Genomic DNA, 72089 nt, shown 5'->3' on the forward strand with positions numbered 1-72089 from the left:
TTATTACAATTTCCTTTTAACAATTTTTGTCGTGAGGTCGATATTTTCGAGTTAATTGTACTTACAGTAGACGCCTATATTTTTGACTATAATATTGCATGTAACTTTTTTGATATTGTAATATAATTCAAATCCTTCTCACCACTTAAAGCCCTATGTTTTGTTTATCTGTGGACAAATTTTCAGCCAAACCGATTATGATGTATTTTGGAAATGGAGACAAATGTAAAAAACGGTTTTTTAACGTTTTCTACACTAAAAAATTTGATCAAAAGCTTGTTTTGAATTAAAGTAACTTGTTATAATGCCATATAATGACATTTTTGAGTCCCCTCTATTAAAATATTATATTTTCCATTGATACTTTACGATAGAAAATGCAAATTTGTATAAATAAACACCAAATCACTGTAAAATCGCATAAAATATCATTTTGAGAAAAAAAGAAGAAGAAGATTTTTTGACCTTAAATATCTTATTTTTACGTCCCGCAGAAGCTACATACCAGTTTTCAGACAAATCGGAAGTCCAAATTTTTTTTTCTCCAAAATTGAGTGATTTGAAATGGAATGACCCATACTCATTGTTTGGTTATTCCCAATATTACGGAAAAGTTACCGAGCAGGTCTTTCAATAAAAATTATTTAAAAATTCCCTTAGGTTTAAAGTTGGCAGATCCAGATTTTTATGTATCTGATGATATAGATTTATTGCTAGGTTCGAGTATATTTTGGTCTGTTTTGTTAGGAGGTAAAAAATCTTTAGGTCCAAATATGCCGATTTTGCAAAATACAAAATTTGGTTGGATAATTGCTGGGAATTTATACCTTAATTCCCTAGAACCTAAAAATTCTCATACATTTTTTAATGTTAATTCTTATAATGAATCAATAAATAATCAATTAGTAAAGTTCTGGGAGATTAAAGAATTGGGTTCGTCAAGAAAAATATTGTCAAGTGAAGAAATGTTTTGCGAAAATTATTTTAAAGAAACGGTTAGAAAAAATTCTTCAGGAAGGTATGTAATTAAAATCCCATTTAAAGATACAATAAATGAATTAGGGGATTCTAAAACTATGGCGTTGCATAGATTTGACTTATTGGAAAAACTTTTAAACAAAAATAAAGATTTGAAGAGTATGTATGTTATTTTATGAATGAGTATATGGAATTGGGGCATAATATGTCGGAGACGGATTGTAACAATGATAACGGATATTTTTGACCGCATCATGCTCTGGTAAAACATTTTAGCTTAACGACTAAATGTCGTGTAGTCTTTGATGGTTCTGCAAAATCAAGTTCAGGTCTGTTTATAAATGATGTGCAATATATACGTCCATCTCTTCAACAAGATATATTTTCAATTCTTCTAAGATTTCGTCTACACAAGTATGTTATAAGCGCTGATATATCAAAAATGTATCGTCAAATTTTAGTGGACGAAGATGATTGTCAATTTTAAAAAATAATTTGGCGTGCAGACTCAAATGAAGAACTAAAATGTTATAAGTTAAATACTGTTACATACGGTACCGCATCTGCTCCGTATCTTGCTGTTAGAAGTTTGTTACAAGTAGCTGAAGATAATAAGCATGATTATCCGTTAGCATCAAAAATAATTCAGCGCGACTTGTATATGGATGACTTGCTCAGTTCCTCAGATACTAAAGAAGAAATAATAAAGATACAGAAAGATGTTTCGAAAGTTTTAGCTGATTCAGGGTTTGAATTACGAAAATGGCTTTGTAATGAACCAAATATAGTTAAAGATTTTAACAATAATGATTTAGATGTTGCTGTACTTCCATTAGGTGAGCAAAATAAAATGTTAGGGATCTATTGGGATCCACAGAATGATTTTATTCGATATAAAATAAATATTGATTTTTCTATTGAACCAGGTCAATGGAATAAACGCTGTATTCTGTCGGTAATTTGTCAGATATACGATCCATTAGGACTATTAGGTACTATTGTAATAAATGCAAAGTTAATTATGCAAGATTTGTGGAAAAGAAATTTTGAATGGGATCAAGAGTTACCGCAAGACCTTATTAAAATTTGGTTAGAATTTTATAGTAATTTAAATTCTTTGAATGAATTAAAAATACCACGTCATGCTAGTATATCAGATTATATTAATATTGAATTACATGGTTTCAGTGATGCATCTACACGGGCTTATGGTTGCTGTATCTATATAAGATGTTTAGTGTCGTCAGGAACTTATATCTGTAATTTGTTATGTGCAAAATCACGGGTTGCACCATTGAAATTGTTAAATCTCCCTAGATTGGAACTTTGTGCGACAGTTTTACTAGCTAATTTAATAAAAAAGGTTTCGGATTTTATATGTATTCTAGTGAATGGTATTTATTGTTGGACTGACTCCACAATTTGTTTGTGTTGGATTGAGGGTGATCCAAGTAAATGGAAACAATTTGTTGCCAATCGAGTGCAAGAGATACAAAATTTGACTAATATTACTTCTTGGAATCATGTTCGATCAGAACACAATCCAGCAGATTTGTTGCCACGAGGAGTTTCTGTAGATAATTTAATGAATAATAATTTGTGGTGGTCTGGACCAGAATGGTTTCTTAATTAAAGATAGTAAAAAATTTAATATTTTAAATCCTGAACAATGTCAGAATGTACCGGAGACAAAGGTTGTTTCTTGTGTTGCTGTTAATGACTTTAATTTGGTTAACTATTTGTTAAAGCATTTTTTTCTACAACCACTATTTAAAGTGCACTTTTCTGCACGGTTTTATGTTAGCAAACTTGATATTTCCTCACAGTATAAGATATTTGACATTAGTGTGCAGAAAAGTGACGTTTCTGTGCCGCAAAGTGACGTTTCTGTGCCGCAAATTGACGTTTCTGTGCCGCAAAGTTCTTTTCTGCACAGTTGACTACCTCATTCTGAGTAACGTTATATTCTGTTTACATCCGTGGACTACCGCATTCTGAGTAACGTTATATTCGGTTTACATCCGTGGTTAAACTTTAGACAAATATATAACCTATAAGACAATTATTATATTTAACTATAGCATAGAAACTAAATTATGGATGTTACAACTGTTTTATTTTACAATTTTATTCTTATTAAACATTTTATAATTATCAAATAACCGATAAGGATTTAGCAACCTGTGCAAAAGACGTCGAATGAAGTAGGTTTTGTGTAAATCCGTGACTGCATAAATAGGGCTTTTCATTCACAGTTATTTGTTTCGAGCCTCTGTCATGTGTCACATAATATTAATATATCTACGTCATACGTTATTGGTATAAAAATGATACAAACCAAAGATGTATGACGTAGACATATTAATATTATGTGACACATAACAGAAGCTCGAAACAAATGACAATCGATGAAAAGCCCTATATAATGTCAATAATGTGTAATAATTGTTTAAATTTAAACAAATTAAGGCAGTGCATTAATTTTTTAACTGATTTCTGTGCAATTTATTTAGGTATAAGGAATTTAAATTGATTAGTAGGTATTAATTAAATACAGTTTAAAATTTATCACATAGGTACCTATTATAATTAATCGTCGTTTGGAAATTGTGATTTTTATTTTTAGGAAAAACTGTGCTTGTAGAAAAAGTATAGTGTGAAACACGTGCAGAAAGGTAATTTCTCACTCGTTTGAATTGCGACACTCGCTTGCGCTCGTACCGCAACTTTTCAAACTCGTGAGAAATTAGTACCTTTCTGCACTTGTTGCACAATATACTATTCTTCATTGAACAAATTTTTGAGGATTTTAGCATATATTTTACGATTTTGTAATAATTGTAAAGTTAATAATAAATCAAATATAAAGACTGGTGTACTAACACCAGAAGAGATTGAAGCAGCTCTAGCATTAGCAATAAATTCTGTTCAAAGAGAATGTTTTCCATTAGAATACAAGAGTCTAATGAATAATACAGAAATACCAAATAAAAGTAAAATTATTTCTTTGAATCCTTTTATTCATGAAAGGTTACTAAAGGTTGGTGGACGTTTAAGAAATAGTAATATTCCGTTTGACAGAAAACACCAAATTATTTTACCAAATAATCATGTTTTAACAAAAAGAATTTTATTAAATGAACATGAACGTTTGCTTCATTGTGGTGTTCAATAGTTAATTTTTTCATTGAGGCAAAAATACTGGCCTATTTCAGCTCGTAGCTGCTGTAAACATGTTATAAATAAATGTATAGCTTGCTTTAAAACTAAGCCAAAACCTCTAAACTATTTAATGGGTGGTTTGCCCCAGAATCGGGTAAATAGTTTTTCAGTTTTTCAAAATGTAGGTACTGATTATGGTGGTCCTTTCCTTATCAAGGATCGCAAAACTAGAGGTGCTAAATTAACCAAAGCTTAAATATGTGTATTTTTATTTGCATGTGTACTAAGGCTGTACACATTGAGTTAGTGTCAGATCTTACCACTGATGCGTCTTTAGCAAGCTTCAAAAGATTTATAAGTAGAAGAGGAAGACCTTGTAATATTTATTCTGATTATGGTTCAAATTACATAGGTGCAAACAAGGAAATAAATACTGTTTATGAGTTTTTAAAAAAATCATCTGACTCGATTTCTCAAAGTCTGTTAAATGAAAAAATAAAATGGCATTTTATACCTGCAAATTCTCCAACGTTTGGGGGTTTATGGGAAGCGGGAATAAAAAGTATTAAGTCTCATCTAAAAAGAGTAATGGGTTGTCGATCTTTCACTTTTGAAGAATTTAGTACATTGTTGCATCAGGTGGAAGGTATATTGAATTCTAGGCCACTTTGTCCTATTTCCGGCGATCCTGATGATAGCACTGCCTTGACGCCAGCGCACTTTATCATTGGACGTACCTTAACTATGTTGCCAGAGTGTGATATCACTCATGTTCCTGAGAACCGTCTCGACAAATGGCAATCTATACAATTAATGGTTCAACAACTATAGTCAAGATGGCAACTAGAGTACTTGAACGAGCTACAAATGCGTCAAAAATGGAGATCTAATTGCCACCAAATGTTAAAGCTAGGATCTCTGGTGCTGATCAAAGACGACAGGGCTCCTCCACTTCAATGGCCTCTTGGACGAGTGACAGAAATGCATCCAGGTCCAGATGGAGTTACTAGAGTTGTGACTGTTAGAGTGCGTGGTAATGAAACAAAAAGAGCACTCAATCGTGTATGTGTTTTGCCAATAGACTGTTAATTTTATTTGTGTTTTGTATGTTAATTTGTTAGTTCTGTACGTTTTCGAAAGAACTGCGTCCTTTCAAGGGTGCCGGTATGTTTAGACATTTTATAAAATTTATTTTGTTACATTTTTTTAATGTAAGCTTTGATTTTATAATGGACGTTGCTATGGTTGACGTTAACAACAAAATATAATATTAGAAAAAATAACTCTTGTCAAGCAGCAATCAAACTCAAAAATATATCCCTTTTTGTAAATGAGGTTTTTATGCTAAATTGATTAATTCAAGAATATGGTCAATCACCATTGATTAGCCCGAAGTTTATACACATTTTATGTACCGGATGTCCCAATAAGAATGGCTCTCGGCCATATCTCAGGAACCGTTTATAGTACAACTTTGGGAAAAAAAATTATAACAAAAGTTGCCTAGGGAAAAGCCTGAAAATTATCTTCATACTTGTAAGTCCACCTCTAGAGAGCTTAACTGAATATCAAAAATTAAAAAATCAACATTTTACAAATTTACCTAATGAAAGGGCACTGCAAATTCGATCATCGTAAGTTTCATAAAATTTTGCGTATATTTGATTTTGCAAGATTAAGTCTACCTTTGCAAATAAGAGGTGGGGGTGAGTGGGAACCTTGTTATGAAAAAATGGCTATTATAAGTCCGGTTCTGCAAAATCGATTTTTGCAAACTTGGTCTAGTTAAAAACAGTTCTTCTTCGTTAATGTAACAGTTATAATTACGAAACCGTCGAATAAGTAATATGCCAGCTAGGAGGCGCTATTTTATATTTTTCAGAGATCTAGTTTACTTTGGAAAATATTAAATACAAGTATGTATTTTTAATCCTGTATTACAAAATTAGACCAAATTATCAACAGAATCTTTAGAAACGTGTAAACTTTAAAATAACTGATGTTGTCACCGGTAAACGAAGTTAAGGACACCAAAGTGGAATCAAGTAATATGCTGTGGAAAAAAATAAGAGCGTGGCACTTGCGGAGTGCCGACAGAAGTGAATACTTTTTATAGATTCGATTATATCCGTTCGATTTAATTCGATTCCATTCGATTAGATTTAATTTTATTTAATAATTTATATTAAGCCTATAATTTATATTAAGCCTATAATTTATATTATGCCTATAATTTTATATATTTTTTCTACGACCTTTTAATAATATGCTCATTATTCGCTGTTTTTGCATAGATAATAACACTCATTACTTTACCCGTGAGTAATGATTCATTACTCACGGGCTGAAGTTACTCACGGGTCATTACACACGGGTTGAAGTTAGATTCATGTGGTGCATGGCACTTTTAATATACCTGTTAGCAAATAATAGTTATTTATGTACCAAGTCAGTAAAGTTACTCCTTGTCGAATGAGTCTGATATTATGAGCCGAGCGAGAATAGCGAGCGAGGCGAATAAGAGACGAGTTCGATAAGGAGTCTTTACTGACGTGGTGCATACAAGATTTTATCGCCAATCATACAAAACATTAACACTTACTTAATTACATCCTTCTAATGAAAAAAGAGTGTGTGTACTTTGTATGCACGTAAGAAGTACTTAAAATAACAGCCTTTCGAAGTTGCTTTTTCCTTGTTTAATCGTAGAAAATCTAAATAAATAGTCAAATTTGGTTTAATCTTTTTATTGTACAATGTACAATCCGACTTGTCGGGGTGACGTCATTGGGGTAGCTTGTCGGGACTTGTCGGATGACGTTATTGGGCAACAGCCCGATTAATTATTTTAATTATTTTTAATCATTTTTTAAGTCCTTATAATAGTCTAAGTATGTCAATAACCATTAATATTAAACAAAAAATTTTTCCTTACGGGGGACTCAAAACAAGTACTAACACGTCCGTAACTAGATACACATACCGCTACCCTACGCAACCACTTGCTAGACACGGCCGATATTAGGTATAAAAAAAGAAATAGGTGAGTACAAATGGTAAAGAAAATTACTACTTACATACTTATAAATTAATATATTCCTTAATTTTAGCAGAAACATTTGTACATAGGTACAATTATACAAGACATTCGTAAACTTGCTTATATCTATGTCTTTATTTGTGGTCAAAGTTGCCTTCAACATTGAATAATAGGACCACTTAGTCCATGGAGAATATTCTTTAGACAATAGGGAACTTCCAAGTCGAAAAAAATGTTATAAATCACAACAGAACATAATTTAAAACCTGTATCAAAAATAAAAAAGTTTTGTTTGTCTTTTGTTTGGTCCCTAAAGACGACTTAAACTTCAACTTATACCAGCCTCTCCAAAACACGTCGTGACGTCACAACGTTGTATGTTTACATTCTACACCAATTGTATATATAATTTTAAATTAGACATTATAAACGTCAGTAAAAAATACAGTTATGTGACGTTAAAAGTGATTTTGATCGTTGGAACTATTCATACAGATTTCATTCTGGTGGGATGTAGAATAGCATTATGTTGTTTTATATGCCATTAGAATGAGTCTTTTGCTAGCAGTTGCCGCTAGGGCATCTATGCCATTTCGTTCGTTGCAATCCGGGACTGCACGCTGGGGTTTGTTTTGGTTGGATCAGGGAGAGCAGCATATGTGCCTCTTGATGAGAGACTAATAAGTTTCGAAACCGGTAGGGGTGCTTGCGGCACTCTCTGATTGGACTAGAATATGGTTCGGCTGTGTTTTCGTTTTGCAACGAAATTGAAAATGGTTATTCATTTTTGATTTACATTTACTCTGTGTGGAGTATGAAGGGAACCATTCTCGTTGGAACTTTACCGCGCTGAGCAGATGGGACCTGAATTGTAAATTGTAGAATTCCTTCATCTTCCTTAGTCTTAGCATCCGTATGGCTTACAAATTGTAGAAGCCTCGGAGGTGTAACCAGAGAAGGTTCCCATTGTTTTCATTCTGGTGGGATGTAGAATAGCATTATGTTGTTTTATATGCCATTAGAGTGGAAACTTAGTCTTTTTGCTAGCAGTTGCCGCTAGGGCATCTATGCCATTTCGTTCGTTGCAATCCGGGACTGCACGCTGGGGTTTGTTTTGGTTGGATTAGGGAGAGCAGTATATGTGCCTCCTGATGAGAGACTAATAAGTTTCGAAACCGGTAGGGGTGCTTGCGGCACTCTCTGATTGGACTAGAATATGGTTCGGCTGTGTTTTCGTTTTGCAACGAAATTGAAAATGGTTATTTTTTTATTCATAGAAAATTTGTACTTTTAAAAAATGGTTTTATTTTCAATAGTAAACCTTCTTTCCTTTCCTTCAAAAACTGTATCAAACTCCAATCTCAACAAACTGGTATAATATTATTACAACGACATACGATAAATGTCATTAGAATATACATATTTTTCCTTTATTCCCGACGACGAGCTGGCCAAATACCCAAGTAGGTGGATGCCAATAAACTAAAGAAGGAGAAGAAGAATATACCTAAATATAACGCTGTGTCTAGGTACACGCTGACCTGTGCGCAAATAAAAAAGTTAGAGTGTCAGAGTGTTGGAATTTCTTTAATCGCGTTGTGTTTACACTTTAATTTTAATATTGATTAGTAAAGAGATTTCTTATTTTTTATTTGTTTAGTGTTTGTTTTTAAATTAACTATGCAGCGTGGACAATTATTTAGTTGTTTTATTGAGTTTAAGATTTTAAAACAGTATGAAAAAGTTAAGAGACTATAAATTAATATATATTTTTTTATCTATAAGTGAAATAGTATTACCGTCCAAAATTAAAATAAAAGGAAGACCTAAAGCTTTCACAATAATATTTAACTTGTTCTGAAGCTATTTCCTTGTGGGATTTTTTTAATCAACTATTCTAAATGGAAACTTAGCCACAATTTAACTAAAAGAAAATGATTTATTAACGTTTCGACGTCTAAATCGGACGTCGTTGTCAAAATATAAAATATTATTAAATGAAACAAAAATGTTGTTGCTTAGTAAAAAATTTTTTCTAATAATTTATTTAATCTGAATAATTTTTTATTTTGACAATGACATCCGATTTGGACGTCGAAACGTTAATAAAATCATTTTTTAAGTTAAATTGTGGCTTATTTCCCATTTAGAATAGTTGATTATAATAATTAACTTACGTATAAAAATTATTTTAACAATATTTTGTACGTGTCATGTCAACTAAATACATATATTTATTTTGCTAACCTAAATATATACTTTTATATATACATTGATTTATTACAATTAAGTTTGAAACATCTGAATAGTTCTGCTTCCCTTCCCTTAACAAATATTTTTCTATCAAAGAAACACTAAACGTATCAAAATAGCATGTACCAAAATATTATATACAGTCACTGCGCACGCTAAATAATGACGTCACTGGCTTGATGAAGTTTAATTCGCGTGTACCTAACTTTTTATTTGCGTACACGTTAGCGTGTACCTAGACACAGCGAAATATAACCATAATAATAACTAATGTAAAACTATGTGACGTCACGGGTCATTTGAACTATTTTATACCGTAGAAGACTTTAAATACAGAGTGAGTTTTGTGTATGGAAACACTCAATTATCTCGAAAACGGCTTGCACGATTTTAATGTATTTTGGTAGATAGGGATTTTCTAATACGGCCGATATTATAATGCTAATTACATTGTTGTCATATTTTCCGTTTTTCTGTAAATCCAATGAACTTTCTTATTTCAAATGGAATATCCTGTATATTTTTTGTGTTTTGAAGTCTTTAAGAAATACTGATTATTGTTCATGTTACATTCCCTATACCTAAATGCCATAATTTAGGAGTTACTGCTACATTTATTTAAAAAAAAATTAAACAAATTTTAAAAATCAATTTTTTTGGCCCGGGTAAACACTATTTTAGGTTGTTTGGATCATTGGGAACAAAAAAATCTTTAGTAATTTTTCTGTAAAATTAATCGTTTCCGAGTTATAAACAATTTAAAACTGAAAAAAAAAAAAACAAATAATGACGATTTTCAAGGTTCAAGAACACAAATTAACAATATTATTTTTGAAACAGCCAAGTACCCAAATTCAAGCTCAAGCCTTATTTTATGAGCTACCGATAAGTAATTTGAGATTGTTTCATTTTAAAACATTGAGTATTGAGACAATTCATTAAAAATTAAAAAGCAATATTTTAAAATAAAATGAGCCAAGAAATCCTATGGCAAGCTATTAGAGGAACAGTTGTACTTGAATTTAGGTACTTTGTAATTTCAAAAATTATATTTTTTACTTGTGTTTTTGAACCTTGAAAATCGTCATTATTTGATTTTTTTTTTCAGTTTTTAAATGTTTATTACTCGAAAACGATTAACTTTACAAAAAAATTACGAAAAAACTTTTTTGTTCCTAATGATCCAAAGAACCTAAAATAATGTCTACCGTAATGTCTAATTTTTTTTTTTAATAAATGTAGCAATATCTCCGAAATTATGGCATTTAGGTGTAGGGAATATAACATGAAAAATAATCAGTCTTTCTTAAGGAATTCAAAACGCAAAAAATATATAGGGTATTTCATTTGAAATCAGAAAGTCCATTAGATTTTCAGAAAAACGGAAGAGCTGACAAAAATGTAATTAGAAGCAGGGCCGCGTTTAGGTCAATTGCCGCCCTAGGCAATTCTCTAGTAGCCGCCCCCCAGAATTTTTTATTTAGGGAGCGTTCAAGTATTATGTAACACGATTTTTGAAGATTTTTGACCCCCCTCCCCCCTACGTAACGCAATTTTTGAAGATTTTTGACCCCCCTCCCAACCTGCGTTACGTAATATTTGAACGGTCCCTTAAATAAGAAATGTATTAAAATGAGGAACATAGAATTTATAAAAAATAATATTTTACAAAAGGGAGAAGAACAAAAATCACACTGATCACAGTATGGTATGAATTCACTTTTGACCGGTGAAAATAAACACAGAATGTTTTAGATAAAAATGAAAAATTATGATTATGTATAATTTGCAATTTGCACTAGTATAAGATAAGAATGTGTTGCGATAGTAGTAGCCGTTATTTTTTAACTGTTATTTCACTGAAGCTATTTCACACTGTTACATCATTTTCATAACAACTGAAATATTCAGGTAGCTGACTACTTTTTTAATTATTGTAGACCTATAGGAAGAAAACCTACCCGTGTCCTGTCTAGAGTTCACGTCCGTTTTTTTAATTATTAACAATTTAATTTGTATGTAATTTCTACATACATTACATATTATGCAATTTTATTATAAATGTATTAATTAATAAAGGGTCTACTTTGTTTAAACATTTCTTGAAAAAATTATTTTTTTCCAAATACCTATTTTCTTAATCATATCATTAAAATATGGTATAGCTAGATCCAAACCCAGGCAGCCAAAATGAAAGTTATCCTCCAGCACCAAATTGTTCTATATGGTCTACAAGTCTACATAATGTTCAGAAAAAAGTCACACCATTTTGAGCGTCGGGTTTGGGTGGAAGAGGGAGGAGAAATCGGTAAATTCGTAGTTTTTTAAGTTTTTCATCAATATTTCTAAAACTATGCGGTTTAGCATGAACAACCTTCTACACAAAAATGTTCTACATTAAATTTGAAACATAAAGGTCCTCTGCATAATCCGTCTAAAATGAACGACTCCAAAGTTATGGAGGTAGTATAGTATAATTGGTCCAAAAAAGGCCTAACCCAGACATTAAAATAAAAGTTTTCCTCCAACACCAAATTGTTCTATATGGTCCAGATATTATTCAGTAAAAAGTTACACCATTTTGAGCGTCCCGTTTGGGGGTAAATAGAGGAGAAATCGGTATCTTTCGGTTTTTCTTCAACATTTCTAAAAATATGCTTTAATGTTCTATACAAAAATGTTCTACATGAAATTTAAAACAAAAAAGGTCCTATACATAATTGTTATAAAATCAACGATTTCACAGTTACGTAGGGTGAAAAGTGGAGGTTTTCGATACTTTTTATATTTTTTGAGCAATTTATAATACTTTTACTGATTGAAAGAAAATTTCTTTAACAGGATTTGCTATTTCAGTGGCCGATGGTATGTTAGTGATAATCCCTTGAAGAATTAAACGTCAACCTCACCACCCAAAATCATCTTCAATTGCCCATAAAATATAAAAAGTATCGAAAACCTCCACATTTCACCCTCCGTAACTGTGGAACCGTTGATTTTATAACAATTAAGGATAGGACCATTTTTGTTTTAAATTTTATGTAGAACGTTTTGTATATAACATTGTTTACGCTTAAACATAGTTTTAGAAATATTGTCGAAAAACGTAAAGAAATAACTAATTTACCGACTTCTCCCCCATCTCCCCCCCCCCAAACCGGACGCTCAAAATGGTGTAACTTTTTACTGAACAATATGTGGATCATATAGAACAATTTGGTGTTGGAGGAAAACTTTTACTTTGGATGTCTAGGTTAGGCCTTTTTTTGGACCAATTATACTATACTACCTCCGTAACTTTTGAATCGTTCATTTTAGAAGGATTATGTATAGGACATTGTTTATTTCAAATTTATTGTAGAATATTTTTGTATAAAATGTTGTTCATGCTAAACCTCATAGCTTTAGAAATATTGACGAAAAACGTAAAAAACTACGAATTTATCGACTTCTCCCCAGAGCCAAATTTAAGCCTGTGGGGGCCCCTGGGCCGAATTGGTGTGGGGGCCCTACCTCCTACCATTAAAAAAATATTGATCAACTTTTATAAATATAATTTTAAATAATAAAAAGTACAAGAGCTACTTGTTACAGTAAAATACTAAAAATAATAGTAAGATTTATGGAAGTCCGGGAACTTTTCGAGATATTTTAAATAAAAATTTCTTGATTATGTGGGACATAAGTTGCATTTAGACATCGTGGCAAATGCTCATTGTAGAGAGATGAGTCTAACACTCTTGGCCCATCATAAACCGAAGTCGATTTTTAATTAACTTAAATTTTAAGAATGATCTCTAACCACTGCAGTGAGTTAGCATCAGACCTAAATATTAACAAAGTGTCACCTCAACATTTGGAAAATTATCATTCATATTCTTTTTTTTTTAGCAGTTGGTACATTTGAAATTCTTTGCTTATATTTGATGAGCTGATTTCCTCTTTAAATGAATTAAAGAATCTTACAAACTGTACCAGATAGACACATAAGTTTTCATCTAAATCATTGCTATAAATGTTAATAAGCTTTAGTGAGTGAGCTTCAATTTCATTAGAGTTAAATTTTCCAATTTTCCAAAATGATGTAAAAATCCAAAATTGGAATGGATGTAATCCTATGCAGAAAGCCTCTGACTTAGACGTAATCTATAATACCGATACAATTTTGAGTTCTAAACTTCCCCGATGTTCTCATATATTTCGAAATTGTCACGTCTTGACTGTAAAATTTGTATAAGTGATCTAAGTGCTGGCACTCCTGAATTAAGGTCAATAATTGGATCTTGAAGATTGTGCTGTTTGTCCTCCCTGATATCCTCTCTGTTTCCAGTAAACACATTCGATTATAGGTACAACAAACCATTTGCAATGAGTTTTAGATTGTTGCTCATAGTCTTCCGAAATTTTGGATATTGCTCCTTTAATCTGAATATAACCTTTAACTAGTTCTTTTGCGGCATTACCTAGATGACCATCTAGCAGTATTTGAACTTTTAGGAACAATAATATTTTTGGCACGGTCTGTATTGCTGTCGCTTTAAGACGCAGCTTTAAAACATTCTGTTAAGTTGTATCTATATGTAGAGGAAGTGAAAAATATATATAAGCTAGTTCTTCTAAGAAATTAAAGAATGCGGTGCTATGCTAATACATGATAACACTCAGTTGCAGCTTTTGAAACTAAATTTAGAGAGTGGGCGACACAAGGAATCCACAACTCCAAGATGTTAAGGTACGTATCCATACGTGGGTGCTCCGTGCTCGGTGTAGCAGCTCCACATAGTAGATACGTTGGTGATCGCCAACCAGTGATTTAACCGGTTTGCTGTTTATATGTAGGGGAGCCCATGCCGTATCCATTTAAGCAGCTACACCGAGCACGGAGCACCCACGTATGGATATGTACCTTTTTGTTCTATAATTTCAGCCTGAACACCATTGTATTTTCCATTGATATCTGACGCATTAACGTACAACGGTCTCCTGCAGTTTTTCAGATCGATATCATGTTCTTGCAAAAATGTCATTAGATAATTAAATATATCTTCTGCTTTATGACAGCGCTTTGGCAAAAATATAGTAAACCTTTCAACAGGAGTGAAACCTTCTATGTAACGAAATGTCACAGTTAATTGATTTGTATGAACTGAATAATATTGTGACTTCTTAATCCTTGAAACTACTTCATTTAATACGTTTTGACCCATCAGATGTACAATTTCCTCACATATGGTTGATGAAAAATAGTTGACATGCCCGCTTCCAGGATTTGAATATTTATTAAAATATGGTGCTTCAAAAATTGATCATATTCAGCTAATAACTGGAGTACTTTCAAATAATTTTCATTTTGTGATGAACTCGACAATTCCTTTTCGCTGCGAAATGCTAAATCTCGTTCACAAATAAACTTTATAACTCTAAAATTAGTCTTTGAGTTACCATTTTCCAATAATTCTTTATTTCTTCGTTCTGTTTTGCTACTTCAGTATCAATACGCCCAATTCTTTCGTGTGCTTTAGACATTTCGTGATCCATAAGCCTACTATCTGCATCTACATGTTTCCTATCACAAAATTCTCTTCTCATCACTTCATAAGAATTTACAAACGAAGTAATACACCCACCCGGTGGAAGGTCAAAAACATAACCATGAACAATGCAATATTATCACTCTTCGCTCCTTCATTTTATACTTGTCATACATTGTTCCTGTATCTCCTGCCAATATCTGTTTAAATGAATCTCTTATGTTTGGGACTTTGTGGGGGCCCCCGAAATGTGGGGGCCCCCGGCATCTGCCCAGCCTGCCCTCCCTTAAATCCGGCCCTGCTTCTCCCCCTCTCCCCCCCAAACCCGACTCTCAAAAAGTGTACCTTTTTTCTGAACATTATATGGACGATATAGAACAATTTGGTGTTCGAGGATAACTTTCACTTTGGATGTCTGGGTTATGTCATTTTTTGAATCAATTCTATCATATAATGATCATAGAAAAAGTTAAAGTATATTTTAATAAATAAATTATTTTTATTAAATAATAATTTATTGAACATAATTTATTCATTAAAATATACCTTAACTTTTTCTATGATTAATAATGATAGTATCATTACAAAAAATGGAATTTTGAGAAAATATTATTTTTTCAAAAATTATTTAAAAAATTAGACTGTTTATTAATTATTAAATGTCTAGACAAATTGCATATTTGTAATTTACACAAAAGTACATACAAATTAAAAGAAGAAATATCAAAATTCATTGAGTAGATCCCAAGATATAGAAAATTGTAGTAGTTTTAAGTTGCTTTTTTAGTTTTTGAACTCGTGCATTTTTCGGCTCCCGCCAGGTAGCTGACAACTGTTTTAATTGTTGGTCAACTCCATTTGATAAAAATGGTCAACTCCATTTTTAAAACAGTGGAAATAAACACGTATATGTGACAAACACAATAGACTGGCGTTTCCTGGTACATTAATATTAATTGATACACAAACTATAATATGTTAGTATGAAAATAATAATGTATCACGAAATGCCAGTCTATTGTGTTCGTCATAAATACGTGTTTATCTCCACTGTTGCAAAAATGGAGTTGGCCATTTTTGATCCTAGGGTACAGAAATATATCTGACAAGTAATGTTACCTAGCTTCTCATTATACAATAAACATGGCTATGAGAAAAGTCATATTCTAATGTTTTGGCAGTGTTCTGATGTCAGAAATTTTGACTAACGGTAACGTGTGTTTGTAGTAAAAAGGGTACATGCGAATATTTGTTAATACTAATTACATAACGAATTAAACAAAAATGAAATATGAACTTATTCGCATTTAACCCATTCGCTGCCTATCGACGACGGTGGAACTCGGCAAGGGGTCGTTTTGTTGAACGGCACCTGAATGAATTAACAATATCGCTCGCAAGCGCGTGAACGGCACCTGACTGAAGTAACCATATCACGCTCTGGCGCGTTATCGACAGCGAATGGCTTAAACTATTTGTCGTTTATTGGATTATTAATTGTTAATACACATTTTTTGTTCACTAGTTTCGATATAAATTTTGAAAAATCGTATTTAATCATATCAGGTTCTACCAAAAAACATTTGACAGAGTAAAACATGACAAATTAATAGCTCTAATGCAAGAAATTGGAATTGACAACAAAGATCTAAGAATTATCAGAAACATTTATTACAATCATACGGCCAAAATCAAAATAGAAGACCAGTTAACTGATAAAATTGCAATAGAACGAGGAGTACGACAGGGCTGTATTTTATCTCCACTGTTATTCAATATTTACTCTGAATGGGTATTTAAGAAAGCTTTAGACGGTTGTGCGAAAGGAGTATTAATAAATGGTGAATGGGTGAATAATATTAGATATGCAGATGACACCATAGTTTTTGCCGATAATCTTAATGATTTACAGATATTAACAAATCGTATGACAGAAGTCAGCAACAGATACGGACAAGCTCTTAACATAAAGAAGACCAAATTTATGACAATTAGTAAAAAACCAATACTAAACGCTCAACTTACAATCAACCAACAGAATATCGAAAGAATTGAGCAATATACATACATATCTGGGTACGAATTTAAATAGCCAATGGGACCACTCAACCGAAATTAAACAGCGAATAATAAAAGCGAAAGCAGCATACGTTAGAATGAGACCCATTTTCAACAGTCAAGACATATCATTAAAAACAAAATACCGTCTGTTGAAATGCTACATATTCACAGTTCTACTCTACGGAAGGGAAGCGTGGACACTAACTGTTGCATCTATGAATCGGCTCAAAGCTTTCGAAATGTGGTGTTATAGGCGCATCTTACGTATATTCTCGGTTGACCGAGTTACTAATGTGGAAGTCCTGCGTAGAAAGGGGAAAGAGTGTGAAATTCTCATAACGATCAAAACAAAAAAATTATAATATCTAGGACATGTAATGAGAAATCAAGAACGTTACGGCCTTCTCCAACTGTTTCTTCAAGGGAAGGTAAATGGTAAAAGAGGACCGGGAAGAAGATGCATTTCCTGGCTTCAAATTTTACGAAAGTAACACGACTACCACTGAACTGTTCCGCGCTGCGGTAAACAAAGTCAAGATAGCCATGATGATCGCCAACATCCGGAACGGATAGGTACTTTAAGAAGAAGAGGTACTACCAATAGTATCGAATAAATATTATCGGTCGACTTGTTTAGAACGAATTTTAAAATTAATTCAAAATCGAAGTCGCAAATTGACAATTTTATTTGGCGTTGGATAATTTATATCGTGATTTTAATTTAAACAGTTGAGACTCTCTTTCCGCTAAATTTTGTCGAACACAAAGTAATTGTTTTGTTTAATGAAGACTTAACGACGTTCTACACCTTCGGCAAAGAATTAAGGATTTTCATGAAATTTTAGTATGTTATAGTTTACTTAAAAAACTAAGACTTGATTTTTTAAAAATTGTTTTACCGTGCCGTTTAATTACTATTAAGGGTCAAAGTTAACTTTTAACATGGGCTCTTATGGGAATTCTTAAAAAGTTAATAACTTTTGACCCAAATTTACGATTTTTAATTATTTAAATTAAAGCTTAAATTAAAGGTTTTTTTGTAAGGAATAACATATTAAAAAATGAGGATTTTTACCGTACCATTTATGTTTAATTTATTTATTATAATTAATTCCGTAATTTATTCCATAATTTCCGTAATTTATTATAATTTATTTTTATAAAGTATTTAATACTGAAACATACGATTTGAGTATTCTGCTATAAATGCATTGTTATCAACTTTCGCTTGCATATAAGTTCCCCCCCCCCTTTCCCGCAACGAAGGTGTAGAACGTCGTTAAAATTATACCGTTTAATGAAAAGCGTGCATAATATAGCTAATGGGACTATGTTTTGTGACTGATATACGTATGGTGCAAATGTTTGGAATAAATTCGTTATTTCGTAAGCCAGCGACTTTAAGGAAAAATCCTTAAACATGACGATTTTTATTTTTGAATTATGATTTTTTGACATAATATATCATACTAGTGACGTCATCCATTTAAGCGTGATGACGCAATCGACGATTTTTTAAAATGAGAATAGGGGTCGTGTGCTAGCTAGTTTAAAAGGTTATTCAATTTTCTCTTCGGTAATATAAATATTGACATGAATACACCTGCGAGCAAAAAAATAGATGAATTATACACGTTAGATGTCTCGAATTTTCTAAACCTATTGTCCGATTTGAGTGATTTTCTTAGTACGTTAAAGCTTTATTATTTAAGAAAATCGATGTAATAATAGTGTTGCTAGACAGGTAAATGTCATTTTATACCGGGTATAATTATCATATTGTGTTTTTCCTTAAACTTCGAAACACCCTTTGGAATAATATTGCATATTATAATATATTTATAACGAGCGATCCACAATTATTGGGATCAAAGCTATCCGTGCAAAAAAACACGTATGTCTTGTTTTAAAATGAAAGGCCGCCGGAGTGTGACGTCACGGCCAACTGCTGCTATATTCAGTGTTGTTATGATGACTTTTCCAAACAAAGAATACAGATTGAAAACACGTTGAAAAGATAAGTATCCTTTTGCTTCCTCTGCTACTTTTTATGTTCAATTATAGTGTTTTTTAAGTTGACGTTCGTACACTGACAAGTATCTGTCAAAGTTGACGTAAACTAGAAACTATATCTGAATTTATAATAGACATGCACTGTATAGCTATCTCTGTCGTTCAGAGCCACCTATGGTGACAATAATTTTGGATCACACGTTATTAAAACTCGAGACTTGTAGTCTTAAGCCTTCCGAACATTTTGTTCTTGATTCATTCGCTTATGTTGGATAATAAAAGAGATATGTACTTTTATATTACAAATGAGGTATGCTATCTGGTCTTGATCAATATCATTCCAAATCTCGAGCGCTACTACTGTTTCTACCTTTTGTAAGGTTCTAGGAGGTGGCAAACGCTGTCGTAGTCTTCTACCAATTATGTTACACACGTTCCGGTTGAGATCTGGACTATGCGATGACCAATTTCAAAGTCCGAAGATTTACTAGTTGTAAATGTTTGGTTACAGTTCTTGAACGTGAGGTCTTATCGTGCATTATCGTGCATTAGCAAAAAATTGTTACCAATATAAGGTGCCGATAGCACGGTATATAGCTAAATTCTTCGCTATGTAAGTGTAAGATAACTACTTAAACACACTCATCGCGGGTCAAATTCCGTGTAGCGCGTTCCATTTTACCAAACATCCAAAAAAATACGGACCTAATTTTAAACTTTAAATAATAAATCTAATAATTTTCTCATCAACCCAGACACTTTTTAAATGTTAACAATTTGACATCCATTAAATTGTTAATTTCTCATAGCCTACTGTAGGCTTGTTTATGCTAAACAGAAAATGAGGATATAATTAATGAAAATCATGGCTAGTTGTTAACGCACCTAACTTTTTTATTATCCAATATAAACAAATGAATCAAAAACGAAAATATTAACGAAGCCTAAGGCTACAATTGAGTTATAATTTTAATATTTTACATATACTAAAATATTCCGCAAGGTGTTCCGAACTTTAAGTAAAAAACAGAGTATGATTCTAACATCCGGTATAAAATGACATTTATTGTCTAGCAACAATATTATTACATTGATTTTCTTAAGAAATAAGGTTATAACTTACTAAAAAAGCAATCAAATCGGATAACAAGTTTAGGACATTCGAGATATCTAACGTGTATAATTCATCGAGTGACCCGATTTTTGTGCTCACAAGTGTATTTACACATTTACAAATTAATTGACACAAAAAAAGAACCTATATAATTTATTTAATTTAAAATCCATTCTACTGCTGCCAGGAAATAGCGAAAATGTTTATTTGGTAAATAAACATTGTTCGTCGCTTAAATTCAATGTTCTAACTGCCAAGAGACTGATAGTTGGCAGTTTGAACATAGAAATTAAGTGAAAAGTAATGTTTATTATTTATAAATTACATACATTCTTCTTTTTGTGACAATTAATTTAATTCAAAAAATTTTTCGTGGACACCCGGTATAAATAATTATGTTAATTTTTTCATTTAGTATGGTATAGTTAGACCCAAACCCAGTCATCCAATGTGCAAGTTATCCTCCAACACCAAATTGTTCTATATGGTCCACTTAATGTTCAGAAAAAAGTAACACCATTTTGAGCGTCGGGTTTGGGGGGGTGAGGGGGAGAAATCTGTAAGTTCGTAGTTTTTTACGTTTCTCGTCAATATTTCTAAAACTATGCGCTTTAGCATGAACAACGTTCTATACAAGATTGTTCTACATTAAATTTGAAATAAAAAAGGCCCTATGCATAACCCTTCTAAAATGAACGGTTTCAAAGTTACGGAGGTAGTATAATATAATTGGTCCAAAAAAGGCGTAACCCAGACATCCAAAGTAAAAGTTTTCCTTCAACACCAAATTGTTCTATATGGTCCACATACTGTTCAGTAAAAAGTTACACCATTTTGAGCGTCCGGCTTGGGGGGAGATGGGGGAGAAGTCGGCAAATTAGTAGTTTTTTTACGTTTTTCGTCAATATTTCTAAAACTGTGCTTTAGCGTAAATAATGTTCTATAGAAAAATGTTCTACATAAAATTTAAAATAAAAAAGGTTCCATACATAATTGTTATAAAATCAACGGTTCCAGAGTTACGGAGAGTGAAAAGTGGAGGTTTTCGATACTTTTTATATTCACCGATTTCTCCTCCCTCTCCTCCCCAAACCCGACGCTCAAAATGGTGTGACTTTTTTCTGAACATTATGTGGACCATATAGAACAATTTGGTGTTGGAGGATAACTTTCACTTTGGATGTCTGGGTTTTTGGTATAGTTATACCATACATTGCCCAAAAAATATAAAAAGGATCGAAAACCTCGACGTTTCACACTCCGTAACTCTGGAAACGTTGATGTTATAACAATTATGTATACAAGATTTTTTGTTTTAAATTTCATGTAGAACATTTCTGTATATAACATTGTTTACGCTAAAGCATAGTTTTAGAAATATTGACGAAAAACTTAAAAAAACTACTAATTTACCGACTTCTCCCCCTATCTCCCCCCAAACCGGACGCTCAAAATGGTGTAACTTTTTACTGAACAATATGTGGACCATACAGAACAATTTGGTGTTGGAGGAAAACTTTTACTTTGGATGTTTGGGTTAGGCCATTTTTTGAACCAGTTATACTATACTACCTCCGTAACTTTGGAACCATTCATTTTAGAAAGAATATGCATAGGGCCTTTTTTATTTCAAATCTAATGTAGAACAATTTTGTATAGAAGGTTGTTCATGCTAAACCGCATAGTTTTAGAAATATTGACGAAAAACGTAAAAAGCTACGAATTTTCCGATTTCTCCCCCCTCTCCCCCCCAAACCCGACGCTCAAAATAGTGTGACTTTTTTCTGGACAGTGTGTGGACCATATAGAACAATTTGGTATTGAAGGATAACTTTCACTTTGGATATCTGGGTTATGCCATCTTTTGGTTTAAGTATACTATACTAATTAATGGATAGAGAATTGAATAAACTTTTAAGCGAGATAGCACGCGACCCCTATTCTCATTCAAAAAAATAGTTATCCACGTCATCAGGCCCAGATGGATGACGTCACTAGTATGATTATCTGCCAAAAAATCATAATGTAAAAATAAAAATCGACCTGTTTCAGGTCGATAACGAATTTATTCGAAACATTTAGGGCTTTTATTTTTAGGTTGCTTTTATTTTTTGTGTTCTCCCAATTATATTTTGGGTTGAAATAGATCTTTCCAAATATTACTTAAATAAAGGTTTTGTTATATTTGGATAATTAAAATAGATTCAAAAAGTGACTTACCAGTTATTTTTGATGTTTTTCTGATTCTGCCCTGGAATAAAAATATTTGTGTAATAATAAAAATATTCATTAATTAAATAATTTTTAAATTAAAAAAGGGGGATTGGCAACGTTGCGCTGAGTGTGTAAATATTAATTGTATTTTGCTCCTGCATTAAACCCGTTTTTCGCGAAATGCAGAGTAAATCAATTACAGCAAACGCTAAAGTGTGAAGTTAAGTGAGTAATCTTCGCGCTGAACGAAAAATAATAAACTAAATATTGAAATTGTGCTCCAAATTGGCAAAAATCAAAGGTAAGCGTAACACATAAACAAATAAAACGTCATTGATATTACGATATTCGAAGTGGATTCTTGTTTGATTGGAACGCGGTGTTGCCAAGTCGACAGGGAAGTCCTGTAAGTAGGGAGGAGCGAAATAGTATATACTGCTCAATATAATTTTATCAAAAAAAAAAAGAAAAAAAGTAAGACGCTACACTGAGAAAGGTTAAGTTTCCGCGGAGATAGTCCGAACGAGACCTTTATCGCAGTAAAACGAACCAGTTGTAATGAGCAGAGAAGATAAAAAATACGAAGAGCTATTATTTCGAACAGAAAGTGACGGTACCACGACAGACGAAAACGACAAGAAGAGAAAAGAGGAAGAATTGGAACGGGCTTTTAACAAAAGTCGAAAAATAAGCAGATCTCCTTCCTACAGAAAGGAGAAAATGGAGGAGAATATACAAAAAATTATGGAAATGATGGCAGGAGTAAGTCTAAAAATCGAGGAACAATCAAGAGAACTTAGCGAGATGCGTAGAGAGCAGAAAGAATATAGAGATGAAATAAGAGAGCTACGCCAGGAGAATGTAACATTAAGAGAGGAAAACACGAAACTAAAACAGGCAGTTTATCAAATAGAAGAACGGCTTGAAAGTTTAGAAAATCAAAAAAGGCGGAAAAATATAATTATACAGGGATTGAACATAGATACAAATGGGCCAGATATCCTAAAACATGCAATGAAAAATTTTATGCAGACAGAATTAAAAGTAGATGTACAAATAGAGAAGGCTCTGAAGTTAGGAGAAAAAGTTTGTCTGGTTGAGCTTGAAAAGGAAGAAGATAAAAGAAAAATCATGCGAAACAAAACCAAATTGAGAAATCGAGAAGAAGGTCTAGTTTATATCAACGATGACCTATCAAAGAACGACAGAATTGTACAGAAACATGTCAGACAAAAAGCGCAAGAACTAAGAAAGGAAGGGAGAAAAGTGAAAGTAGGGTATAAGAAAATATATGCCGATCATGAAATATGGCGCTGGGATGGAATGAACCAAACGTTAGTGGTAGAGACCAAAGCAAAAAACTAAGCAATAGCAATGAAAGGAAACAAATGACGACGAAAAATGCAAAGAATAGGATTACGAACTATGGAAATAGAACAAATCAAGACAGCAATAAAAAAGAAAAGCCGAAAAATGACAAGATACAGTTTGCAACAGGGATAAATAAGAAGGAAACGACGCAGGCAAGGGACAAGGCAATAAGTAAAGATAACAAAAAGAAAACTAAAGTCAACTTGGGTACATGGAATGTAAGAGGCACATACGAAACAGGAAAACTCAAAGAATTAATTAGAGAAATTAAAAGATATAATGTAGAAATAATAGCTTTACAAGAGAAAAAACAATTGGAAACAGAAATAGTAGAAATAGAAATAGAAGACGTGGTATTTTTTAAAAGCGGGGGAGAAACCAGAAGGTTAGGAACAGGTTTTATAATACAGCGAAAATGGAAGGAAAGAGTAATGGCATTCCAACCAATATCAGATAGACTATGCACAATAAGATTAAAAGGGGACAAACGAAACATAAGTATAATAAATGTACACGCACCGATTGAAGATGCCACCGAAGAAGAAAAAGATGAATTCTACGAGCAATTGGAAAGAGAATATGATAAATTACCAGGGTTTGACATCAAAATAATAATGGGAGACTGCAACGCCAAAGTAGGAAGAGAGAATATATACGAACACATAATAGGGAAATATAGTAAGCATGAGGTGTCGAACGATAATGGTCAAAGAATAATAGGCTTTGCAACAGAAAGGCAAATGGTGATAAGAAGCACACAATTACGCCGAAAAGATGTATATAAAGGAACGTGGATTTCCCCTGATAAGAAGACAGTAAATCAGATAGACCATATTTTAATAGAGAAGAAGCATGCAAACAATGTAATAAATGTAAAGAGCATGAGAGGAGCGGACTGTAACTCTGACCACTACCTGGTGAGAGCAGAATATAAAATCGAGCATAACATAAAGCGAAACAATAAAACAACAGAAAAAATTGGAAAACAATTTAACATAGGACTACTAAAAGATAACAACACACAGAAGAAGTATGAACAGGGAATAACCAACAGACTAATCAGGGAACAAGAAACGTCAAGCCCAGACAAACAATGGCAAAATATCAAAGAAGCAATCTTGGACACAAGTAAAGCAATCCTAGCGAAAACCAAAAGAAAACACAAAACAAAAGATTGGTATGATGAAGAATGTCAAGAAATAGCAGAAGCAATAAGAAAAGTAAGACTCAAAAATCTCACAAATGACGAAGAAACCACTAGAGAAGAATACAGAGAATTGAGAAAAATCATGAAAAGAAAATGTAGAAGCAAAAACAGAAAATACAACGAGAACAAACTGAAAGAAATAGAAGAAAAATTTCAAAAAAAAGAAATAAGATCATTCTACCAGGAAGCAAAAAAAAATGGAAAGAGGATATCAAAAAAACAACCCATATATGAGAGATGATAAAGGGATATTGCTAAATGAGCCTGAAAAAATAATGGAAAACTGGCAAAGCTATTTCACAGAACTGCTAAATAAGAGCGAAGTACAAAGGGAAACAAACCATGAAACTGAAGATGATCAGATAGCAATAGAAATACCCACAGAACAAGAAATAAAGAACGAAATAAAGAGCTTGAAAAATAACAAAAGCCCAGGAATAACAGAAATATCGGCCGAAATGATAAAATCAGGAGGGAAAAGACTACAGAAAGAGATATATGATCTGATAAAAAGAATATGGGAAGTAGAAAAAATGCCAGAAGAGTGGACCATAGCAAGAATATGCCCTATACATAAAAAAGGTGATAGAATGCTATGCGAAAACTACAGAGGCATCGCACTATTAGAAATAGTTTACAAAATCTTGGCACAAAGTATAAGTAAAAGGCTAAGTCATTATTCGGAAAAAATACTGGGGGAATACCAGGCAGGTTTTAGAAACAACAGATCAACGACTGACCAAATATTTGCCTTAAAAGAAATACAGACTACCTGTTACGAACATAAAACAGTACTATATGCTTTGTTCATAGACTTTAAGCAGGCTTACGACACAGTAAATAGACAGCAGATGTACGAACTGATGAAAGAATTGGGGATACCAAGTAAAATTGTCAGGATGATAAAGATGACGATGGAAAACACAACAAACGAAATAGCTTGGAAAGGGTATACATCCAAAAAGTTTGAAACCAAGGAAGGATTACGACAAGGAGACCCACTATCAACAATGGCATTCAATCTAACATTGGAAGGAATAATCAGGAAAAGCAGAGTAAACATGCAAGAAACGATGTTTAAAAACGGCCACCAATGCATAGCATTTGCAGATGATCTGACGCTATTAGCAACAAGCAAAAAAGAACTACAAAAGTTAATGAAAAACATAATAACAGAAGCTAAAAAATTCGGACTTAAAATAAATGAAGAAAAGACAAAGTATATGATAATGGGAGAGATCCAAAAAGAAAAAGAGAATAACATCATAGTACAAATAGATGGAGAAAAAACATACTCGTTTAAAAGAGCCAAAGAAATAATTTACCTGGGAGCCAAAATAGATGAAAATGGTCATGAAGAAGGGGAGATAAAGGCAAGAATAGCTAAAGGAAATAAAAAACATGGAGCATTACGCACATTATTGAAATCCAAATACGTATCAAGAAAAACAAAAATAAGAATTTATAAGACTGTTATCAGACCTACAGTAACATACGCAAGCGAAACATGGGTGCTCAAAAAGTCAGAAACAGACCTGTTAGAAAGATGGGAGAGAAAAATGCAAAGAGCAATATATGGAGGTGTGAAAATAGAAGGTCAGTGGAGAAGAAGAACCAATAAAGAATTGGAAGAACTATATCAAGAGCCAACGATTACGACGACGATCAAAGCACAGAGAATACGATACTTGGGGCACATAGAGAGAATGGGAAGTAAACGAATGCCAAAAATGTTACTTTCACGAAGACCAATACAAAAGAGGAGGAAAGGCAGGCCAAGGAAAAGATGGATGGACAGTGTATATGAAGACTTGAAGAAAAGTAACATTGAGAGATGGAAAGAACTAGCATTGGACAGAAGGAGATGGAGAGAGGTTGTGAAGGAGTGTATAAAAAGACTGAAGTGTATTTAAATAAAATTTATAAGTTATGTAAGATATATTAAGTTATTTACTATATTATTTATGTAATCAGAAATGTAAACATTTTAGCCCTAGGCCTACAAGGCCTGTTGCGCTTAATAAATAAATAAATATTCCCATAAGCAGTTTTAAGGGTATGTTTAGGCAAGATCTGTTTTAGCATGATATGTCCCAGTCCCAAACTTTTTGCTTAATTTTTTTTCAAAAGCTGAAAACATCGAAATTTTTTGTTTTTTTCACATATATTTCGCACACCTAGTTCAATAGTGCCACAAGTGCAAAACACAATATTCTCGAGAAATGAGCAAAACGTTTTGTAATAAATGCGTTATGCCCTGTAAATAATTTATTTTGAGAGTAACTGGCTTCAAAATTACAATTTAGGTAGTAAATCATACACTTATTGGCTGGATCTTATTAAAATTTATTAAAAATATATGGTTATTATTGTTTTGATAGTTATGGCGATATTGCATTGTGAAGAAAGTCATTTATAAAACAATACTTAGGAGATACGCCGGCAATACAATGAAAAAATCAATTGATTTTTGCAGTTGTGGCCGTATTGAATTATACCGGTTGTATTGTGGCAGTGTATATTATCGCCACATCTCTCTTGATTTTTGCAGTTGTGGCCGTATTGAACGTACTGAATTACATCGGTTGTATTGTAGCAGTGTATATTATCGCCACATCTAACAGTTATGGCCATATTGCATTTTCAAAACCTCCAAAAACCTTACAGTGAAATACCGAAGTAACTTGCTTTATACTTATCCAAAACAATATTTTAGTTCAGGCTGTATTGCATTAGATGGGCCATTATATAGGCAATATTTTACAGCCTTAACCCAAAATTCGAATTTTTTGGAGTTGTGGCACAATTGAACTAGGTGTGCGATTTGTCTAGCTACAAATTGAAAATTTAATTCTTTTTCTTTAAAAAATAGCAATAATTGGACAAAAGGTGCAAAAAACGGAGTCTTTTCTTTAAAGTTCGATTCTTTATACATACATAGCTTCATGTTCCGTCTAGAAAAAACGTATTTAAAAAAGAACCGAAGCTTTTGTCAAATTTCGTTAGGATCGGTTGGGATAGGTTAGGAATTTTTGCATAATAATTTTGCAATTCAGGATCCGCATAAAATTGCAAATTTGCGAAAATATGCTAACTCCAACATAAGCACATTAAATAGTCGACAAATATTTTTGTATATAAAGAAAGGCTCTAGCTTTCAATCGTACTTAGAAAAATGGATATTGGTTAACAATAAGAGCCTAGAGAATTTTTTTTAAATTTATGGTGGGGTCGGGAGCTCTTCGGCGAGCCGAGTAAAAAATAAATCCGCGACCTCAAAATCACAATGCAATTTTTATATATGTATCTTTAAATCGATGTTTCGAACGACAGAGATTATTTCAAATATGGTATTTTTATACCCTATTTTAATAATTGCAAAACGGAAAATTTTAATTACAGTGATGAGCGCGCTAATAACCGGCAAAATAACGCAAAAGATGTAAAATATAAATACATTGTGAAGTAAAAAGAGATGAAACTAGTAGAGGTGGAAACTATTATCGATATAAACGTATAAATAACAGTACATTACATAGTTTCTATCTTTAGACGTATCGGAGGAATGTGGCAACTCTCATTGTGACAGGAGAATTTTTAATATACTCCTGTCGCAGACCTCTAAAGGAGGGAAACTATGTAATATAATGTAATGTTAATTTATACGTTTATATCGATAACTTCCACCTCTACTAGTTTTTTTTATCTTTAAAGCTCTATCTTTTACGTTATTTTGCCGGTTATTAGCTCGCTCATCACTGTATATTACAGTTCAAGTTGATTCTCAGTTAGAGTTGACTATTCCTAGTTCGATCGTAACTTTTACTTATTGAAGGACACTTCCTTGCCCTTGTTAGTAAAAGTCGATCGAGGGAAAAATAGAATCACCTCTTAGTAATTTGAGTTGACTATTCCTGGGTCGATTCAGTAAATGTAGTTTATACGAGTACAATCTCATGTACTTTTTTGATGAGTGTGAGTCTCTTTGTTTTGACCGTTTCAACTACTTATCACGATTTAAACATACCGAGTAACATTTAAGTTCTAGAATCGGTTGCTTGTGTGAATCAACTTTTACTAAATGGTATTGGGAAGAGTATACTTTTTCTATTTGGAGTCTACTTTTACTAGTAAATGTTGAATTAAAATCTTCATATATTTATAAATAACTTTTACTAAAAGCAGCCGTTTGAGTTGACTCGAACTAGGAATATAGACAAGGAGAAAACGGCTGGTTCGAAGGGAAAAATATTCCCATAAGATTTTTTTGCATAATCACATTCGTGAGACATCCCAGATTAAGGTTCAAGAAGTCGCCTACGTGAAAAGTGGGCCAATTTTTTTAAAAATTTTTTTTTTAATCAAATTGCAAGAATCAATATTTTTGGCCCGAATATTTTTTTTTTAATTTCTTGGACCCTTCTGGACAAAAAAGGTCTCCTATAATTTTTCTCTAAAGTTGATCGCTTTCGACTTATAAGCAATTTAAAATTGAAAAAATCGAAAAATGGCGATTTTCAAGGCTTAATAACTAGGTTAAAATTATTATTATGAAAGTCAATATATGAATAAATCAAAGTTTACAGCCCCCCTACAGTTCGTTTTCAGTCGTCGATGTGACCAGTTGTGTTTTGTTTTGGTTGTCATCACGACCGACTTACTCAAAGGGCCTAGCCGGGTAAGATGGTGAAAAGTGCCCCCAGCTCGATTTAAATTCCATACAGGCCACTTTTTAGCACATATAGAGGAACTCACTTTCTGAAATTTTTAGCCCCCTAGGTGGTCACGTGACCCCCCTAGAGCCTAATTAGGCATTTTAGGTTTTTATTTTTTATCTCAGCCGCATCAAGAGCTAGCCAAAAACTTTATTTAAAAAAGTTGTAAGGTTAAAAAGATCTATATGAAAAAATTTTTTTTTATTTTTTTGGCGGGAAATTCGAATTTTTAGAACAATTTTAAACTTTTAAATACCTCTGAAAAAAAAACTAAGACACTCGTTTTTACGAAAATTAATTATAATGTGTATTTTTACACAATCTTTCACTCTTAATTTTTTCAGATTTTTAAAATTGGTGAAACGTACCTTTAAAAATAAAAAACCGCATTTTTTCGTTTTTTTTTTCGTTTTTTGATACAATTTTATACATATTTTTCAAAAAAGGTAACACTGTCACTAGAATAGGTAAAAACTGAAAAATAATTGGAGTTTGCTTAATAAAAATTTTTTGTAACGCCATCGATTTTCAAGATACAGGGCGTTGAAGAAAACAAAATTTTACACATTTTTTACGATTTTGCTGAAACTACTGGCAACATTGTAATAAAACTTGGCGGGATTTAAGAGGTAGTTATTGTACATGTTTTGACATACAATTAAGGATTTGATATTCGTCATTGGCGCGCATAGGGGTAATGGTCTGAACTTTTTAAAGAATAAAGATAGTACGCCACTGACGTATTTCAAATTAACAATGGTTTTTGAATTTCTCGTTTAATTTGTGACAAAAAATGTATCTTCTTATTTTTTCATCCGACGCGCCATTTTTATTCAAAAAATAAAAGATCTTAACCCTTACAAAGTATTCGAACTTCTAGTATGTCGGTTCGCTAAACTCAGACGCAACTGGCTAGATATTTTAGTCAATAATTTTTTTGTTTTTTGCCAATTTTGCAAAAATTGGCAAAATTACTAACTATTTAGTGATTATTAACTATTTAGTAATTATTTTTTGCCAATTTTCCTAAAATTGGTAAAATTGCCGACTAAAATATCTAGAAAGTTGCGTCTGAGTTTAGCGAACAGACTATACTTTCTACATCTACATAATAAACTCATACATCCATTATTATCAAAATTAATTCGAATACTTTGGAAGCGTTAAGATATTTTATTTTTTGCAGCAAAACGGCGCGTCGTATGAAAAAATGAGAAGATAGATTTTTTATTGAAAATTGAATGAGGAATTCAAAAATGATTGTTGATTTGAAATATGTCAGTGGCGTACTATCTTTTTTTCTTTGAAAATTTCAGACCATTACCCCTATGCGCGCCAATGATGAATATCAAATCCTTAGTTGTATGTCAAAACATGCACAATAACTACCTCTTAAAACCCGCCAAGTTTTATTACAATGTTGCCAGTAGTTTCGTCAAAATCGTAAAAAATATGTAAAATTTTGTTTTCTTCAACGCCCTGTATCTTGAAAATGGATATCGTTACAAAAAATTTTTATTAAGCAAACCCCAATTATTTTTCAGTTTTTTACCTATTCTAGTGACGGTGTTACATTTTTTGAAAAATATGTATAAAATTGTATCAAAAAACGAAAAAAAAAACCGAAAAAATGCGGTTTTTAATTTTTAAAGGTACGTTTCACCAATTTTAAAAATCTGAAAAAATTAAGGGTGAAAGATTGTGCAAAAATACACATTATAATTAATTTTCGTAAAAACGAGTGTCTTAGTTTTCTTTTCAGAGGTATTTAAAAGTTTAAAATTGTTCTAAAAATTCGAATTTCCCGCCAAAAAAATAAAAAAAAATTTTTTCATATAGATCTTTTTGAAACTTACAACTTTTTTAAATAAAGTTTTTGGCTAGCTCTTGATGCGGCTGAGAGAAAAAATAAAAACATAAAAAGCCTAATTAGGCTCTAGGGGGGTCACGTGACCACCTAGGGGGCTAAAAATTTCAGAAAGTGCGTTCCTCTATATGTGCTAAAAAGTGGCCTATATGGAATTTAAATTGGGTTGGGGGCACTTTTCACCATCTTACCCGGCTAGGCCCTTTGTTTAAGTGTTTTTGTTATTGTTTTGGAGTGTTGCGTAACTAAACTCGTTGTAAGTGTTACCAGATTTATTTGACTATTCTACATTTTGTTTACTTTTTTTACATTCAACGACCCAATTAAATATTGCTTAACGTTAACCACCATGATCTACAATTGTGATATTTGCTTGATTGAATTTTACGAAAAGGACAAATGCAAGATACGTTGTCATGGGGACTGTAGACGATATTTTTGTCTCAAGTGTTCTGGTCTCAATAAAACCACCTCAAAAACTCTACTAGATCCAAAAAATGCCCATTTAAAATATTTCTGTACATTATGTGATTCACCTAGCCTCAGATGTTTAAATGAAAAAGTAACAAATTTAACAAAAAATCAAATACCACAAGAGAACTTTGACGCCTTACTTCAAGTTACTAAAAAACTCACAGATAATTTGCCTGTATTTATAGAGACATATGATTTATTATAAAAAAATGACGACAAATTAGACTATCTCACAAAAAAAATTGACGAGACTCATAAATTAAATAACTTGTTAAATTCTGAGTATCTTTTAAAATCCATAAGGCGGATGGAACAAGATATTTTCAATATATCGTCAGTTTTTTTCGGCTGTTCAAATGACACGATTAAAATACAAGTCCAAGATACAAATTCATCTGAGATAAAGTTGGGATTAGAGAGGCTCTCTTCACACATCAGTGAAATATCTAATCAAATGTGTAATCTTTCCAAAAAACTACCTACTATACCAACGAAGAAAGAGGTATCAAAGAAAAACATAGTATATGCCACTTCAAGTACCCAAACTGAAGACACCCAGCATTTCGAAACCAGTACAGTCAAAAAAACAAAAATTGCAGAAGATAAATGTCACTTTGTCGTCATTAGCAACTTAGCCCCAATATACACACCTATACAAGTAGTTCATTACATTAAAGAGAAGCTAGGTATCAAGGAATTTATAAGATGTTACGCCCTCCTTAAACATGCCAACTCAGATACAGGCTCCTCATTCAAAATAGGTATTAAGTCTAAAACACCTATTGACTTATTATTTAATAAAGAAATTTGGCCACCGGGTGTAAACGTTAAGTGGTCTACAGAATCCTTATACTCCGAACCAACGACTTCATCTGAGACAGATATAAATCGGAAGAACATCAGAAGCACGGTTAACTTGGAAAATCCAATTACCATTCCAAGTAACAACAAGAATGAAGTTGATACCACAAATATACTGACAGACAAGCAGGCCATTGCAATGTGCAAATCTAAAGATCATTTCCGTTCTCATATTAATTTCATTAAGAAGGATACTTTAGAACCATCGATAAATCTGGATCCTTTGACCCCACCAAGAGTTAGATTGACCAATAACTCGAATAGTCGATATCTTTTAGCCAGATTAAGGGAACCGAATATCTTGAAGGCCATTAAAATTCATCTTGCTTTTCTACACGACCAACCTGCATCAGTATTTTATGATGGGTATACCAACACAAGTGTTAAACTGTTTCTGGCTTCCGAAGGACTTCCGACTAAGAGTGAAGATCTAAGAAAAATTCTTCTAGAATTCAACGATGCTTATGGAATCGGTGCAGATGAAGTAGACGCTGATCTTGCTGCTTTTAGGTCTTTTCTCACTTCGGAAAGAATTATTCATCTGCAAAAATCAAGGGAATGTCACCGAAATTATTATTCCACTAGCTCTCCAAGACGAAATTTTTAAATAATACGACGTGTTCTGAGGAACTAGAAACCTCGAATAATTTTAGTGATGACAACTTTAGTATGGTTCTGATTAATATTCGTTCTATAAGAAATAAAACTGACGAATTACTTTTGTTTCTAGAGGAATTAGGATTTCCCCAGATAGTTGCTGTTACAGAACACTGGCTTGCAGTCAACGAGCCTATTTTTGTAGAGAAATATACCACAATTGCTAGGTATGATCGTCCAAACTCAGCTCATGGAGGTGTGACGTTCCATCACTTATTTAATTAATTATTAATGGGAACACCTTATTTAATTATTGTCAAAAGTATTTTCTTAGAATATTAAAAACCAGTTCGTACAAAATTCCCTTGGTGACGTCATACTGGGTGTATGGTGGTCACATTGATATTTCTTGAGGTTGGTACTGAACACCGGCCGCTAGCTGTCACGAAGCCGGAACGGTGAAGAGGGAAGGATTGGTCTTGGGAGTGTCAATAAGAATGGCGGCGTGAGTTTTCTAATTATATAATTAAAATAAGTTATTTCCAGTTGCATAGTTCCATTATTGTTGTTGCAAGTTATAGAAAGTTGAGTGAATTAAAGTGACGGAATAATGAAACTGTAAGAAAAGGGATCTCACACCGGTATGTTTTTTATAATAGTTTTTTCAATATGGTGTCATAATTGTGGCAATTATAATATTATTCTCATTATGGATTGAATTTAAATTAAGTCATCGATTGGCTTTTATGTAGAATGTTGCAGTGTCTATCATGTATCCAGAAAAGATCTTTAATAACATTCTTAATATGGGGTTATGTTCATAAAAAATTTCCAGTTATGAAAACCTATTACCAATTATATCATTACTTCTTGAAACCTACTAAATTTTACTTCATAGACTTCATAATTCTTTTCCCATATCTAATATGTTCATATATTTTCACAGTACCTAGTTCTTTATACCATACATGTACAACTTCTTTTGAAAAAAACCTATTATTGTAAGTTTTCTTGTCTATTCGAATCAAGGCCATAGTTGTTAAAAGTCTGATCACAACCTATGGTTAAAATGTCAAGGTAGATAGGTTTTTTGGGTCAGTGAAAGGTCGGTTTTTTGTAGTTCTTTTCTAAAAACCTTTCCTCATTAACTTCTCTCTTTTACTTCTTTTTCTGACATGTTTTATTAGGAATAAACTGGGAATATTTTGTTTTTAGCCATTCGGGAGAAATCTATTATTACCGCTGGTAAACCCTCTCTAACACCGAGAGCAGACACTTCCAAGATTCAGTCAACCAGGGAACAAGTCTAAGGATACAGTCCCATTTGTTTTGTTTTGGTTCATCATCCTGCACCCTCCGAGGGACAGGTTCATTAGCTATTGGGCAGTTGCACCACTTCGGTGTTAACTTCGTACCACGGATTTGGTACCACACACCAAGGATCAGTGTTGGAACGCGTGAAAAGGGGTTTGTTTTGGGGGACAATTATTCATACTAGTTAAAGACTTATACTGTTTTTTTTTGTAATATTCAGGACATTTAAGTTAGATACACATAAGTTCATAATTTAATTACACATAAATATTTTTTTCTTTCTCTACAAATTTAAGTACATTTTAGTTATAATAACCATGCCTAACAGTTAGTACTGTTCCCCCAAATTTATATAATTCTTGGTAGAAGTTTCGAGCTCGAAGATTCTCCCCATACATGTGTTTTCCCCTTGGTTCGTATTAATTTTAGACTTGTTTTCTCAGTTAATTTAAAAATAATATTAGTTCAATTCACCTAAATTTAAAATCATTCAACTTATTTCATAATTTTTCAATTTGTATTAGATTTTTGTAAATATTATTTAACGTTAACTATTAATTTTTTTTTATATTATATTTGAATAAATCCCTAGTACCCATCCCCTCAGGAAGGTACTAGTTTTACTTGCGATTATTATTTAGAACCACTAGTCAGAAAAGGATCTTTTGTATCCAGTACTAAGTTGGTTCATTTAGGGACTTGTTACCCGTCAACACATTGAGAGTTGTAAAATATATATTATTTACATTAGGTATTTTCCTTATTCTATTATCAGGTAGTATTCAATTAGGGTGTACGTATTAAAATCGTACAAGTGTTATTTGGTGAAGGGTTCATACTAATCTAGGTGTAAGTTGTACTTTCTGTATTAGAGGTACCCTTATTCAGATTTTCTAACCTTATTAAGATTATTCTTAGATCACCTTTGTGTGATAATTTTTTAATTGACTTTCACTAGTATCATTTTTTTGTCATGTTAGAGTCACAGACTAGTTACTTGTCTTAACTCGGAGATTGTGAACATCTAGTAGTTAAATTTAATAAATATATATTTATTGTGCATATTTTTTTTCTCATATTACTCCTCTATATTTGTACATTTAATATACTTTTATTACAAATTTAATATACTCTATAGCAGCGTAGAATACCTGGAAGAGGGTTAACCCAGTTATCCTTCTTCTGGCGCCCAAAAATTTATTCTATTTTCATTATATTATTATATTTACTCTATCTATTTTGTGAACATTGTCTTAATATCTTCTTTTCTAGCCATCATTGTCATTTCCTTTAATTTATTGTCCAGCCAGAAATAGCCGTGCAAATTGGCCGAATCCTTCCTTGAGTGTAAAGTGGCCATTCTCTTGCATATTGAGCTAGCTATTCAAGTTACATCTATCTATTCATAATTTTCATTTTCAGTCCTATATCAATTCTATACTCTTCGTCTTGGCATCTTTCCATACAAGTACTACTGCAAAGTAGTATTTTAGACTTCAGCTTCTTCAACGCAGAAGCCACATTGTTGTTCCTTTGGCTACATTAAGTAGATTTTCTTATTCCTACTTCTGTTGGAGTTTATCACTCTCTGTGCATTCACTCCCAACAGAAAATGTCCTTCTATCTGGTTACATTGGCGCCCAACGTGGGGCCTTATTTTTGGTCTGAGACAGTATTTATTTAGGTCAATTCTTCTCTTTTTATCTCAAGTTTCTTTGTTATTTCCGTTTGGTATCTCTATACACATCTTGTTACTTATTTATTTTATTTTTAATTTCTGATACATATCAGGTATTCTTATACGCTGTTTTGATTTTTGTTTATATTTTGGGACCTCATTATAGTATAGGTTTGTGCAACTTACATTCTGGGTTGAATTTGAATTTTTTATTGGGAACTTATATTTAATATTGCTATTAATAATATAATTCATATAAGGTAATTTTTATTCCTTCAGCCAATAGTGGTATAGTTGGAGGGACAACTAAGCATTGATTATTATTATATATATTTTTTCCAAAGTGGTGGTAAGTTACATATAAATAAAAATTTACTTCCAGTATTTAGGTAGTAGGTTTACTTGAGTATACATTATTTATTGGATTATTTATCCATTTATTTGATCTTATTTATTTGATTATATACTTCATTATATATATATATATATATATATATATATGGATTCCGACTTTAGGAAGCCAAAAACGCTATATCGCACCGGTCATACGAAGCCCGACACCTCCTTACGAAGCCCGGATTCGGGCTTCGTAATTCTTTAATGTTATTTCCCCAAAAAACGTACTTTACACCATCTCTCGATATTTTAACCAAGCTCAGAACATGTAAATACGCTTGGGCTTCATATATATTCGGACAAATTTTAGAAATGTACCATAGGTAGCTCTGAAATCATGATTAACAATACGAAGCCCGGGCTGCTTATGCCTGGAATTATTATCAAAACATACACTCGTAGTTCATGGTATCTACCACCAGTTTTCGCTGCGAAAAAAAGTATATACTCTGTAGAAGTTCAGCAGCGTTAGGAAGCCCACATTGAGCTACCGATTATAAGAAGCCCTGAAGTTTGGCAACGTTTTTGCGTATTCCTCAAAGCACTATTAGTTTGTAAACATTTTTATTATTACCTGGCCATGCACATTTTTCGTATTTTTGGGTCGTTCATCGTCATTAATCTTGTGTACTAAGACTCCCGAGAACAGATTATGGTAATTCTTAGCATTACCTGTACAATGCCTGTACACAGTAGGATACCGACAGAAAAAAGATTTAAAAATTGAATCGCAAAAGAATTATTTATTTTAATTGATACAATTAATACAAATTAATACTTTGTATTACTAATTTACTATTTTAGTTTGTAATAAGCCACAAAATTTGCTACCAAATAGGAAATTAATATGACAAATTAAATTATTGTTTTTTTTTATTTAAAAAAGGTTAATGCCTCGACAACTAATGGCCATTGGCATGGTAGGTACGGTAATTTTTAACAGTTAGGTACCTAGTGTAATGTGTAGTGTGTGTGCGTGTTGAGTAAGTGTCTTGTTACTTTGCAAAGTTGACGATTATACCACGAGTCAATAATGATGGCTATTATTGCGAGTAGTATACTCTACTTTTTCTACGACAAATTAATTAATTTAAGATTTTTAATGAACAACTTTATTTGTTAAAGACATTAAAATTAGTAATAGTACAATTAATAAACTGAATTGGTTGAGAATCATCATTAACTTTAGTAGAGTTTTTAATACAAATATTTACATAAGGTATTAAGGTAGATGCTGTTGCTGTAGCTAGTTCTACAATTTCTGGTGGTGTACAATTAAAAGATTCTTCATTTTCGTCCATCTCAACACAAACTGTCAAATATACTATTCGTTTGACAGTGACACTTTTTGAGGTTGATTATTTTGTTTCCGTGGTGAATTTTGTGATTGTTGTGCCAGAGGGATTAATAGCTATTAATCCCGCATTATTAATCCCTAAGGGATTATTATATGGCATTATATTGCAAACACCACAAGTATAATACATATATTATGTATCAGTCGTAGATAAAAGTTATTATTATTAAATATTACTTTATAAAATTAAAAATAGTCATTCTTATGACTTATGCGTATTATTCTGATTCTGATACGATGAACACTTGTTTGATGGGTCTGAGCCACACAATTGAGGGTTAGGCCACTGTTTCATTCGTATTTTTAGTATGTGTCAAGGCAACAATACATTATGTAGTGCCATCTTGCCAAATATAGAGCTAGATTGTGTAGACCACTGTTGAACCATATATCCAATTTTTCTGCTTTTATTGATGTATTAATCTAAAAATGCTCAATTTGTGGACTGTGCCACTGTTGCTCTGAGCGCCTCATTTAATACAAATACAAAATATTTAATACAAATGCATATAGATTTCCCTTCGGAAAAAATCAAACAATATAGATGTTTTTTAATTTCATTAAGGGGATGGGTACGTAGTTTCTGCTGAAATGCTACTCAAATGGAATTCATTTTTTTTTCGAATTCTGAGAAAACTAATAAGTATTTTTGAAAATTTTTAACTCAGAATAAGAGATTACGTTATTAGCGAGGGCCGAAAGTCCCTGAGAACTTCTATAATGTTTATTTTAATAAGTTACAGGGCTAAAAAACTAAAAGAAAATTTAGTGTGACTTTTAATTTCAAAATATCTCATTCAAAATAAACTTTTTATTTATTGTAAGAGACTTTCGGCCCTCGGTAATAATTTAGTCTTTCATTTTGCGTTTAAATTTTTCAAAAATATTTATTGTTTTTTTTTCAGGATTTGAAGAAAAAAATGAACACAATGTCCGTGGTAATATTTTCCAAATCTTTGTCAGTAGTAAATAGAATATTGCCAGCATATTGTCAGTCAGACAGTGACAATTTTAAAAATTTGACCTGGCATTGGGAATATTTTAAGTTGTTGATTAAATAATATTGATAATGTGTTTGATAAATAATTGATTTAAGACGTGAACTTAATAAAAAGTTATTTATTGTTTATTATTTATGGAAGATCCAAAGCAGAGAATACGCCAGGATATATTCAGTGATCCAAGTATTGTGTTGTTACAGATGTTCAAAATTGTAAGCGTTTCATAGTAACAATATATTATTAAAAAATCACTTTATCACTTTTCCTCTTTTCTCGATTGATTATTAGCTTTTGTTGTACAGTAGATAAATTATTACTGAATACATAGGTAGTGAAAAAATTATCAGTAGTAATTGCACAAGAGCTCTGAAATTATCGAATTTTTCCCGAGTGACACTTTGACAGTATTAATTTCACGACCCGAAGGGGAGTGAAATTACGTCAAGTGGCACGAGGGAAACAATTCGATAATAATTTCAGAGATCGAGCTGCAATTTGCTGCGATTATTTCATGAATAAAACTGTTTAAAACCAAAATTTTATTGTAATTTATTTATGTAAGTACAAATTAGTACAATTAAACACACAGTTGTTATAAATATTTGACGATTGAAAGTCATCACTTTTATAAGTTTTAAAACAGTAATTGTCATTAATGTCACTGAATGTATTTTTTCACAGCAACGAAGGGCATCTGACGTAATATACTTGACGTTGAGATATTATCAAAAATGATCAATTTAATTTGTATTTCTGTAGCTTTCTATTGGTCGGAAATATGAAATAATCATATTAATTAACTGAATTAACAATTAAGGCAATTAATTATACTAGTAAAAGTTATCAAAGAACATTCAAAAGCCATCTTTACAGTTAATGATGAAATTGTCAAGTAAAGTTTACATATTCATACCAGTGACAATTTTACTACACGTAATTTGCCGTGTAAAGACAGAAAAAGTAGGGATAGCCTTAAAATATTTGCGAATTATGTACCGATGGCCCTAAGAAATGTTTAATAAACAACATATTAAAAACTTCTACTCTAGAAGTGGGCACTTAATTTTTTATTAAACAAATGAACTGCGAAATTAGATGTTTCTTTAAATAACCCCGAAAATATAAATTTTAGAAAAAAACTGACTTGACTATTGAAAAATTCAGACTATTGAAAAAAACCTAAATATAAGATTAAAATTTTTATAAAATTAAATCTGTAGCTTCTATAATTTTTTATTTATAACGCTTCACGCTATAACGCTATAAGTCACCCTTCTCACAAACATTGGCGCACTGTAAACTAGCGAAGTGCACGGCTGAGTTATTTCAGTGTATTTCTCTAATTAATGGATCAAATAAAATTTTACAAATTGGACAAGAAAGAAGGAAATTAAGAGAAGGAACAAGAAAGGATAGCTTAATTGGAAAGAAGGACAATTAAGCTATCTTATGGTTATAATAAAAAGAAATAAAATGTATGGGTATAAGTACGGTGTGGGCTGAATTTTGTTTAAACATTATTTAAAAACGTGTAACTAATAAAATTTTTCTTATAAAGCTCTCAAATTTGCACAACTTACCTTTCAAACATCTTACTAAACAATGTTTCATTCAAAAAAATGCCAAAAATTTAATTCAAATGATATGACGCAAAAATGCAATTTTTGAAAACTTTTACGTAAGTTTGAAGTAAAAACGTAGTTTACAGAATTACCAGCACTTTAAAACGGTATTACTCAAGTTTGAAAAGATTTTTTACAATTTTATAGGTGTTATTTAAAGCATTTGATGTATTTTTTAAAAGTTACTCAATAATTTTATTTTAGAAATGAAACTATGAAACTATGAATGAAACTATTCCTTTTTGACAAAAATTAAGAAAGATAACAAAAATGTACCTAATACAAAAACCGAAAATTACCAACTAAAAAATTGTTTATAAAAAGTGATCAAAAATGTTTTCTCTAAAACTTACCTAAAATAAATTTAATAATAAGCTTGAACAATAATACATTTTCAACAAAAGAATATTTTTAGCTCTTAAACATTATGTCTGCGTAACTTCGAACCTATTAATAACTTTTTTATTACCAGTTTTACGAAAAAAGTTATTCTTTATAAAATACTCTGCATCGTATATGATCTCAGATGCAACCATCCAATATCAAATTTTATTAATTTTACATACGAGGTTTTACATACGATTTTACATTTTGACATACGAGGTATGTAAAAAAATATGAATTTCACTCAAGAGTAAAGTACCTTTAGATTTCAAAATATCGAAAATTGTTATTAAAAAAAGTTGTTTGGAATTACAAAATATGTTTCACTGTTCAATTACATTCTTCTAAATGAGATATTGTGAACTATAAAGGTACGGTATGTTTAACAGTAAATGGTCGAGTTCAATTAGTTACCACTATAAACATCCTGGAATAACCGACAATAGTATAAAAGGTCCGGTTTCAGGTAAAATTTAAATATGTTTTCTGGTACAATTTCTTTGCTTTATTATGGGATTACCTTCTAGTCAGTGTTAATTGTCAAAAGACCAACTCTGTCTACCTCGGTTGCTTATCGCTCCGGGTGGGTCTTAACAATGGGCCAGGTCAGATAAATTTAATAATATTTACGACCGCACTAATTGAACTCAACCATTTACTGTTGAACAAACCATACTGAACTGTTAAGCAAAAGTCATATTTTTTACATACCTCGTATAAAATTGAAAAAGTTTGATATCTGATGGTTGTTTTTTGGACTTTAGACCAGAATAGAGTATTTTATGAAGAATAACTTTTTTTCGTAAAATTAATAATAAAATAGTTGAAACAATTGAAATACAATAATGATGATGGGTATCCGTAATTTGAGAAAACATTGAATTTTTTTTCAATTATAATGATGTAATTATAATAAAACATAGTTTTTAATTCCCAACAACTTTTTATAATACCCATATTTTGATATTCTGGAATATAAAGGTACTTTACTCTTTAACAAAATTCGTATTTTTGACATACCTCGTATAAATTTGATAAAACTTGATATCTGATGATTGGGTTTTAGATTTTAGACTATGCAGAGCAATTTATGAAGAATACACTTTTTTTCGTAAAATTTGTAATAAAAATGTTTCAAATATGGTTCCTTGCTACGCAGACATAGTGTAGAAGAGCTTCTTTATAAGCATTTTCAAATTGTAATGCCATATTCGGATTCAGCATAATCAAAAACAAAATAGAAACAGAATTCAACGATATTTTTAAAATTATTTTAAATTATATAATTTAACATGATTGTTTGGAATTAAGAACTATATTCTGATATGCAATTTCATTCTTCTAATGGAAAAAAAAAATTGAAAATTTTTCTAATCAACATTATTTTGAGTTGTTTATTTCAATTATGATACATATAGCTATTTGTATAACAAGGGAGGAAAGTGCTACTTTTCCTCCCGAGAATGAAGTTTACTGCCCGACGCGTAGCGGAGGGCAGTAATCATTCAAGTGAGGAAAAGGCACTTTACTCCCATGTTATACATATGGTTTTTCCACCTTCCTCAAATAACAAGTCATTTTTTCATTTTTACTTAATTTATTTATGTAACTAACCAACAAAATTTATTAGAACTAAAACTAATAAGTACGTACAATATAACTGTCAACTGTCAAATATAAGTCAAAATAAAAATGTAAACATTGTTAAATCAAAATAACAATTTACAGTTTTTTACCATTCTGTGAAATACAGAGTGTTTTATAAATAAACGTTAAAATGTATACAAACTTACGTAATAGAAAATAGATATTGTACAGGGCGTCAATAAGTTATATTTTTATGAATGAAATACCATGATGTCACTTTTACTTTTCCTCCCTAGGGAGGAAAAGTACAACTTTGCTCCCTACAATCAGGTCCGGAAAAGTATACTTTCGGTAGAAGTAGGTGGAAAACTCTTTTATTATTCATTTTACGAAAAACAGTTATTCTTTATAAAATGTTCTACAGGGTCTAAAACCTAAAATACAACCGTCTAATATCAAATTTTTTCAATTTTATACGAGGTATATAAAAAAAATATGAATTTGCTCAAGAGTACTTAAATAATATACCCTTATTTTTCACAATATTGAAAATTGTGCTTATGTAAAGTTGTTTAGAACTAAAAACCATAATTAACCCGCCAGTGGTCGCTATATGAAATTTTCTCTCACGGTTTCAGAAAATTGCACAGAATTTTTTTTCTGGGAAATTATAAGATCTGTAGTTCCTTCTAGACTCCTAACTATCCTCCCTCGACAATCTAATAGAATCGTCCGCTTAGATAGTGACTCAGTTGACCCAATATCACCAATTGTTGAGTCAGCGCGTTTCAAGTGAGACATTCTCTCATCAAGCGACCACCCGCGTTACGAACTGTACATAAAAATTAATTTTATTTTGGCACTTAACCTGAAATAATGTAAAAAAAATTGTAATTGTCATCAATCAATTTTTCCAGAGCATTCTTGTTATATTTGTGTGCTGTGCCGTAAATTATCAAGATACGGAGATTGATTAATATTGGTTTAATTCCGATTATTTCTTTTTATTTTATTATATTATTATCTATATTATGTTACATTCGTTTTTTCTTATTATTAGTTAATAAAAAAAGTTTAAAAACTGTTTTAAAAACTTTATTTTGTAAAAAAAGGTAAAATTTAGATATGTGAGAGAAAATCTCACGCGCGACCACTCGCGTAACAATCTACCTAGCGACCAATGCCGGGTCGCTAGGTTGGGAATCTATCTTTTGTTGGGAAATAAGCCACAATTAAATTGAAAAAATAATTTTATTCGCGTTTCGACGCCCAAATCGGATGTCGTTGTCAAAATATAAAATATTACTAATATTTACTCGGTAATATTTTGTATTTTGACAAGGACATCCGATTTGGGCGTCGAAACGTTAATAAAATTATTTTTTCAATTTAATTGTGGCCTATTTCCCAATCAAAATAATTATAAAAATGTCACAAGAAAATAGCTTCAGAACAACACTAAAAACCATCTTCCAATATTCCATCCTTCTCATTGAAATATTTCAAAATTGATATACGATGGTTGTATTTAAGGGCTTTGGCCATGCAGAACTTTTTACAAAGGATAACTTTTTTTCGTATAATTAATAATAGAACAGTAAGGATCTGTTTTTAGATGGATGTGAGTGGTGGCATTCAGATTTTTGCGGATAAAGTTAGGTGATAACTTCGTTAATAATAATTGATTAATGCTCCGTCTCAAATATGCCCGGAACATTAATAAAAAAAATAAAATATTTAAAACTTTCAAAAAATTTCGTTTTTTTTCTACTTTTTTTGCTTATAACTTTAAAACGATTCCTTTTGGAACAAAGTCGTATAGGAATAAAACAAAGGTAATTAAATTTTCTATCAGATGCGATTGGCTAAAAATCTCTTAGTTAATCAGCCTTGCTGCAAAATAGCAATAAATATAAAATAAGGGGGCAAAACAAGCCTGTTTTTATTCAATGATTTTCCATCACTTAGGTTACACTTGGAACCTTCCTAATTCGCTTAGAAAATTTTTGTAATGTGCTAAAACCGTACACCAAATTTCATTAAAATTGACTTACTAGATTTTGAATAATAATTTTGCAATCTAAACTTTTTTTAAAAAATTAAAATTTTTTAAAATCTTGCACAACAAAAACTAGTAAATACAAAGATTTGTCAATTTTTTTGCATATAAAGCAGCACTCCGCCTATCTAATGCACTTTACAGAATTAAAATCGGATTGTTTAAGCAGCCTCAGCAATGTTTTAAAGTTATAAACAATTTTTTGGCTTATAAACAAATTAGTCCTGTGGCCAGGAGGGGGTGCTGCGGGCTCCTTTATTTAGATGGACTTACCCAAGATTTTTATGTATTTTTTGACCCGTGGAACACGATTTTTTTGGGTAACAGTTGATCCGGATGGCAATAAAATTGTTATAAACAAAGAACTTGAGGAATTACAAACATCGATTTTTCGCAAAATAAAACATTTTTTTATATTTCTTGGGTAAGTCTAAGCAAAAAATGTTCTTACAAGTTTTTTCGTAGGATGCATAGTTTTCGAGATAAACGCAGTGGAACTTTCAAAAAATCGAAAAAGTGCAATTTTTGAACGCGAATAACTTTTGATTAAAAAATAAAATAGCAATTCTGCTGACAGCATTTGAAAGTATAAATCAAATTATACCGGTTTTAATTATTTGCATTGCTAAAAATTAATTTTTTATTATTAAACAAAGCTATTTGTTTATAAGCCAAAAAATTGTTTATAAGTTTAAAACATTGCTGAGGCCCCTTAAATAATCCGATTTTAATTCTGTAAAGTGTATTAGATAGGCAAAGCACCTCTTTATATGTAAAAAAATTAGACAACTTCTAAATGGTCTACTTTTTGTTCAGAAAGATTTTAAAAAATTTGAACTTTTTTAAAAACATTTAAATTGCAAATTTATTATGCAAAATCTATTAAGTCGATTTTAATGAAATTTGGTACACGGTTTAAGTATGTTACAAAGAATTTCCTAAGCGAATTACTAAGGTTCTAAGTACCACCGAAGTGGTTAAAAACATTGAATAACAACAGGCATATTTTGCCCCCATATTTTGTATTTATTGCTATATTGCAGAAAAGGTAATAAGTTAAGACATTTTTGACCAGTCGGATATCATACAAAATTCAATTATCTTTATTTTATTTCACTACGACTTTGTTCCAAAACGAATCGTTTTAAAGTTATAAGCAAAGAAAGCACAAAAAAATCGACGTTTTTCGAAATTTTTAAATATTTTATTTTTTTTATTAATGTTCCGGGCATATTTGAGAAGGAGCATAAGTAAATTATTATTAACGAAGCACCTTACTTTATCTGCAAAAATTCGAATGCCACCTTTCACATCCAAAAATAGACGTTTTTTCACAGATCCTTACTGGTCTATAATAAAAGAGTTATCATAATTGAAATAACTGAAAATAATGTTGTATATCCATAATTAAAAAAAATTCAACTTTTTTTTAATTAGAAAGATGAAATGACATATTAGAATATAGTTCTTATTTCCAAACAACTTTTCATTATAACAATTTTCAATATTTTGAATAATAAAGCTACTTTACTCTTGAGTAAAATTCATATTTTTTGCCATAATATCTCGTATACGGCTTAAAAAAAATTAACTGGTGGTTCCATTTTTAATTTAGACCATGCACAACTTTTCACGTTGACGAACAGAACGTCTATAGTCGTCTAATTTCCATTGATGTAATGTGACACAACGTCTATATACGTTGAATTTTTCCCTATTCTACTTTGCAAAATACATATAGTGTCACAACACTTGCTTATACATTTGACGCAGTGTCCGTCAACGTGTTAATTGGACACACTGTACAAAACAATTATTGTTATTGTTTAAACAAATAATAAACAATTAGCGGCAAAATCTGTGAGTAGAACTTTTTACTTTAACATCTATATAAACTAACAAAAAAAGTTTTAGAGAAAGATAATCTTGTTTGAATTGCTCCGAAACAATGCATCTTTTCGTTCTATCTTGACTCTTCTAAAATGCTTCGTATAGATTGCTGAATAGAATTGGGCTTCTTATAACAGGCAATATGACGACTTATATACACATATAAGGATCTCGTAGAACAGTCGTATTATTTAAACGTAAATTAAAACATGGCAACATCGTCGGGCTTCGTATAATGCGTAATCCATATACGCTGTGAACGCGTTTATACGAGTGGGCTTCGTAAGACTGTAGGAATAAGACAGTGCTACAATGCCTTTACCCCGTAAACCGCGGGCTTCCATTCATCTGCAGGTTGTAGCGGGCTTCCTATCATTTGTGAGCCATATATATATATATATATATATATTTATTTTTAGCATCTCATGACGTCCCCCCATGTTAAACTGTAGTCTCTCGTGGCGTCCAGGTCTTCGTGGACTCCGATATACGGTTGCCACGAGGATTTTCTCTAAAATTTATCGCAGGTGAAAGGTACCACTTCCTACACTGCCTGAACAAAATATTGGCCGGATGTCCTCAGACACGTTATCTGTATAATAATATATACATTACTTGGGGCAGTTGCCGTCAGGCGCGCCACGTTCGCTTGCTGTATATATAAAATCACTTTAACGGTTTTGATGACGTCCAAATATATATTTATTCATTTTAAGGTTGTCGCGGAATCCGTATATTTCAGTTTATGTCCTCATGGCTTCTACTACGCTGTTGCCACCTCAAATGTTGGTATTTAGACTTCGGATATTTTTATAAATGATTATTGTAGTATTTTAAAACAATTATTGTGACAGATTAATGATATTCTCTTTGTATAATTAACAGTGTATTTCTTACTGCAAAAATAAAAACAAATGAAAAGTATGTTCATTAAAATTGATGAATTTATCATAACCAGTTGCCGAAACTGGTGGTCTAATTGCTCAATTGTAACATATTATAGAAGTGTTAGAATTTAATTCTTAATTCTTTATTAGAAGATCCAGATTTAGGAATTAGAACCACAAATACATTTAAAGAATATAAATAATTTGAATCTATATTATCTAAAGAAGGCAAAAGAGACATCGAAAACAGAACACAGCAGGGCAAAATAGCGGTAAACATTCTAAGCTCTCTACTATGGTCTAAAGAGATAAGACAAAAAACAACAATCTATCGTACCTTGGTAGAGCCTATTTTGACTTATGGAGCAGAAGTTTGGCAGATCGCAAAAAAAGATAAAAAGAGAATAGAAGTAGGTAGTAGAAATATATTATCTAAGGAGAGCGTGTGGTATATAAAAGATCGCATCAGGAAGGAGGACAAAAACTGTAGATTTCAGTGTAGATAGAATTAAAACGAGACAACTAGTGTGGTATGGTCACGTCAAACGAATGAATGAAGATAAATGGCCAAAGAAAGCTTTAAATTGCATACCACAACAAAGAAGAAGAAGGGAAAGGCCTTTAGTTACCTGGGAAGAACATGTAGAATACATCATGAGAGATAAAGCCATCAAAGAAGACGAATGGATGGACAGAAAAAGATAGCGGTCGAAATGCGAGAAGTAGCAGAGGCTGTAGGAACCTCGCTTATAGATATATAGATAGAATTTTTTATTACAATATTTTTAATAATATAATTTTTCTATTCTCATACTATAATATATCAATTATAATGTCACCACCTGTATCATAGATATAATCAGATAGATCATTAGGTAGAACTAAAAAAAGCAGGACGAACTTCTCCAGGAAGTACATAAAATGATGCCCTCTATTCGTAACGGAACATCACAAGAAATATGGGAGACTTTTAAACATTGTGTAACAACACCAACTGATCATCCAAAGATAAATACTCCTGTGAAACGGAAACACTGGATAACAGATGAAACCTTTCAGATCATTGAGAATAGAAGAAATCTTTGTCAAAGTGGTATGCATAGTGAAAGGGAAAACCCTAGTTTAAGAAACCTCAATTAAAAAGTAAAGCGAAGATGCAAGGCAGAAAAAAACTGTACTATCAAAGTATATGCAAAGAAATTGAGAGACATGATCAGAATAATCAGCCGAGAGATCTATTTAGAAAAATACGCTACTTAACAAAATAATTCAAAGCCAGAACTTGGGCCATAGAAGACAACACTCGAACACTGAGAATAATCAGAGAAAATATAGCAGAGACATGGAGATCGAATTGCAGGGACCTATATAAACATGATTAACCCCAAGAACCTATTAACCAAATCTTTGATGAGGAAGAAGAAGAACCTGATATACTTGAAAATAAAGTAAGACTAGCGATCATTAAGCTCAAATATAATAAAGCACCAGGTCCAGATATGATAACAGCAGAAATACTCAAAGCCACAGAAGAAACTGGCGTAAAATTACTTCATCTACTCTGTAACCAAATATGGCAATTATGGCATTCTAAACAATGGCCTGAAGACTGGACAAAATCTACAATAACAACAATTCATAAAAAAGGCAGCTTCCATAAATGCGACAATTATAGAACTATTTCTCTTATATCACATGCCAGTAAAATAATACTACATATAATCAATGAGAGACTAAAAACATTCCTTCAAAGAGAAATTCCACAAGAACAAACTGGATTTACCAAAGGTAGAGGTACTCGAGAACACCTGTTGAATATAAGACAGATAATCGAAAAATCTAGGGAATTCAATATTCCACTGTACATATGCTTTATAGACTATCGTTAGGCGTTCTACAGGGTCAAGTGGAGACACTTATTATACTAAAAGAAGTAGGCGTACCCCAACACCCATCTCAATAAATAATCATAAAATAGACAACCTACGTTTCGCAGATGACACATCCCTTCTTGCAAATAGTCAATCAGAGCTGATTGATCTTATACGACTGGTTGAAAACAAAAGTCAAATATTTGGTCTGCAATTAAACATATCAAAGACATGCGAGTAAGGGCCAAAATAAAGATGAAATTAGCCAAAGACAAAAACCGAAAAGTAAACACAAGAAGAAGATACAATGTGGAAGCTCTTAAACAAGAAAACACAAGAATCGAATTCACAAAAAGACTGAAATTAAACCGAACAGCAGTTTCCCAACATGAGGAAACAGTGGAAAAAATATGGAAGAACTTCAAGGACATTATGCAAAAACTGCAAACGAAATTATAGAGATGAAAAAAAAAAGTGAATAAAAATGGATAACCGGAGACACATTGTTCTCCAGGGAAATAAGGCAAAAATATATGTTCGGAACACTTGACCGGCCAGGTTGCAAATGGATTTTTTGGATAGGTACTATAGACCTATTACATTATAAATACAAAAATGTCCGTTACAGTTCGGACGATAATTTTAGTTATTAACAAATAAGGGTCAAAAAAAAGTTTTTGAATTTTGGTACGATTATTTGTTGCTTCGGAAGTTGCAAAATAAAACTTAAATTTCGAAAATAAAAAATTTGCTATAACTTTTGCAAAAATAAACTTAAGACTGATATTACATGAAATATTGGGTCAAATAGTCTATGTCCAGTCCAGATAATACACAAAAAAATTCAAGTCGATTCGTCAATTAGTTTACATTTTATTCAATTTGTTTATAAAAAAAAGCTTTTCTTTACAATGATGAAGCATGCTTTCTTCATCAAATAATAATGATATAGCCATTTTGTGGAAACAGCATGAAAAAAGAATACTTATGTTTTCAAAGTTTTTAAAAAAATAATATAAAGTCATTTTTATCATTCCGAAAATATTTTAGTAGAGTCATTTTTGGCTTATAAACAATTTGAATAACTTTGTTAGTATTGGCTGCAAACTAAATTAATCGACTTAGGGATGGGAAAAACCTACCGGTTATAACCTAAAACCGGTTTTTTTAATTCGAAACAATCGGTTTTACCGGTTTTTTTTCCCGGTTATAACCGGTTTTTTCTTTTTAAAGTAATAACCGGCGAAAAACCGAATAAGTTACCTGTGGAAAAAAAATTATTTAGAGAAAAATTAAGAAATTTCTATCTATCTTCGATCTCAATCATGTGTATTATAAATAATATGCGAAGTAATAAGTAATTAACCCAAACAACCGTAATTCAACTTTTATTTACTAATAGAGAACTGGACGAAATCGTCACATCAGCTTTTATGAAACAATTTTGGGAATAGGTATATAGTTTCAGATGTTAATATATTTACATAAAAAAGTAAGTGATCTGCTTGAAATCGATATTCCAACCATCATCTAAAAAATTGTTTATATTTGAGTACTTGAGACTTGAGACTCTTGTATGAAATGTGAATATGTACCGAAATACGATTAGGAATCTCCAATATGTAATTTTTAAATATTAGGAAATAAAAGGTAGGTATTATACAAACGTATTAAAAAATATTACCTACTGAAATTTTTTGATGGCAATAGAGAAGTAAATAATGAATTGGTTTATCGAATTAATTTTTAAGTAAAATATAAGTCATTTGAATATTTTTCTAAACTTGATAGTTGATAGATCCAAGGGACATTCCGGTAGATCGGTAGGATCATCATTTTTGAGAATATCCCAATTATTCACAACGCAATATACGCCGAAGCCGTCTACAACGAGCGACGAATCAGAGATTGGGGTACTTTGGCCCATTTTTAGGGTAATTTGAAAGCGCCTGGGAAAATTTTTATAGGTTGAATTGGTTGGGGAATTTTTCTGGAGGAAAATTGAGCAAACTAAAGTGCAATATAAATGTAACATTATAACCTATTGAGTATTTGCTTTTGATTAAAAAAACGAAAACCGGTTTTTGGAACAACCGGTTATTTGACCGATTATAACCGCCAGGTTAAACCGTAAGTAAAAAAAACGGTATAACCGAAACCCGGTTTTTTGTTCAACAACCGCCATGCACCATCCCTAGACTTTAAGATTTAAAAACCTGGTACTTTTACATTATTATTGTATTATCGGTTTATAACCTTCTCCGTCTTCCGATACCCGTTCTCCATTCCTCTCTGTCCGCACATTGATCTACTTGCAGACCTCTTTCATCCATGGCTTTGTTTATTCCTGCCTGCCAAATTTTTCGCGGTCTACCTCTTCTTCTTCTACCTTGCGGTTTCTAGTTTTGCACTTGTTTTGTGATTCTGTCTTCATGCATTCTTTGTACGTGACCAAACCATCGTAGTTGTATTTCGTTGATTTCGTCATTTATTGTATGTGTATCTGTGACCTTCATTATTTCTCGTATCCGTTCATTGGTGACATGTTCTCTTCTTGATATTCCTGCAGCTCTGCTCGAGAAATCCATTTCAGTGACATCTAACATTTGTTTTGATTTTTCCTTCATATGCCATACTTCGCAGCTGTATGTTATAATGCTTTTCACGACGGCGTTATAGATTTTTTTCTTGTTTTGGTTGTTTATCTGTTTGTCCCAGATTACTGAGTTTAGGAGCCTAATTGCTTTCCTGCCCTGAGTATTTCGTTCTTTAATGGCTCCGTCCAGTGTTCCATCATTCGTGATTTTCATACCCAGGTATTTATATTCGTTACATTTACTGATTGTTTCTCCTCCTTCTATAGTCGAGAAAATGAAGCATTTTGGCTCGCAATTTTTTCGTCCAGCATGGATTTACTTGAAATTTTCACAGAAGGTAGGGAATAGTCCAAGGATCATTTTCTATATCATGCGGCTGTACGCTAAAAGCTTGGGGTGGTTGCCACCCCATCTCGGGGAGGGAATGTTTTATTATATTTTAACCATGTAAATCGATGTAAAAATGAATTCTAAAAAAATGTTTTTTACATTTTCTTCGTAAAACTAGTATTTTTCGAGTTAATCGCGCTTGAAAGTAACAGTCTTTCGACGAAAAAAAAAGACTTTTTTAGATGGTTTTTTGAGAATACCTCGAAAAATATGCATTTAATCAAAAAAACTGTAGATATCAAAAATGCATCTTTTAGTAACACAAATTAAATTAAACTTAAATAATATTTTTAAGTAGGTATCCTGTTAGACCTATCAAAAAATAGTAATATGAACCTCCTAGAATGACAATTAAGCGACTTGTGATCAAAAAAAGGTTTGTATCTGCTATTCTCTATGAAAAAATCATCAGTGAAAACAACCCCCTAACTACCCTACTGATTAAAAATTGGTCTTCACCTTTCTGTAATTCCCTTTATATTCGTATTATCAATACACCCAAGAAGTTTGACCTAATTAAAGTAGATTTAAAAGGCCTAATTTTAGAAAAATTTGACTTGAAGAAAAATTGATTTTTTGCAATTTCCTATTTGTCACCTTTTATTTCAAAATATCTCCGAAAATACTGGAGATACGAAAAAAATTTTGGACTACTAAATTTTCGCTTATTATTTAATAAGTAAAATTCTCTTGTGCATAGATTTTAATTGCAGTGAACAGTTAGCGAGATACTATAGCTATTTAAAGCCTCTATTTACGAGCAAACACCCCCTTATTCGAGTCTTTTAAACTCACCCCAATTAAAAACTAAGGGATCTTACAGAATTTAGTTTTCACGGTCTTAGAACTCGTCAAAAATCCTACAGAATTATTATTGAAAAAACTTTTTATCGTCAAAAATGAAGGAGCCATGTTCAAAAAACCATTTTTTTTTTGAAATATCGAATAGTCCGCTCATGGATAATTTTCAATGTATGTATAATACCACAGAATCGGTTGATATACTGGAAGATGACTAAAAAATTATTTGTATTTGTACATATTTGTAAATTCGTATTTTTGTGTAAATAAATGTTTTTGTAATTCTTTAATTCTACTTTTTTTCTGTATAGATCTATTAAATTATCTACTTATAAAAATTGTGATGTTATTAAGGGTGGTTTTTAAGGGTTGAAATATGATATTTTATCCTAAAGTATAAAACAATCATTATTTAACCCATCAAAACCAAAGTTTACCCATATTAAAATTTACAATGTTTTTATAAAATTTTTGTCAATAAGAGGTAGGTTACACCCCTAAAATAATCAACGCCCTTAAGCATGATATAGAATATGAAGTACAGGGTGATATGATCCTAATCCCAAATTTTTATGTAAATCGATGCAAGCTGAAATGATTCTTTTAGGATAAGTAAATTTTTTATATATAGCTCTAACAAGGGTGGTTTTAAGTATATCTTAAAGCATACAACAATCATTATGTACCTAATAAAAACCAAATGTAGACATTATTAAAGTTAGAAATGTTGTTTTATAATTTTTTACAGTTAGGGGTAGTTTTCACTTTTCACATTTCGTTTTCACATGTTTATATTTGTATCCTCCATTGCCTCCCATAACTTTACCGAAGGTACACTGTCGTATGCCTTTTTCAGATCAATATAATATACGAAATGAATCTCTTGGTTAATCGCTGTTTTCTTTTCCATGACTTGTGCGATTGCAAAAAGGTGATCAAGTGAGATCTTCCAGATCTAAATCCTGCTTGTTCTTCTGCTTCCATTTTCTTGTATTCGTCTTCTATTCGGTTTTTTAAGGTTCTTCCGTATATTTTGCTGATTGTTGGTGTACAGGAAATACCCCTGTAGTAAATACAGTGTAGTTATCACATTGTTTTCGATGTGTACTTTTACATAAATGTAAAAAAAATTTCACCTTGGTTAATTACGGTCAAAGTTAGCTACTTTTTTTATTTAATTCACAGCTAGTTTATTCCTAACAATTAAGAAAGCTAACTAGCACTATTTTGAAGTTCAAGGCATGTACACAGTTTATATCTAAAAGATTGAGTAAACTTGAACAGAGTGGTTAATATATCTTTAAAAATAACTCCACAGAATTCGACTCATGGTCGGTGGAGGGGAATTATTAAAATCCGTGCACTCAAAAAATGAAATTTATTTTTCAAAGATATGTTGCGCTTAATACAAAACGTTATGGGGCCGATAATTATGATTCTAAGACCTTCGAGTATACCTATATAATTTCATAAAAATCGTTCAAGCGGTATCGGAGGATTATGGTAACTAACACTACGACAGGAAAATTTTATAGATGTAAATAAATAGGGTATTAAAAAATAGGGTCTTGGTGATAGAAGGGTGAAAATTAAGGGTTGTATATATAGTTTTAATGGTACACACTATAAAATTAAGGTAGACAATGTTTTCTAAAACAATAAAAAAGTGGCAGAGGGTAACCCCCCTTATAACTTATAGGTATAAATAATAGATTACAATCTATTTTCAGTCCTACAGAATATATGTGTAAAATTTCATAAAAATCGGTCAAGCCGTTTCGGAGGAATATGATAACTAACACTGTTACAGGAGAATTTTATGTATATAGAAGTAACTGTAAATTAAATAAGTAATAAAAGTGGCTAAATTTCCTCGTAATTAACCTAGGCAAAAAGTTTTTTTTTTGAAAATTCGTGTAAAAATATCAGCTTTTCAAATCCCAACGCAGATTTAGTCAATAAGTTAATATGGATATTCAAATTCTTTATAAGCCAAAAATGATTCTACTTTCGTAAAATGTTTTCAGAATGGTAAATATGACTTTTTATTGATTTTTTAAATAAGTTGAAAATGTAAGTATTCTTCTTTCCTGTGGTTTCCACAGAATTACTGTATCATTATTATTTTCTGAACAACATTGCAAAAAAAGCTCGTTGTGATAAACAAATCGAATGCAATTTAAACTAATTGACAAATCGTCTTGCAATTTTTTGTGCATTATGTGGACTGTTTGACTCAACATTTCATGCAATATCAAAGTCTTAAGTTCATTTTTGCAAAAGTTATAGCAATTTCTTTATTTTCGAAATTTAGTTTTATTTTGCAATTTCTGAAATCACAAATAATCAGAACAAAACTCAAAATCTTCCATTTTAAACCTTTGCTTATCTACTAAAAGATGAATAATCTAAGTAAGATATTTAATTACGTTATCTTTACCTGTAGCCATTTAAACGAAAAAACTGTCATGTTTGACACTTATTTGTTAATAACTAAAATTCTCGTCCGAATTGTGACGGGCATTGTTGTATTTATAATGTAATAGGTATATCTCCAAAAAAACCATTTGCAACCTGGCTGGCAAGTGTCCTGACAAAAACCTTATTTTTCTGGACTATTGCAACTAAGAGAAGAAAGAAAGAAACTTAAAGAAAAAATGTTACAAAAAGAAGCAACCGAAGAAGGAAAAGCAGTAGAAAGGAAATACAAAGAAAAATATAGCGGTTAAAAAGCAAGCCAGAAAAGACAAAAGATACTACGTAAATCATATGGTAAAAATGTCAGAAAAAGCTGCGCAAGAAAACGACCTGAAAATACAGTACAATATCATCCGAAATTTGACAGGGAAAACACTAAACAGTAATAAACAAATCAAAGATAAACAAGGAAATAATATAATTAAATCAGAACATAAAATAATACAAAGATGAAAAGAACACAGCGAGGAAATATACTACAAACACCAGATATAGATGGAGATAATGTAATACAGGAAATAAACATTAGAACAGTTGAAATTACGAAAGAAAAAATACAAAACACACTAAATCAACTAAAAAAATGGCAAAGCCGCTGAAAGCGACAAACTACCGATAGATTTAATAAAGGCGGACGCCAACGAATCAGTAGAAATGTTACACAAACTCTTGAACAAGATATAGGCCGACCAGGAGCTCCCACAGAAATGGAACGTGGGTTTAACTATTAAGATACCAAAAAAGGGCGATTTCAATAAATGCGAGAATTGGCGAGCAATAACACCGACAATATTTATAATAATAACGGACTGGATCATGCAGAAAATAAGTGGTAATAAAACAGGTATTAGATAGAAATTGCATAACTAGTTGGACGATTTGTAGTTCGCAGATGACATTTGTCCCCTAACCGAACATAGTAGCCATAAGCAAAAGAAGATCGACAAGCTTGCAAAATACTCCAAGATAATGGGTCTGAAGATAAAGACAAAAAAACCAAACTTAAAAAAAAACAGCAACCAAGAAACTAAAATTAAAATACAAGGAAGACAAATACAGGAGATAGCTAACTTTACATATCTGGGATCGATTATGGAAAAAAAGGCGCTAGTAGAGCAGATGTAGAAAAAAAGATAGTAAAGGCACAATATGCACTCATTATATAATCATATAATGCATTAAGGTGATACAGTAGCGATCAACAGGTAGCCAAAACGCGTTCCAAGATTGCGGCTGCAATTTTGAATATTTTTTCGAGATATTTGGCACACGTATTCGTAATATAATAACGAATGGCGGTACAGAGCCCAATTTGAAAAATATATTAATATGTGGAAATTACTCTGTAATTAAATACAATATTAAAAAAACGAGCCTGTACCGCCATTAAGAAGAACAAAAAAATACACTTTCTTCAAATAAACTTTTTTATCCAATGCCTAGATTTTGTGTCATTTAGGAACTACTAATGAAATAAAAAATTTTAGTAGTTCCAAAATTACACAAAATCCAGGCATCGGATAAAAAAGTTTATTTGAAGAAAGTGTATTTTTTGTTCTTCTTAATGGCGGTACAGGCTCGTTTTTTTAATATTGTATTTAATAACCGAGTAATTTCCACATATTAATATATTTTTCAAATTGGCTCTGTACCGTCATTCTTTATTACATTACGAATACGTGTGCCAAATATTTCGAAAAAATATTCAAAATTACAGCCGCAATCTTGGAACGCGTTTTCGCTACCTGTTGATCGCTACTGTTTCCTCTTAAGGAAAAACTGGAACACACGCGATATATCAGAATTAACCAAAATCAAAATATTAATAGCTGGAGAAGAACTGTAACAAGAGATCATGTAAGAATTGGCGTTGAGATGGAGAGAAGTCAAACAGAGAGCAATGGAAAATACTTGTATAGCAAATTTCGAAAGAATAAAACAGAAAAGGATGCGCTAATCCTGCGAATCAGCCATCTTTGATTTTTGGCTAAGAAACGCAAGAGCGCCCAATACTTCATAATAAGGGAAAGTATTACAGGGAGAGAAAGATAGGGAGAGAGAGAAAGAGAGAGAGAGAGAGAAAGAGAGAGAGAGAGAGAGAGAGAGAGAAACAACACCGATAATTTATCAAAATAAAATTTAAGAATAAACCTAACCTATCGAAAGGCTCATCAAACAATTATTAACTCAAAAAAAAAAAAACATTTGTCAAGGGTATATAGTGGTATTGTTAGGTATATTACATTATAACTTATTCCATCGAAATCTTCCGAAATCCATAATCTTCTTCCATCAAAATAAATAGAAAATTTTAAAGTCTAGAAAATACATTATTCATAACTACACCCAAGAAATAATAAGTTTTTCTAACCTGATTTAAGAGTATAAAAACGAAAACAAAGAATTTACAGCAAATCCTTATCGTATATCCGAGCAAACCACCTAGTTGGCAAAAGTTATAAATAGAATTTGTCTGGGTTCTTCAACTAAATTCTCACGTAAACACAACCAAGGTTAAATATTTTACTTGATACCATAAGTACATTGTTGCCAGTATAACGGATGCCAAAGCGAGCGCTAACTGTATGAAATTAATCTTGTTAATATACACGATGTATATTGATCGGAAGTCACGAAGAGTCAAAACTATACGGAAGCCACGAGGGACGCAAATGCAATATATATATATATATATATATATATATATATATATATATATATATATATATATATATATACAACAAACAAGTGGTTTATTAGGGTTGCAGTCAGAAGTTTGGCCAGGATATCAAAGAAACACTCTTTTGACTTTTTGTCTAGCTTTCGGGGTTGTTTGACCCCTTTATCAAGACTCTGTAATATAAAACAAAAATGTAAGTTTTTTAAAATATTACATTGTTTTAGTAAACCTACTAGTCGTTGAGATTATTAAAGAGAAGCTTGATGATGCTCAACATTTCAAATTAACACAAATATTGAAAACAGAAAACAAAGGACACAATACATTTTAAAATTTTTGAATAATTAGCAGAAATACAATAATTATTCTGTCATGTTAACCTACTGATAATGTAAGTCAAAAACTCTGACACATAGAGAACAGAAAGAAGAAACAATCAAATTAAAAAGTATCAAATAAAAAAGTAATTAAGTGTTATGATTATTGTGGTTCTTTTTAAAACATCAGAGGCCCATACAAGGTGTGTTCAAATTCACTAACTGTACTTAAGAGTATGCAACTCATTATACGTCCATGTGTGTTTTGTAAAACAAACAAGTATTTTTATGTTTTGGTTTTTAGTGTTGCGCAAGTAGATAACAATATATGTTGCTAAGTTTTTCTATATCTGATTTTTTATTTATACATGAGTTGCTAGATTTTATGCAACACATTTCCACAAAAACGCGTTTACGGTGGTTTGTTTCCCTTGCCAAAATACAGGAACCCTCGAAATTGAACTCATGTTTCAATGTTATAGCATGTTCTGTTAGTGCACATGCATTTATTTTGTTAACTTTTATGTCACTACGGTGACTGATGGCTCTACTATGGAAATTACGAGATGTTTCGCCAATGTACACGTTGTTACAATTGAAACAAGGTATAGAATATACAACATTCGAAGATTCCTGCATAGTGAAGGGATCCTTAGTTTTTGTGTATAACATAGACACCGTTTTCACATTCCTTGTTGCGATTTTTAAGCCATTCACATTTTTGAAAATGTTGAATAGCTTCGGTGTCAGATCAGGAATGTAGGGCAAGGAACCAAAAGTTATTTTGGATGGTACTACTGATGTGTTGCCTGTCAGTTGTCGGACTTCATTATTATGACAATTTCGTCCGTCAGCTGATTGACAAGAAGGAGAACCAAAAATAAGTTTGTTTAGAAGCCCTATGGGATAAGAATTTTCTAATAATATGGATCTCAGCTTTTTTAGTCCCCTATCCCTAAATTCCAGGTGCGACAATTTAGTGACTCTACTTTTTAAGGCCAAAACCAAGTTTGTTTTCATCTTAGATGGGTGTTGGGAATGAAAATTTATGAAACGGTTACTAAAACAAGGCTTGCGATACCACTCAGTCTTCAGAATGCCATCCCTGCCACGATGAATGAGCATGTCTAAAAAAGGAATCATATTATCCGCCTCCCTCTCAACCGTAAACTTAAGGTGTTCACATTGGTTATTAAAAGTGTTTAAAACATCAGTTACTTTGTTCTCTGGAACCGATAAAATCAAGTCATCTACATATCGTTTAATAAAAGGTATGTGAAAAGGTATCCTTTCTTTACATGTTGTTATAAGTTCATCCAAAACAAAATTACATAGGATGGGAGATATTTTACTGCCCATGGGAGTGCCAAATATTTGTTTAAAATAAGTACCATTAAACAAGAAGACATTGGAGTCAAATATGAATGTTAGAATTCTAATGAAATCATCTAAATTAATCTTGGTATGTGGAGCAATGTTATTCCAGTTATTTTTGATGCTGTTGAGAATAGCATCTAACGGTAAGTTTGTAAAAAGTGACACAACATCTAAACTAATTAATATATAATTATTCGGAACTTTAACATTGTTAATGAAGTTACTAAAAGTGAAAGAATCTCTAATATAGAATTCGTTAGACTCATTATAGGAAATCGTGAGAATATCCGTGAGGTGTTTGGCAAGTTTACTGTTAGGGGCATCAATAGAAGAAACAATTGGCCTCATTGAGATAATGGGTTTATGAACTTTAGGTAGTGTATAAAACCTAGGTGCCACTGCATTATAAATTTTCAAGGATTTAGCAACTTCTGTTGTTATGGATTTGGAAGAAGCTAAATCCGAAACCAGCTTGTTCGCCTTTTGTTGGAGGGTGCATACCGGACTGTTCTTTAGTTTGATGTAACTTTTTGTGTCATTTAGTAAACTATTACTTTTTTCAATGTAATCGTTCTTATACATTGCTACTGTTACATTTCCTTTGTCACTCCTCACAATGTAAATTTCCGGATGTGATTTTAAAAATTGTTTGCACTCATTATATATATCGTTCAAAAAATGCCCTTCTTTACTTGTTTTGTGTAAATAGTTAGTGATAACATTAGTGCTGTGAGATCTCATGATGTCTTTCTCCTGGTGTTCTAGACCAGAAATTAGAAACTCGATATCTGAAAGCAGAGAAGACATCCTGAAATCTCTAGCACTAGGAAACAGGCAAAATTTTGGACCCAGCGACAAAAGTTTTTTAACATTGTAAGGAAAATTGATGTCAGTTAGATTTTTAAACCACTTATCTTGAAAAGTTATTTTTGAGAATTGATCTATTTTTATTCTGTCAAATTTTTTGATGTTTTGATTTCTAATTTGGAAAAATACTTTATTATATTTAATTTTTTGTCTTCTATAAAATTCTTGTAGTAAAGGAGCAGGTAAATGTTGTTCTAATGTATTATTTAGTTGATGTAAATTATTTTCTATATGTTTAATATCACTTATTGTAACTGAAATTTCTAAGTTTAGGATTTTTGTTTTTAAATTTGAATTAAAGTTTTGAATTTTACTACCTAATTTACCTCCTTTGTGATGTAATAAGTTGTTAATGTTAAACTTTCCATTCTCTATGTGTACAGGAAAACAAAGATTTCTTCTACACTTCAGAAGGAAAATCCTTCTATTGTTGAGTGATGCAAGCTTGATGTTAAAGTTGGCCCATTGTTTAAGGAAATCCACGCTAGCAGAGCCATATCCTCTTCGGATGTTCTCAAAAAACCCCATATTGTAAATACAAGAAATACTGGATATTAGTGACTGTCAATATCAACAAACAAGTGGTTTATTAGGGTTGCAGTCAGAAGTTTGGCCAGGATATCAAAGAAACACTCTTTTGACTTTTTGTCTAGCTTTCGGGGTTGTTTGACCCCTTTATCAAGACTCTGTAATATAAAACAAAAATGTAAGTATTTTAAAATATTACATTGTTTTAGTAAACCTACTAGTCGTTGAGATTATTAAAGAGAAGCTTGATGATGCTCAACATTTCAAATTAACACAAATATTGAAAACAGAAAACAAAGGACACAATACATTTTAAAATTTTTGAATAATTAGCAGAAATACAATAATTATTCTGTCATGTTAACCTACTGATAATGTAAGTCAAAAACTCTGACACATAGAGAACAGAAAGAAGAAACAATCAAATTAAAAAGTATCAAATAAAAAAGTAATTAAGTGTTATGATTATTGTGGTTCTTTTTAAAACATCAGAGGCCCATACAAGGTGTGTTCAAATTCACTAACTGTACTTAAGAGTATGCAACTCATTATACGTCCATGTGTGTTTTGTAAAACAAACAAGTATTTTTATGTTTTGGTTTTTAGTGTTGCGCAAGTAGATAACAATATATGTTGCTAAGTTTTTCTATATCTGATTTTTTATTTATACATGAGTTGCTAGATTTTATGCAACACATTTCCACAAAAACGCGTTTACAGTGGTTTGTTTCCCTTGCCAAAATACAGGAACCCTCGAAATTGAACTCATGTTTCAATGTTATAGCATGTTCTGTTAGTGCACATGCATTTATTTTGTTAACTTTTATGTCACTACGGTGACTGATGGCTCTACTATGGAAATTACGAGATGTTTCGCCAATGTACACGTTGTTACAATTGAAACAAGGTATAGAATATACAACATTCGAAGATTCCTGCATAGTGAAGGGATCCTTAGTTTTTGTGTATAACATAGACACCGTTTTCACATTCCTTGTTGCGATTTTTAAGCCATTCACATTTTTGAAAATGTTGAATAGCTTCGGTGTCAGATCAGGAATGTAGGGCAAGGAACCAAAAGTTATTTTGGATGGTACTACTGATGTGTTGCCTGTCAGTTGTCGGACTTCATTATTATGACAATTTCGTCCGTCAGCTGATTGACAAGAAGGAGAACCAAAAATAAGTTTGTTTAGAAGCCCTATGGGATAAGAATTTTCTAATAATATGGATCTCAGCTTTTTTAGTCCCCTATCCCTAAATTCCAGGTGCGACAATTTAGTGACTCTACTTTTTAAGGCCAAAACCAAGTTTGTTTTCATCTTAGATGGGTGTTGGGAATGAAAATTTATGAAACGGTTACTAAAACAAGGCTTGCGATACCACTCAGTCTTCAGAATGCCATCCCTGCCACGATGAATGAGCATGTCTAAAAAAGGAATCATATTATCCGCCTCCCTCTCAACCGTAAACTTAAGGTGTTCACATTGGTTATTAAAAGTGTTTAAAACATCAGTTACTTTGTTCTCTGGAAACACTTAATTACTTTTTTATTTGATACTTTTTAATTTGATTGTTTCTTCTTTCTGTTCTCTATGTGTCAGAGTTTTTGACTTACATTATCAGTAGGTTAACATGACAGAATAATTATTGTATTTCTGCTAATTATTCAAAAATTTTAAAATGTATTGTGTCCTTTGTTTTCTGTTTTCAATATTTGTGTTAATTTGAAATGTTGAGCATCATCAAGCTTCTCTTTAATAATCTCAACGACTAGTAGGTTTACTAAAACAATGTAATATTTTAAAATACTTACATTTTTGTTTTATATTACAGAGTCTTGATAAAGGGGTCAAACAACCCCGAAAGCTAGACAAAAAGTCAAAAGAGTGTTTCTTTGATATCCTGGCCAAACTTCTGACTGCAACCCTAATAAACCACTTGTTTGTTGATATTGACAGTCACTAATATCCAGTATTTCTTATATATATATATATATATATATATATATATATATATATATATATATATATATATATATATATAAAACAAATGATGTAGATCTTTGAAACACACTCAGTGATTAAAAGATCCACAGGTACTGGTTTAACGACCACTCGTACGAAATCAAACAAATGAAATAGAGAATGTGGAAAAATCCCCTTACGAATAATACCTAAGCGGATTTAAAAATAATAATAAAAAAATACGTAAGGGGATTTTTCCACATTCTCTATTTCATTTGTTTGATTTCGTACGAGTGGTCGTTAAACCAGTACCTGTGGATCTTTTGATCACTGAGTGTGTTTCAAAGATCTACATCTTTTGTTTTTTCATAAACATTATCTTACTTACTCTAAAGTAATTAGGGAATTAAAACTTGAGACTGTCATTTTCAGGTTGGGCGTAGATTTACGCTCCTGTTATGTCTATGTCTCGGATGTTGTTTTTTGATGGAATGTGTCTAAAGATATTCAACCTCTCATCTTTACCGATGAGCCCACGGAGGTTGAAGAGGGCGAAACACATTTCTAAGAACTGGTGTTTGGATCTTGATTCTATTCGAAAAATTTTTCCCAGCCAGAAATAGTGGATGTGTGAGTTATTCGTAAGGGGATTTTTCCACATTCTCTATTTCATTTGTTTGATATATATATATATATATATATATATATATATATATATATATATATATATATATATATATATATATATATATTCCGCTTCCATACAAAGTCAGTCCAGTAATAGGTAAATGAATGAACAATGTCAGACCAGTGAAACAATGTGAGACCATATACGTGGCTCCGGATTGTTTCTCGCAGTTTTCTACATCAATTTGCATATTTTATTGACTATTGCGGAAGAAAATGAAAGAGTATGGCATTATCTACTGCAAATGATACCAACATGCCTATATTTGAGCCACATATAGTCAAAAAGTGCAAGGCAAAACTGAAGTCAAGTGGCTCCGCATTGTACGAAGGATTGTTTTGTTAGTTCCAACTAATTCCGCCTAAAATTATATACAAGCGCTGTTGCATCTATTTGTATATATGTCTTAAAATTAGCAATTCCGAACCAACAGAAGTGGCAACAGCGTTGGTTGTAACTATCAATACAGTATATCGTTTCGTGTCACCTCAGGTAAAAAAAGGATATTATTGAAACGGTCGACCCGAGGGAGTGACAATACAATGATAAATTTGTCGCTCTTAAGTTTAAATGGATTCTGGTTATTTGGAATACATAACAGATTTTCATAAAATGTATATTGTAAATTATAGTAGAAAGAACAATATTCTTTAATTGAGTTCCAAATTTTAAAGAGAACAAAATTAAGAAACTAATGTAGAGATATTTTGAGATATTTTTATTTTGTTTTATAATGTCGTATAAGGTATATTTTCTTTTGTTTTTTGTCACTTTTTTACAGACAAATTGGCTGTCTTAATTTTAATGTAGATTATAGTTTGGAAAAGTAATTAATTTTTGTAAAATGTTGAGAATGTGGCGATACAATGCTCTCGTCTCTTGTCATGTCCGACCGATCTTTGTGACTTTATTATTTTAACTATATCTGGTTAGTCATATAAGTGCTGGTAGTTTTCCACTTTGTACAGTTCTCTGGTGTCATCTTTAACTGCTCCATATATTCCTGTAAGAATTCTTCTTTCTGTGATTTTTAAGCAGTTCTCGTATTGTTTTGTCATTGTCCATGTTTCACAGGCATACATCATTATAGGCCCGAACGGTAGATTCTTATTTTGTACAGCTGGATACATTTTTGGATTTTATTATTTTTTGTAACGCAAACCAGCAACGATTTGCACTTTGTATCTTGTCTTTGATATCTGTTTATGAGTAATGATGTTGACAGAGCTGATTGTAGCTCCCAAATGTTTAAACTAATGAACCCTTTTAAAGTTGTACTGGTCCATTATAACGTTTTACTCTAATATTCTGTCTCACTGTTCCGTTCGTATTATAGCCATAAATTTTGTATTATTCTTATTTATTCGGAGGCCTATTTGTTTTGCGGTATTTTACAGTCTAATAAAGTCTTCCTTGATACCTATCGTTGTATTTTCTACTATCGCCCAAAACCAGTATAGTGTGAAGCCCTTGTGTTATAATATGTAATGTGAAGATAGTGTAATATTATGCGAGGAGTGTTTCTGTGCTCATTTTGTACACAATACTCTCCAATACGGCATTTGCTCTAACCCTTCAACGCCCAACATTTTTTAGGTTCCATGTATGCCCAAGGGTGGGTAAAAAATGTTCACCTCGAAAATAGCTAATATATTTATTGAGAGTTGTTGCAAATGGATTAAACTTAAGAATCTTATGTTATGCTTAACCCATTTAGCGCCAAAGGTGCGAGAACGCACCATTTTTTTGTAGAATTTTTTTTTGATAATTAGTTAACTTTTTTTAAATCTTTGTATTTTTTAAGCAATCAGAAGATATAAGTGTAACTAAATTTAATTTTGTTTAATTTCCAAACTCATGCTTTCATCACAAAAATATTTTCTAAATGTCCGACATTTTCAATCCTTCGACACAACTTTATTTTTACTGTAGTAATTTTATTGGCATAACACTTTTGTGGTCAAATAAATTAAAACATTATTTTTTTAACCTATTTGTACACCAATTTTTATAAAAATACAAAAAAAAATTTTCAGAGTCATCAAATCTCGTGTTTGAAAATAATGGTTCGATAACGAACCATTGGCGGAAGTCGACATATAATCCTGTCTGATCAGGAATAAGTTCAAGGTGATGCACAAGCAGTAATTTGTTGTGATATTTCTTTATTATGTGTAAAAACACGTATCCACTATGCTTGCGCTCCGAGCTCCTGCAACTGCTCCACATAGTGGACACGTTTGATGCTCCCGGACTGTGCAATTGTGCGCACTCTTCCTCGGCGCTCCAATCTGTGGCGGTTTATATGTAAGGGAGCGCATACCGTATCGATTGGAACAGTTGCTGGGAGCGCGGAGCGCAAGAAGTTCGTAAACATAGTGGATGGTTGGCGCTCTCGGACCATACAACAGTGAGCGCTCCGCCTTAACGATCCAAAAGGTGGCAGTTTATATGTAGAGTAGCGCATGCATGTAAATGGGAGCAGTTGCAGGGAGCGCGGACCGCAAGAGGTTTGTGAACATAGTGGATTGGCGCTCACGGACCGTGCAAAAGTGCGCGCTTTGCCTCGGCGGTCCAATAGGTGGCGGTTTATATGTAGAGGAGCGCATGTCGTATCGATGGGAGCAGTTGGAGGGAGCGCGGAGCGTAACAGGTTTGTAAACATAGTGAATGGTAGGCACTCCCGGACCGTGCAACAGTGCGCGCTCCGACTCGGCGTTCCAATTGGTGTCGGTTTATATGTAGGGGAGCGCATACCGTATCGATTGGAGCAGTTGCAGGGAGCGCGGGTGCAAGAGGTTCGTGAACATAGTGGATGGTTGGCGCTCCTGGACGTGCAACAGTGCGCTAACGACCGTGCGGCAGTGCCTCAGTGGTCCAATATTACGAACGTAATGGATACGTACCTTTAGACAGACGGGTATTCAGTTTTGTTATAATCAAGGGTGGGGTTAGGGGGGAGGTGGCTACATAAGGGAGGTTGTGTAGTGTTGTAGACAAGATTTCGATTTGTCAAATTTATGCAACTGGCACAGTGGAAGATACAGGATTGGAAAGTGTAAACTGGAAATATCTAAAATAAATTCTAAAAAAGATAAGAGGGCCGTTTGACTTCGTTTTTGAAAAAGAAGCTAAAGAAGGTGTAGGCAATGTTCTAACCATACTATTTTTGTTTATCAAAACTTCCAGGTCCATTTACACTCTAAATGTTTTGAGACTTTTCACAAAAAATAAAATTGTGTATTTCAATTTTTATATCTCATTTCCGCCAAAGGTTCGAAAACGAACCATTTTGTTGTTGTGACACCTGTCATTATCAACGTGTAAAACAATTTTTTTACGAATGTTTAAGTTTACTTTACTCTAGGTAATCAAATATATTACATATCATTGCAGTATTTCTTTGCTTGGCGGTTAATGGGTTAATTAACACACCATCTTCTAAAATATTAATATAAACAATTTACAAACCTTACAACAAAATTACAATGTACATCAAAATTAAAATACGAGTAAAAACCAGTAATTCAGATTTGTCGATTTTCTCCACATTCTTCTTTTCAGCCTCCTCATTGGCGGATAATTATGTCGATTATGTAATTATACGTATATAATTATATGGATTATGTTCCTTCTTCTTCTTTTAGTGCCTATTCGTTTCGAATATTGGCGATCATTCTGGCTATAATTATTTTATTAACTGATGCTTTAAATAGATTAGTTGTTGTTGTGGAGAACCATTTCCTCAGGTTCTTTAACCATGATATTCTTCTTCTCCAAATTCCTCGCTTTCCGAATACTTTACCTTGAAGGATTACCTTCAGTAATCTGTATTTGGTGCCCTTTCTCATTATGTGTTCGAGATATTCTAACTTTCTCCTTTTAATGGTATACATCAACTCTTTCTTTACCCACTCTTCGTAATACGGTCTCGTTGGTTATTTTGTCAGTCCATGATATCCTTAGGATTCGCCTGTATAGCCACATCTCGAAGGCTTCAAGTTTTATGTTCCTACCAACGAGAAATTATATAGAGACCTTTAGTAGCAAGTTTTATCAATGGTGTATTTTTTGTGCTCACCCATATTTAACTCAAGATATTACTTTTACTTTCAAAAATGTCGGTAAAACCAAATTAACATTCGATAAAGGGCTGTCTTTTTAAAAATAATAATCTAAAATAAATAATCTAATAATGACTAAGAATCAGAGAGGTGTTATTTGCTTTTAATGTGTTAGCTCAAAGATGTATAGATATGAAAGTGGATGTGCATGTTTGTTACGTTGATTTTGAGAAAGCATTTGAAAAAGTAAGACATGAACAATTAGTACAAATTATAAAGACAAAAAACATAGACCAAAGAGACTTCCGAATAGTAACAAACCTTTACAGGAATCAAAGAGCATAAATTGTAATAGATACAAACCCGGTCCAGAAATTGAAATCAGGAGAGAAGTTAAGCAGGGATGTGTTATGTCTCCATTACTCTTTAATGTATATAGTGAAGCCATTTTTGAAAAAGCATTACTTTCTCATAGTGAAGGAATAATACCAAACGGGAGATCTATTAACAACATAAGATATGCAGATGATACTGTAATTATCATAGCAAGCTCTGCTGAACAACTCCAACTACTACTAAACAAAACAAACAGTTTCTGTGAAGAAAATGGACTAAAATTGAATACAAAAAAGACAAAATACATGATACTAACTAAGAAAACATACAACCAAACATTCATTTGGGATATGCACCGATAGAAATGGTCGATACATACAAATACCTAGGAACCTGGATTTTATAGAATAATGACAAAACAACAAACAACAGAAATAAGGACCAGGATAGAAATAGCAAGAAGTGCGTTTGTAAAAATGAAAACAGTTTTCTGCAACAAAGACCTTGGATTGGAACTGAGAGTAGGAGCTTTGAGATGCTACGTGTTCTCGATGCAGCAATATGGACCTAAAAGTTGAACATTAAAGCAAGAACATATAAATAAGCTACAGTCATTTGAAATGTGGTGTTACAGAAGGATGCCTAGAATAGCATGGACACAGAAGAAAACGAACACGTAAGTATTGCGAGAATTTGGCAAATAATGCGAAATAATGTACACAATAAAAATAAGAAATTTATAATATCTGGGACACGTAATGAAGAGACAGCGATATGAAATGCTAAGACTGATATTACAGGAAAAGATAAGAGGCAGAATGAGTATTGGAAGAACGAAAGTGTCATGGTTGAAGAATTTTTAAGGAACTGGTTTAAATGCAGTTCTGTAGAACTCTTCAGCGCAGCGGTAGATAGAGTAAAGAGAATGATGATGATATCAAAACCACCGCACCGATTGGTAGACGGCACTTAAAGAAGAAGAAGCAAAATCGCAGAATAAAGTTAAAACATTTAAAAGTACCTTTTGACGATAATGGGAGATATTTATTGGACAAAACTATATTTAGTCACATTATACTAAATTTTTTAGAAGTTATTGAATGACTTATTCAGATATTCATGGTTGTATTTTATGTATTCTTATACTAACATTATTTAACATAAGAAATGCTGATCTTTTGTTTATTATTCCAATTGTAAAAACAAACTATTTAGGTACAAAATATCACAATATGTATAATAATTCCAACTATGAAATTATTAAAGGACTAAACTAAAGGAAGTGATTCATAGGATAGGTACCGATATTTTTATGGCTAAGTCGGGATCGTAAACATGGGTAATAATACCTATTGTAAAATTTTAAGTGAATGCAGTCCGACAAATCCCATTGTGAAAATGTGAATAAGCAAATAACTGTAGGTAGGAGGTACATATCTTATTTACAATTCACAAAAATTTATTGAAACAGTTATTCTTACGTTTCATAATTTCCGAGATGTTTAAATATCCACAATGTTAGACTTTCTTGTATTTGTTTATATTTAAATAAATTTTTAGGCCTGGATCCCGCGTGCCAAAAAAAAGTTGATTAATAACATGCTGAACATTTGTTAATAGCTTAACGGTGTTTAGTCGGACAAACTTTGATGTATGGGAACACTGGAACAGGGGAAGTTTTAAATGTGGAACTTATCATCCTGACAAGTTTATGATTGTGAAAACTAGCAGGGTGTTTTTTAAGTTTATTTAGTAGGTAGCAAACTTTACATAATATATGAAAAAAAATTGTCCCTCAACCTTTACCGAAAGTATACTTTTTCTGACCTGATTGTAGGGAGCAAAGTCGTACTTTTCCTGCAAAAAGTAAGAAAACCATGTATTTAAACGAATATTATGCTTCACAAAATCAGTATGGTACATTCCATGTCAAATCACTCAGGCAAAAAATTTTGGATCTCCGATTTGTCTGAAAATTGGTATATAGCTTCTGCGGGACGTAAACATAAGATATTTAAGGTCAAAAAATCTTCTTCTTCTTTTTTCTCAAAATGTTATTTTATGCGATTTTACAGTGATTTGGTGTTTATTTAAACAAATTTGCATTTTCTGTCGTAAAGTATCAATGAAAAACATAATATTTTAATAGAAAGGACTCAAAAATGTCATTATATGGCATTATAACAAGTTATTTTGAATCAAAACAAGTTTTTGATCAAATTTTATAGTGTAAAAAACGTTAAAATACCGGTTTTTATATTTTCCTCCATTCCCAAAATACATCATCATCGATTTGGCTGAAAATTTGCCCACGGATAGCCAAAAGATAGGACTTTAAGTGGTTAGAAGGATTTGAATTATATTACAATACCAAAAAAGTTACATGCAGTAATATCAGATTCAAAAGTATATATTAGTCCAGTCGGGATAGCATTTGACCTTGAATGCCGAGCTGCCCAAAATTTTATTTTTCTGATCTTTAGGAGAGTCAATAGTAGCCTAAATTTAAATCACGAATGAATTCTTCTGTTACGTTAGCCGCCATCTTGATTTTAAAGGAGAACCTGTTTTGCTCAATATCTCCGCCATTTTTAACTTTTCGACAAAAATGGGAGGACCTGAAATTGTTCCAAATAAATCGTATTTACAATTATTACAAATTCTTTTTAACAATTTTTGTCGTGAGGTCGATATTTTTGAGTTAATTGTACTTACAGTAGAAGCCTATATTTTTGACTATAATATTGCATGTGCCTTTTTTGGTATTGTAATATAATTCAAATCCTTCTCATCACCTAAAGTTTCATGCTTTGTCTATCTGTTGGCAAATTTTCAGCCAAATCGATTATGATGTATTTTGGGAATGGATAAAAATGTAAAAAACGGTATTTTAACGTTTTCTACGGTATAAAATTTGATCAAAAGCTTGTTTTGAATCAAAGTAACTTGTTATAATGCCATATAATGTTTTCCATTAATATGGAAAATCAATATATCAAAAATATTATGTTTTCCATTGATGCTTTACGATAAAAAATGCAAATTTGTATAAATTAACATCAAATCACTGTAAAATCGCATAAAATAACATTCTGAGAAAAAAAGAAGAAGATTTTTTGACCTTAAATATCTTATTTTTACGTCCCGCAGAAGCTATATACCAATTTCCAGACAAATCGGAGGTCCAAAATTTTTTTTGCTCCAAAATTGAGTGATTTGAAATGGAATGACCCGTATATAAAAGTAAATTTATGATTTAAATCTCGTAACTCGAACAAGTTCTAATTTAAATCTCGTAACTTTTACTTCCCATTTCAACTAAGTACGTTGTATTTAAAATTTCTAGGCGTGAAATTTGTAGACGAGACTGTGAAGTTGATTTTGTAGACGAAAACGGCCAAATGTAAAATGATTTAAAAGTCTGCACTTTTTACGCGTTTTAATATTACGGCAACACTGCCTGGCTCGGGAATTACCGTATGGATACCTCTTGGA

The 72089-nt window shown here is 31.9% G+C and overlaps 1 long non-coding RNA gene across 1 annotated transcript; it reads left to right on the forward strand.

Moving 5' to 3' along the window:
• The first annotated feature begins 33721 nt into the window (after positions 1-33721).
• LOC126885898 (uncharacterized) lies at positions 33722-35832 on the forward strand. The gene is made up of 2 exons (XR_007698485.1): positions 33722-34076; positions 34674-35832. It is a non-coding gene; the product is annotated as an uncharacterized LOC126885898 (long non-coding RNA).
• Positions 35833-72089: the final 36257 nt, after the last annotated feature.

The sequence above is a fragment of the Diabrotica virgifera genome, chromosome 6 (assembly GCF_917563875.1).
Source record: "Diabrotica virgifera virgifera chromosome 6, PGI_DIABVI_V3a".
Classification (NCBI taxonomy): domain Eukaryota; kingdom Metazoa; phylum Arthropoda; class Insecta; order Coleoptera; family Chrysomelidae; genus Diabrotica; species Diabrotica virgifera.